Below are 72,089 nucleotides of genomic sequence, written 5' to 3'. Positions count from 1 at the left end.
AAGATATTCAAGTTCACACCAGGTGAGGGTACCTATGACAGTACATCACTAGGTTAGTATTCCCATGATGGGAAAAGGCAGGGTAAAAATGTTCAAGTTCTCACCAGGTAAGAGCACTTATGACAGTACATCTTCTAGGTTAGTATTCCCATGCTATGATGGGGAAAAGGCACAGTAAGGTTATTCAAGTACACACAAGGTGAGGGTACCTACGACAGTACATCACTAGGTTAGTATTTTCATGATGGGGAAAAGGCACAGTAAATATATTAAAGTACTCACAAGGTGGGAGTACCTATGACAATACATCACTACGTTAGTATTCCCATGCTATGATGGGGAAAAGGCACAGTAAAGATGATCTAGTACACACCAGGTGAAAGTATCTATGACAGTACATCATCTAGGCTAGTATTCCCATGCTATGATGGGGAAAAGGCACAGTAAAGATATTCAAGTACATACAAGGTGAGGGTACCTATGACAGTACATCACTAGGTTAGTATTTTCATGATGGGGAAAAGGCACAGTAAAGATATTAAAGTACTCACAAGGTGGGAGTACCTATGACAGTACATCACTAGGTTAGTATTCCCATGCTATGATGGGGAAAAGGCACAGTAAAGATGATCTAGTACACACCAGGTGAAAGTACCTATGACAGTACATCATCTAGGTTAGTATTCCCATGATGGCGAAAAGGCACAGTAAAGATGTTAAAGTACACACCAGGTAGGGGTACCTATGACAGTATATCACTAGGTTAGTATTTTCATGATGGGGAAAGGCACAGTAAAGATGTTCAAGTCCTCACCAGGTTAGAGCACTTATTACAGTACATCATCTAGGTTAGTATTCCCATGCTATTATGAAAAAAAGGCACAGTAAAGATGTTCAAGTACACACCAGGTGAGAGTACCTATGACAGTACATCACAGGGTTTGTATTCCCATGATGGGGAAAAGGCATGGTAAAGATCATAAAGTACACAACAGGTGAGAGTACCTATGACAGTAAATCACTATGTTAGTACTCCCATGATGGGGAAAAGGCACAGTAAAGATGTTCAAGTCCTCACCAGGTGAGAGCACTTATGACAGTACATCACTAGGTTAGTATTCCCATGCTATGATGAAGAAAAGGCAGAGTAAAGATGTTCATGTAAACACCAGGTGAGGGTACCTATGACAGTACATCATTAGGTTAGTATTCCCATGCTATGATGGGGAAAAGGCACAGTAAAGTTGTTCAAGTGCACACCAGGTGAGGGTACCTATGACAGTACATCATCTAGGTTAGTCTTCCCATGATGGGGAAAAGGCACAGTAAAGTTGTTCAAGTACACACCAGGTGAGGGTACCTATGACAGTACATCACGAGGTTAGTATTACCATGATGGGGAAAAGGCACAGTAAAGTTGTTCAAGTAAACACCAGGTGAGGGTACCTATGACAGTACATCATCTAGGTTAGTCTTCCCATGATGGGGAAAAGGCACAGTAAAGATGTTCAAGTACACACCAGGTGAGGGTACCTATGACAGTACATCAGTAGGTTAGTATTCCCATGATGGGGAAAAGGCACAGTAAAGATGTTCAAGTACACACCAGGTGAGAGTACCTATGACAGTACATCACTAGGTTAGTATTACAATGATGAAGAAAAGGCACAGTAAAGATGCTCAAGTACACACCAGGTGAGAGTACCTATAATAGTATATCTTCTAGGTTAGTATTCCCATGATTAGAAAAAGCACAGTAAAGATGCTCAAGTACACACCAGGTGAGAGTACCTATGACAGTACATTACTAGGTTAGTATTCCCATAATGGGGAAAAGGAACAGTAAAGATATTTCAAGTACTCACTAGGTGAAGGTACCTATGACAATACATAACTAGGTTAGTATACCCATGCTATGATGGGAAAAAGGCACAGTAATGATATTCAAGTACGCACCAGATGAGAGTACCTATGACAGTACATCTCTATGGTAGTATTCCCATGATGGGGAAAACGCACAGTAGACATATTCAAGTACACACCAGGTGAGAGTACCTATGATAGTACATCATCTAGATTAGTATTCCCTGATATGATGGGGAAAAGGCACAGTAAAGATGTTTAAGTACACACCAGGTGAGAATACCTATGACAGTACATCACTAGGTTAGTATTTCCATCCTATGATAAGGAAAAGGCACAGTAAAGATGTTCAAGTACACACCGGGTGAGGGTACCTATGAGAGTACATCATCTAGGTTAGTATTCCCATGATGGAGAAAAGGCACAGTAAAGATGTTCAAGTACACACCAGGTGAGAGTACCTATGACAGTACATCACTAGGTTAGTATTGCCAAGCTATGATGGGAAAAAGGCACAGTAAAGATGTTCAAGTACACACCAGGTGAGAGTACCTATGACAGTACATCACTAGGTTAGTATTCCCATGATGAAGAAAAGGCACAGTAAAGATATTCAAGTACACACCAGATGAGGGTACCTATGAAAGTACATCACTAGGTGAGTACTCCCATGATGGGGAAAAGGCACAGTAAAGATGTTCAAGTCCTCACCAGGTGAGAGCACTTATGACAGTACATCATCTAGGTTAGTATTCCCATGCTATGATGAAGAAAAGGCAGAGTAAAGATGTTCAAGTAAACACCAGGTGAGGGTACCTATGACAGTACATCATTAGGTTAGTATTCCCATGCTATGATCTGGAAAAGGCACAGTAAAGATGTTCAAGTACACACCAGGTGAGGGTACCTATGACAGTACATCATCTAGGTTAGTCTTCCCATGATGAAGAAAAGGCACAGTAAAGATGTTCAAGTACACACCAGGTGAGAGTACCTATGAAGTACATCACTAGGGTAGTATTCCCATGAGGGGAGAAGGCACAGTAAAGAAATTCAAGTACACACCAGGTGAGAGTACCTATGATAGTATATCACTGGGTTAGTATTCCCATGCTATGATGGGTAAAAGGCACAGTAAAGATGTTCAAGTACAAACCAGGTGAGGGTACCTGTGACAGTACATCACTAGGTTAATATTCCCATGATGGAGAAAAGGCACAGTAAAGATGTTCAAGTCCTCACCAGGTGAGAGCACTTATGACAGTACATCATCTAGGTTAGTATTCCCATGAAGGGGAAAAGGCACAGTAAAGATGTTCAAGTACTCACTAGGTGAGGGTACCTATGACAATACATCACTAGGTTAGTATTCTTTTGCTATGATGGGGAAAAGGCACAGTAAAGATGTTCAAGTACACACCAGGTAAGAGTACCTATGACAGTAAATCACTAGGTTAGTATTCCCATGATGGGGAAAAGGCACAGTAAATATATTCAAGTACTCACTAGGTGAGGGTACCTATGACAATACATCACTAGGTTAGTATTCTTTTGCTATGATGGGGAAAAGGCACAGTAAAGATGTTCAAGTACACACCAGGTGAGAGTACCAATGACAGTATATCACTAGGTTAGTATTCCCATGATGGGGAAAAGGCACAGTAAAGATGTTCAAGTACACACCAGGTGAGAGTACCTATGACAGTACATTACTAGGTTAGTATTCCCATGCTATGATGGGAAAAAGGCACAGTAAAGATGTTCAAGTACACACCAGGTGAGAGTACTTATGAAGTACATCACTAGGTTAGTATTCTTATGCTATGATGGGGAAAAGGCACAGTAAAGATGTTCAAGTACACACCAGGTGAGGGTACCTATAACAATACATTACTAGGTATGTATTCCCATGATGGGAAAAAGGCACAGTAAAGATATTCAAGTACTCACTAAGTGAGGGTACCTATGACAATACATCACTAGGTTAGTATTCCCATGCTATGATGGGGAAAAGGCACAGTAAAGATGTTCAAGTACACACCAGGTGAGAGTACCTATGACAGTACATCTCTAGGTTAGTATTCCCATGATGGGGAAAAGGCACAGTAAAGATGTTCAAGTACACACCAGGTAAGAGTACCTATGACAGTACATCACTAGGTTAGTATTCCCATTCTATGATGGGGAAAAGGCACAGTAAAGATATTCAAGTACACACCTGGTGAGGGTACCTATGACAGTACATCACTAGGTTAGTATTCCCATGCTATGATGAGGAAAAGGCACAGTAATGATGTTTAAGTACACACCAGGTGAGGGTACCTATCAGAGTACATCATCTAGGTTAGTATTCCCATGATGGGGAAAAGGCACAGTAAAGATGTTCAAGTACACACCAGGTGAGAGTACCTATGAAGTACATCACTAGGTTCGTATTCCCATGCTATGATGGGGAAAAGGCACAGTAAAGATGTTCAAGTACACACCAGGTAAGAGTACCTATGACAGTACATCACTAGGTTAGTATTCCCATGCTATGATGGGGAAAAGGCACAGTAAAGATATTCACGTACTCACCAGGTGAGGGTACCTATGACAGTACATCACTAGGTTAGTATTCCCATGCTATAATAAGGAAAAGGCACAGTAAAGATATTCAAGTACTCACCAGGTGAGGGTACCTATGACAGTGCATCACTAGGTTAGTATTCCATGCTATGATGGGGAAAAGGCACAGTAATGATGTTCAAGTACACACCAGTTGAGGGTACCTATGACAGTATATCATCTAGGTTAGTATTCCCATGATGGGGAAAAGGCACAGTAAAGATGTTCAAGTACACACCCGGTGAGAGTACCTATGACAGTACATTACTAGGGTAGTATTCCCATGATGGGGAAAAGGCACAGTAAAGATATTCAAGTACTCACTAGGTGAGGGTACCTATGACAATTCATCAATAGCCCTAGCCCTAGCCCTAGCCCTAGCCCTAACCGTAACCCTAACCCTAACCCTAAATCCTAAACCCTAAACCTTAACCCTAAACCCTAAACCCTAAACCCTAACCCTAAACCTAACCCTAAACCTAACCCTAACCCTAACCCTAACTAACCCTAACCCTAACCCTAACTAACCTTAACCCTATCCCTAACCCTAATCCTAAACCCTAAACCCTAAACCCTAAACCCTGACCCTGCCACTAACCCCGACCCCGACCCTGACCCTAACCCCTGACCCTGACCCTGACCCTGACCCTGACCCTAACCCCAACCCTAAACCCTAAACCTAAACCCTAAACCTTAACCCTAAACTGTAAATTCTAACTTCTAACTCCTAACCTCTAACCCCTAACCTCTTACCCCTAAACTTTAACCCTAACCTTTACTCTTACCTTAACCCTATTTCCAACCCTTATTCCTGCCCTGCCTGCTCTTAGAGGACCCAGCAAGTTGGAAGCCTGCACTCACCTTGGCGGAGGTGCTCATGATGGACAGAAGGCAGATCTCGGCATCCTCTTGAGCTAATGTTGTGCACAGGAACAGCAGATGAAGAATAGCAAGAATACTGGTGTGGCAGAGGGTGGGAAGCGTCTACTATTGTGCATATGTGCCTGTCCTCTCACCCCCCTGAGCCTCAAGGGCAGGATGTCTTTCCTGGTGGCACTTTGGAGTCCCTCATTCCTAGCTGGGGTTCCCTGGAAAGCACCCCCCGGTCTCTGTTGCTGGCCCAAGTTGTATTAGATATCATACTAAAGATGTTACATGGGGCTGGGGAAGTGGCTTAAGAGGTAGTGTGCTCGCCTGGCATGCGTGCGGCCCGAGTTCGATCCTCAGCACCACATACCAACAAAGATGTTGTGTCCGCCGAGAACTAAAAAATAAATATTAAAATTCTCTCTCTCTCTCTCTCTCTCTCTCTCTCTCTCTCTCTCTCTCTCTCTCTAAAAAAATAAAATAAAAAATAAATAATAAAAAATTCTCTCTTTAAAAAAATAAAGGCATGTGTGTCCATCTACACCTAAAAAAATAAATATTTAAAAAATTAAAAAAAATAAAGATGTTACATTAGTATAAAAGTCACAAGGCATATATCAGTTTTGTATGCTACTATATGGTATCACATTATTATTAAATGTCACAAGCCACTTATTATATCCGGTTTAGAAACTATAATATGACTATTATATCAAAATGAAAGACCACAGAGCAGCTATTATATTATATTTCAGATGCTGGAATTAAAATCCAAGGATATTTTGTAATTTCCAATGTTAACATTAAAGACCACAGGATAGTTAATATATTAGTATCAGAAGCTACACTATCCTAAAGGCCAGAGTGCACCAATTATTATTTAGTTTTATATACTCTAGTAGGATGTCACAGTAATAGTAAAGAAAACACAGTAGCTATTAAATTAATTTTAGATAGCATACAATGAATATCATATTTATATTACTTTCCAGAGAGCAAGTAATATTGATTGTAGGGCAAATAGTTAAGTGATGATGCCACGGTACTCAAGGCCTCAGTGCAGCTATGCATTAATTTTAGATACTATATTGTGTGTATTATGCAAGCAAGAAATGAATTTATTACATTATTTCTAAAGGCAACACTATGGCTACTATATTAATGTTAAATGACATAGAATAGGAATTAAATTACTTTTTGAGGTCACAGTATAGGTACTATATTAATAAAAAAGGAGACAGGTCAGTTATTAAATTAATTAGTTCCTATAGTATCTATATCATATTAATATTAGAGGCCATGGGGCAACTATCATATGAGCATTAAATGCTATATTAAAGATGTTAGGTTAATATTAAAAGCTACAGAACATTAATATATCAGTTTCAATGCTGTTGTATTGATATCATGTTAGTACTAATGGTCACAGGTCAGTCATTATATTAATTTTAGATGCTACAGTATGGATATTAAAAGTAAAGTCAAAGAGCACCTGTTACATTAGTTTTAAAATGTATAATACCTATATTGTATAAATTATAATTGCCACCGGAAAGCTATATACTTTAGTATGGATATTATATTCATATAAAAAGCCACATTGTTGCAATTATATTAGTTTTAGATTGTACAGAATGGATATCATATTACTACAAAGTTCCAGAGGGCAGCAATTGTATTACTTTTGGAATCTATAATACATGTAATATATTTATTATAATCACTATGGGCCAGCTATTTTGTTAGTTTTGAATACTATGTTATAGATATCATATTTGTCCTAGAGGTCACAGGACAGCCATTATATTATAAAATAGGCCACACTATATGTATTATATTAATATTAGAGACCACAGGGCAGCTAATATCTTAGTTTTAGAGGCCAAATTATGCATATTATGTTAATATTAAAGACCACAGGGCAGTTATTATTTCAGTCTTGTGACCAAAGTATGGATATTATATTAATATTAAAAGCCAAAGGATGTTTATCACATTGGCTTTAGAGGCTGTAATATGTATATTATATAAGCATTAAGGGCCACAAGGAAGATAATATATTAGCTTTAGAAGCTATAGTGTGGATATCATAATAGTCTTTAAGGCTACAGGGAAGCTATTTTATTAGCTTTAGATGCCACATGTGGATAACATGCTACTAATAAGGACAAATGAACAGCTAGTATGCTAGTGTTATATGTTACACTATGGATATCATATTAGTATAAAAGACCACAGAACAGCTCTTACATCCATTTTTGATGCTACAATATGAATATGATGTTAGTATTAAATGCCACAGGGCAGCTACTATATTGATTTTAAATGATATATATCACATTAAATTAAAAGCTAGAGGATAGTTATGGTATCGGTTTTCAATGCAAGAGTATGATTATCACATTAATATGAAAGACCATAGAGCAACTATAATATCAGTTCTAATGCTATAGTATGAATAAAATATTATTAAAAGACAGGACAGCTCCTAAATTTGTTGCAGATGCACTAGTATGAATGTTATATTAATACCAAAGGCAACTGGACAACTGTTACATCAGTTTTAGATGCTACAGTACACAGTACACAGGACAGTTTTAGATGCAATAGTATGGATATTATAGTAATACTGAAGTTTCAGGGTAGCTATTTTTCAAGTTTTGATGTAGGAAATATGTTACATTAATACTAAAGGACATAGGGCTGCTATTACATCAGTTTTAGAAGCCAGATTATGGATATAGTAGTAAAGGCAACAGGATGGCTCTCATAGTAGTTTAAGATGCTATAGTATACATATTATGTTAGTATTGAAGGCCAAAAGTCAACTTTTTTTTTAAACTTTTGATGCTGTAGCATGGATATCATATTAATATTAATAGCCATAGTGCAACTAATATATCAGATGTCAGATGCTGCACTGTGGATATTAGTAATAAGGACTCAGAGAATATATTACATTTGTTTCAGAGACTGAAAAATATATGTGTGCATATATTTCACATTAAAAGGTTAATGTTATATTAACCTTTAATTAATATATAAAATATATTAATATATTAATAAATACATCAATGTATTACTATATTATTATATGTTAATATATAATATATACATATATATTTCACAAAAAGTTAAAGTTCATCTATCTTATTAGCCTTAGATTCTGTAATATGGATATTACATTAATATTAAAGGCCAGAGAGCAGCTATTTGAACACTTTGACATGCTAAAGTGTACATGTTTTTACAAGAATTAAAGGCCAGAGACTCACCATTATATTAGTTTAAGAGAATTTAGTATGGACAGCATGGCTATTGCATAATTATTCAACATCACAGGGCATATATTATATCAGCTTTAGTTGCTACAGTATGAATATATAACTATTAAAATCACAGTACACTTAATGTATAATATTTGATTCTATAATATGGGATACCATATTGGTGTTAAAGTACACAGGACAGCAAGTAGTTTTAGGTGCTACAGTTTGCACGTTGTTTTAATCTTAAATTCTTCAGAGCAGCAATTATATTAATTTTAGATACTATAGTATGGAGATCATGTTAGTTATAAAGGCCACAAAGCAGCTATTATTTCTTATATCAATTTTAGATACTACAGTATGGATTCTGTGTTTGTATTAAAAGAACAAAGGACAGCTATTATTTTAGTTTCATAAGCCAAGTATGGATGTTATATCAATATTAAAGGCCATGGTGCAGCTATTATCAATTTTAGATGCTAATATCCTCACATCATATTATTATGAAAGGTTGAAGGGTAGCCATTATTTTATTGGGTATAGCATGAATATTGTATTAGTATTCAAGGCACAAGGCAGTGGTTATGTCGGTTTTAGATGATATGATGTGAATATCATGTTAGTATTGGAAAACACTGAGCAGCTATTATATTACCTTTAAATGATATAGTGTGAATATCATATTAATACTAAAGGCACAGGGTAGACATTATATCAGTTTCAGATACTCTGATATGTACATTATATTAGTATTAAAGGCCATAGGGAAACTATTATGTCTGTTTCCAATCCTATATTTTGGATTTTATGTAAGTATTAGAGGTCATAAATATTAGTATATACACACCCACCCAGTCACATTTAATACCAATAGAATAGCTGAACTGTGGCCTTCAATATTAATATAACATACATAATGTGATCTTTAATACCAATGGAAATACAGTATTAGTATTAAAGGTATATTAGTTCTAGATGTTCTGTTATGGATATACTATTAATATTAAATGCCAAAGGGCAACAATTATGTAAGCTTCAAATGATATACTTTGGATATCATCTTAAAGACCACAAAGCAGCTATGATATTAGTTTTATATGCTATAGTACAGTTTATATATTAATATTGAAGATCACAGGGCAGCTAGTATATTTTTTTTAGTTCATAATATGGATATTATATTAATATTCAAGGCTACCTATCATATTAGTACTAGAAGCCACAGGATACTTCTTTTATAAATATTAATGGCCACAACAAGCTATTAGTTTAAGGAGTTATAGAATGGAGTTTGAGTTAATAATAAAAGCCACTCGAGTATTATATTAGTAATAAAGGAGGCAGTGCAGCTATTCATTTCACATACTATAATATGAATATCTTATTATTAAAAGCTTCATGGCATCCATTATCTTAGGTTTTGATCCAATAATATGCATATCATATTAGAATTGAAAAACACAGGCAGTTACTATATTCAATTTTGATGCTATAATATGAATATCATATCAGTATTTAAGGCCACAGGACACCTATAATGTTAATTTTAGGTTCTATTGTATAGATATCTTATTAGTATTAAAGATCACAAGGCAGATATTGCATTAGATTTAGATTCTATATAATTAATATTATATTAGTACTAAAATCCACAGGAAACCTATTAAATTAGTTTTAGATGCCATAGTAAGGATAAAATATTAACACTAAATCCACAGGCAGGTGATATATCAATTTTCAAAGCTATCATATGGATAAAGTTAGTAGTAAAGGTCACAGGACAGCTGTTGTATCAGTTTTACATGCCATTATGTGGCTAACATGTTTGTGTTAAAGATTCACAGTGCAGCTATTTTGTCAGTATTCTCTAATAATATAAATCAGATAGTATGTAAGGCCATAAGATATTAGCTATTCTATTTGTTGTAGATGTTGTAGTACTATATTACATTATTATTAAAGACTCCAGGGAAGCTATTTTGTTATATTTAGATGGTAGAGTATGGATATCATGTTGGTATACTATTAAAAGCTGCAAGAAAACTATTATGCCACTTTTAATAGCTATAGTATGGATGTTTTATTAGTATTAAAGGCCATAGAAGAACTATTCAGTTTTAGATACTATAGGAAGGATGTTATATTGATATAATAAATAATAATAATATAATGATAATATAATGATTATATTAATATAATACACAGGGAATTTACAATATTAGTTTTATGGGTTATATTATTATTAAAAGTTATGGATGTTATATTATTATTAAAAGTCACAGGGTAGTTGGTCTGGGGTTGTGGCTCATTTGTAGAGAGCCTGCCTAGCACATGTGAGGCACTGAGTTCAATCCTCAGCACCACATTAAAAAACATAAATAAAGTAAACGTATTGTGTCCATCAACAACTAAAACAATATTTTTAAAAATTCACAGGATAGCTATTATATTAGTTTTTGATGTCACAGTATGAATATTATATTAATATTTAAGGCCATAGGCAAGTTCATGTATTGCTTTTGATGGTATATGTGAATATCATATTAGTATTAAAGGTCACAGGCAAATATTTTATTAGTTTTAGATGCTAGTTTATCAATATCATATTAATATTAACGGTCCTTGGCAAATGTTATAATTTGGATATCATATTAGTTCTAAAAGCTACAGGGCAGCTACTATATTAGTTTTAGACGCTATAATATGGATATTGTATTAATATGAAAGACCACAGAAAAGGTATGTGATTAGTTTTAGGTCCACAGTATGGATATAATATTAACACTAAATTACACATTTCAGCTACTATGTCAATTTTTGATGCCTTAATATGGATACCATATTAGTTATAAAGTTCACAGGGGAGCTATTATATCCATTACAATTTCATAGTATGGATGACATGTTTGTATTAAAAGGTCACAGGCAGCTCTTCAGTTTTAAAACTAATATTATATCCACATTATAGCATGTAAAACTGATATAACAGCTTTCCTTTGGCCTTAAAGCTTCCCTTTGGCCCACAAGGGTTCTGTGTTTGGGACTGGGGTCTCTGATGGCTTCATAAATGTGGCATGCTTGGTGGCTAGGAAGTTTCTGTGCCAAGTCGAGAAATGCCTGGATGCTAGGAAAACTTCTGTGCAAAGACACGGGATGCCTACCTGCTATAGCAATGTCCTGCATTAGAAGGCTTTGTGCTGGAGTCTTATCAGCTTTGGCCTTGATCTCAGGCACACAGCTCCTGGGAATAAAGAAACACTCTTGTTATACAATAAAAATGTTTCACCAAGCTTCCATGCTCCTGGACCTGTCCACCTAACAGTAACTGTAAACAACAAACTTTATTGATAGCTACACAAAGCTTCTAACATTGCATATTGTAACTGTAGAATGTAACTGAGGAATAAGCTGCATAACGATGCTAACTCTATAACCTTCCAAATGACACAATAAACAATAGTATATTACTGATGCCAATGACCTAATGCAACCTATTGATATAAATAAAGCTGGCAGCTTGACCATTCTGCCATTCTGTCATTCTGACTCTACATCTTCTATGTCTCTTTTTTTTCCTTACATTTAATATTAATATCCATACAGTGATCTATAAAAGTAATATGACACCTACCCTGTGACCACATTATTGATATTACATTAATATCAGAGGACACAGAGAAGCTATAATATTAGTTTTACTTGCAATATTATGGATATCATAGTAATATTAAAGGCCATTGCAGGTATTATCTTAGTTTCGGATGCTATAGTATTTAGATCATAATGATTAAATGCCACAGGGTAACTATTAATTTTAGATGCTATATTACTGACATAAGAGGACAAAGGGCCACTATTATATTATTTATAGATAGTACAGTATTGTTTTAGTAAGCTTTTTGCCATTGTGTCTAAAATTCCTGACAAGAACAATTTTTAGAGAATTAAAATTTTATTTGACACTTATATTTTCCAGGTCTCAGTCCATAGAAGACCAACTCCACAGCTCTTGCCCAAATGGTATAGAGGTAGGAAGCAAATCAGAACATGGCAAAGAGGAAGCAGATAGAGAGTTCTGCTCACCAGAGACAAATATATACTCCAAAGAAATGCCCCCAGTGACCCACCTTCTCCAGCTACACACTACCTTCCTACAGTTAACATCCAGTTAAACACTATCAGTGGATTAATGCACTCACTAGGTTAAGTCTCTCATAACTAAATAATTTCACCCTTAAATCTTTCTTACCTTTTCTCACACATGAGTTTTAGAGTAATACTTCATATCTAAACCATAATATTCTGCCCTTGGCCCTCAAAAGTTCATGTCCATCTCAGGATGCAAAATACATTGAGTTCATATCCAGGAGTCCACATGTTCTTAACAGTTCCAGTATTCCCCAAAAGTCTAAGTCCAAAACCTCTTCTGAAACTTAAGGAAAAATCAGCATGAGACCCCATAACAATCAAAGCAAGCTATATAATCCAATATATAATGGCATGGATTAGACATTTCCATTCTACAAGTGATAAATAGGGGCATAGAAAGAAGAGATGGGACCAAAACAAGACCAAAATCCAACTGGGCAAACAAGATCTGTAGTTCCACATCAAGCATATTTTGGGCAAATAACATTGTGATGTTCTCTCCAAAGGACTTGTGCATCTCCATTCCTATGGCTTTGTTAATAGCGGTCCACATGGCCTAGCTTGACTTGTGTCTGTTCAATTCATATGGGTTTCCTTGGAAAATGATCCATATTAATAGCATCTCTTAATCTCAGGAGTACCCACTATAGTTTTCTTCATCCTCTCAGGAACTGCCTGCTGGTATTGCAACTCTAATACATTTTTCCTGACCTTCCAGGTTTTCCTTTGAAATCCCAGTGGGAGCCTCCATGAACCCCTAATGCCAATGTCTTGCAAACCTAAAAAAACAGCACCATGTAGTTGATACCAAGATCTGCCAACATCTCGAGCAGTAGACAAACCTCCTAAGACCATGGCTATAACAACTGCTGAGTGCCTGGTCAGCTAAGCATGGTGAAATAACCTCTTAGACCCCTCTCTTCATTCATGGTGCCTCACTGGTCTCTTCTCAAAGGAATTTTTATTTTTAAAACTTTGAGCAAGGCAAGATGGTGCCTGAATATAATCCCAGCAGCTTAGTAGGCTGAGGCAAGAGGATTGCAAGTTCAAAGTCAGCCTCAGCAATTTAGCAAGGCCCTGAGCAACTCAGTGAGATCCTGTATCTAAATAAAATATTTTAAAAGGCTGAGGATGTGACTCAGTGGTTAAGTACCTCTGTGTTCAATTCCTGGTACAAAAAAAGAAAGAAAAATTAAATCATTGAGCCTGAAACTGGGGTGGTTTTGCCAATTCCTGAGATGCACTCAAGTCTTCTTTCCTATTGTCTCTGGGCAAAGTATTTAGCAACTCTTTAGTGGTCATGATGTTTTAACAATCATACCTTCCTAAGCTCCAGTTTGACTCACACATTTGATTTGACTCTGAACAAATTAAAAGGTGTTCTTTTTTTAAGATGGACACAATATCTTTTTTTTTATTTTATTATCTTATGTGGTGCTGAAAATCAAACCCAGTGCCTCACATGTGCAAGGCAAATGCTCTACCACTGAGGTATAAATCCACTCCTACAGATATCATATTACTATCAAATGCCATGTGGCAGCTACTACATTTGTAATAGATGCAAAATATGGTTATCACATTAGTATTAAAGGCTATAGGACATATATTATATATATTAATATGATATAGTATGAGTACTTCATTTATATTAAAGACCACAGGGCATCTATCATATGAGTTTTAGAATCTATAATATCGACAGTATATTAAGGACAAAATAGCTATTAAATTTGTTTTACATGCTATAGTATGGATATCACATTATTATTAATTTTAATATTTTTAGGTTTTGATGCACAGTAATATTAAAGGCCATGGTATAGCTATTATATTAGCTGTAGATGCTATAGTATGGGTATTATAATAGTATTAAAGACCACAGGGATGCAATTGCTTTAGCTTTAGATTAAATAATGTGAATAATATATTAATTTTAATCAACAATGGACTGCCAATATATTAGTTTTGAATGCCATAGTATGATATCATATTAGCATCAAAGGCCACAGAATAGATATTACTTCCAGATCAATAGTATGAATATCATAGAAATATTAAAAGTGACAGTGCAGCTATTAAATCAATTTCAGAAGGCATACTATGAATATAATAAGTATTAGAGGCTATAAGGCACCTATTGTTTTAGTAAGGATTCTACACTAGGGATATCATATTAGCATAAAACACCACTGTGTAGTTTTTTTAATTATTTTCAGATGCTACAATACGGATATTATATTAGTATTAAAAGCAATAAGACAGCTCTTGTATCAGTTTTAGATGCCACATGTATATCACGATACAATTAAAAGACACAGGGCTGCTATTATATCAGTTTTCAATACAATGTTATGGTTACATTAATACAAAAGGCCACAGAGAAGCTATAATGTTAATTTTCAATACTATAGAATAGATATAATAATAGTATTAAATACCATTATGCAGCTATTTTATTTTATTTATTTATTTATTTATTTATTTATTTATTTATTTATTTATTTGTCAGGGATTGAACTCAGGGGCACTTGACCTCTAAGCAACATCATCAGCCCTATTTTGTAGTTTGTTTAGAAACAAGGTCTCACTGAGTTGCTTAAAGACTCACAGTGGCTGAGGCTGGCTTTGAACTCACAATTCTCCTGTCTCAGCCTCCCAAACCACTGGGATTACAGGCATGTGCCACTGCGGCTGGCTTATAATGTTTTTAAATGCTTTAGTAAGAATGTCATATTAGCTATGAAATGCACATTGCAGATATTATATCAGCTTTGGACACTATATTATGGATATCATATTAATATTAAAGGCAGCTATCAATTTTAGATGCTGTAATAAAAATGTCATATTACTAATAAAGCCACAGGGAAGCTACTCTATCAGTTTTTAATGATCTAACATGAATATAATATCAGTATTAAAGACCACATGATAGCTATTATATCAATTTTAGATGTAGTTGTAAGAATATTACATTAGTATTAAAAGCTACAGAGATGTTATACTACATTTAGATGCTATGGTAAAAATATAGGAATTAAAGGTCATAAGAGAACAATTGTATTAGTTTAGATGCTATAATATGAATATCATAACAGTACAAAGGTAATCTGTTAATGATCTTCTTTTTGATCATTAACAGATGCTATGATATGGATATCATATTAGTACTAAAGGCCATAGGGTAGGAATTATATTCATATAATTGCTATAACTGAATATTATGTAATATTAAAAGGCCACAGGAGAATTATTATTTTAGTATTAGGGGTCACAGTATTGATACTGAATTAGTATTAAAGGCCATAGGGCATCTCTTATATTAGCATTAGATGCTATTGAGTGGATATTAATATGAACAGCCACAAAGAGCTATAATATTCCATTAACAGGCCACAGTATGGATAAAATATAAATGGCAAATGCACAGGATGCACAGGGATGCTCTTTCAGTACTTTGACATGTTGTAGTATACATATTACATTAATATTAAAGCTCCAAAGTTCAGTTATTATATTAGTTTTATATGCTATGCAATGACTATCCTATTAGTAAAAGGAATTATATTAGTTTAGGTACTATACTTTGGATAACAGATTACTATTTTTTAAAGAGAGAGAGAGAGAGAGAGAGAGAGAGAGAGAGAGAGAGAGAGGAAGGAGAGAGAGGAGAGATAGAGAGAGAGAGGAGAGAATTTTTTAATATTTATTTTTCAGTTTTCAGTGCACACAACATCATTATTTTATTTTATGTGGTGCTGAGAATCAAGCCCAGCACCCTGTGCATGCCAGGTCAGCGCATTACTGCTTGAGCCACATGCCCAGCCCAACAGATTACTATTAAATGCCAGAGGTCAGCTATTATGTTAACTTTATATGCTATCATATGGATATGCTATATCATAATGTTTATTGCTATCATATAGATATTTTACTTAAAATGACAAGAGGGCTATTTATTACTTTTAGAGGGCATAATATGGGTACAATATTAATGTTAAATGCCACAATCTGGCTATTATATTGGTTTTAGGCGATATAGTTTGGGTATCATGTTACCTATAAGGGCCACAGGGCTAATATTTTAACAGTTTTGAATGCTATTATGGGTATCATATAAATATTAAGGCAAAAGAGCAAATATTATATCAAGTTAAGATGCTATAATAAGGATGTCTATTGATATTAAAGGATACAGAGCAGCTATTATATCAATTTTAGATGCAATGGTATGTATTACATTAGCTGTAAGGGCCACAGGGAAGATATTATATTAGCTTGAAATGCTCTAATATGGATATTACGTTAGTATAAAAGGCTATAGGGAGGCTCTAATGTTAGTTTTGTATGTTATGGAATGAATATTATATTAACATTAAATGTCACAGAGAAACTATTATATATCAGTTTTAGATGTTACACTCTTAATATCATATTAGTATTAAAGGCATCAAGGCAACTATTGTATTTATTTTAGATCTATGTCATGTATGTTATTATTTCAGTCATCTTTTTCACTGCTTTGACCAAAGGACCTGACAAGAACAATTTTAAAGGAGGAAAAGTTCATTTAGGGGCTCACAGTTTCAGAGACCTCAGCCAATAGATGGCCAACTCTATTCCTTGGGGCTTAAGGTGGGGCAGAAGAATGTGATGAAGGAAAGTGGTGATCAGGAAGCAGAGAACCTAAGCTCAGCTCACCAAATATGTACCCCAAAGGCACAGCCTCAATGACCCACCTCCTCCAGCTACACACTATCCATCTGCAGTTTCCACTCAGTTAATTCCTGTCAGAGGATTACTAATTTGGGTTAAGGCTCTCGTAACCCATCATTTCACCTTTAAACTTCCTTACATTGTCTCACACATGAGCATATCCAAACCGATTATTTGGTATTAAGGCCACAGTGTATCTATTATTTTAAATGCTGCAGTATGGGTATTATATTAATATTAAAGGCCACGGGGTAGCTAATATATTTCATTAGCTTTGGATACTATAGGATGGATATCATAGAAATATCAAAGGCCACAGGACAACTATTGCATCAGTTTCAGATGTTCCAATATGAATATCATATTAGAATTAAACACTCCAGATCAATAATTATGTACTATTAGATACTCAAGTATGGATATCATGTTAGCATTAAAGTCAACATGGCAGTATATTGATTTTAATACTATCCTGTACATATCATATTAGTTTAATGGCCACAAAGCTGATATTATATTAGTTTAAGGTGATACAATATCATATTAATACTATAGGACCTATTTACCAGTTTTATATGAAGCACATATTTATCACGTATTTATATTTATCAGTTTTAGATTTATAATATGGATATTAAATGAATATTAAATTTCATAAGAAACTTATTAAATTAGCTTCACAGGTTATAGGAATGATGTAACATTAATATTAAAGGCCACAGGACATCTATTACATCAGTTTTAGAGGTTATAATATTACTATGAAAAGCTACAGGGGAGCTATTAGTTTAACACACTTTAGCATGGATGTCACTTAGTATTAAATTCTATTGCACAGCTACTAACATGTTTTAGATATTATAGTTTGCATCTATTAGTAATAAAGACCTCCGATATCATTTTTTGCTATAATATGGAAATCATATTAATATTAAAGGTCACAGAACAGTTATTTAATCAGTTTTCCATGTTATACTAGGAATCACAAACCAGTAATGAGGCCACAAGACAGCTATTGTATTAAATTTATAGGTCACAGTATGAATATTATGATATTAAAGTCTAGAGGGCAGCTATCATATTAGTTTTGGATGTTATACTATCAATATTAAAGGACACAAGGAAGTTATTACATTAGTTTTTCATAGTATATTATATTATCACTAAAGGCCATAGAGCAGTTATTACTTTAGGTTCAAAGAGCAAAATATGTTTATCATATTACATATCATATTAAAGGGCCCTGGCAGCTACTATATTAAGTTTAGGAGCTAAAGTATGAATAGCATAGTATTAAAGTCCACAAGGTATCTATTATACTAGTTTGAAATCCAACAGTATGGATATAATATTTGTCATAAGGACACAGGACATATGTAAAATTAATTTAAGATGCTCTATTATAGATATAATATTAATATTTAAAGCCAGAAATCATGTATTATGTAATATATGCTATTATAGGGATATTATAGTAAGATTAGAAGACATAAATCATCTATTATGTTAGCTTGAGTTGCAGTAGCATGGATATCATATTGGTATTTAAAGCCACAGTGCCACTATTTTATTAGTGTTGGATATATTGTAGCACAGATATCATATTAATATAAAAGCCACTGGGAAGCTATTATATTAATTTTGATGCTATACTATAAAAATTGTAATAGTTTTAAAATTACAGGGCAGCTACTATATTACTTTTAGATGATAAATTAGCTATTATATCAGTTTCAGACGCTACAGTACAAATATCATGTTAGTATTAAAGTGAACAGGTTAGATATTCTATTGGCCTATAAATGTCATAGGGAAGCTACTAAATTAGTTCAATATGGTATAATATTGACATTGTATTGATATGGAAGACCACAATTCAGCTGTTGTATCAGCTTTAAATACTGTAGTATGAATACCTATTAGCATTAAAGGCCACAAGGCACTATTATTCTAGTTTTAGAAGCTTTGGTGTGGATATTATATGGCTATTATAGATTACAGGCAGCCATTTCATCAGATTTAGATCAACAGTATATTTTATTAATATTAAAGTTTTATATTCTGTTATAATTATTGTATTACTATGAAATTCTACAGGGCTGCCATATTATCAGTTTTGGTGCTATAGTATGTATGCACTCTCAGTATTAAAACATCACTTGACAGCTATTACATTAATTTCAGAGGCCACAGTTTTATCTCAATATTAAAGGCTACCAGGTAGCTATTATGTTAGTTTTAGATGCTACAGTATGGATATTATGTTTATATTACAGGTCACAGAGCAGCTATATTAGTTTTTGGAAGGTATAATATGGACATCATTAATATTAAACACAACAAGCACCTATTAGTCTTAGGTACTATAGCATGGATATCATTAGTATTAAAGACCACAGGGAAGGTATTATAATATTTTCTAGACACCATAGTGCATATCATATTACTCTTGAAGGCCAAAAGGAAGATATTTTATTCATTTTACAGTCTCACCTATGCCCACTGGGCCCAGCTGGCCCTTTGAGAAAGTGAGCATAGAACGAGCTTGGAGTAATCCAAGAGAAAGTCAGATAGGTGGAAGGGAAGGGGGGCTGGCGGTCAGTATACTGAGAGTAGACACCTTTCCCCATAGGGCTGAGCACAGAAAATAAGGAGGGGCTTCCTGCCTCCATGCAGATGACCTCTGGACACTGCGCAGGTACCCCTTCCCAGGAGGTCCTGTCCTAGTCAAGGGTCAGCTGCAGGGTGGTGCCTGATTCTAATCCCAGCAGTTTAGGAGGCTGAGATTGCAAGTTCAAAGTCAGCCTCAGCAATTTAGCAAGGCCCTGAGCAACTCAGTGAGATCCTGTCTCTAAATAAAATATTTTAAAAGGCTGAGGATATGACTCAGTGGTTAAGTACCTCTGGGTTCAATTTCTGGCACAAAAAAGAAAGAAAATTTAAATCTTTGAGCCTGAAACTGGGGTGGTTTTGCCAATTCCTGAGATGCACTCAAGTCTTCTTTCCTATTGTCTCTGGGCAAAGTATTTAGCAACTCTTTAGTGGTCATGATGTTTTAACAATCACACCTTCCTAAGCTCCAGTTTGACTCACACATTTAATTTGACTCTGAACAAATTAAAAGGTGTTCATTTTTTAAGATGGACACAATATCTTTATTTTATTTTATTATCTTATGTGGTGCTGAGAATCAAACCCAGTGCCTCACATGTGCAAGGCAAATGCTCTACCACTGAGGTATAAACCCAGCTCCTACAGATCATATTAGTATTAAAGGCCATGTGGCAGCTACTACATTTGTAATAGAGGCAAAATATGGTTATCACATTAGTATTAAAGGCCATAGGACATATATTATATATATATATATATATACACATATATTAATAAGGTATAGTATGAATAGTTCATTTATATTAATGACCACAGGGCATCCATCGTATTAGTTTTAGAATCTATAATACAGAGAGTATATTAAGGAAAAGACAGCTATTACATTTGTTTTACATGCTATAGTATGGATATCACATTATTTTTTTTTCGGTGGTGCTGGGGATCGATGGATATCACATTATTATTTTTTTAATATTTTTAGGTTTTAATGAACTTTATTTATTTATTTATTTATTTATTTATATGTGGTGTTGAGGAATGAATCCAGCACCTCACACATGCTAGGCAAACACTCTATTACTGAGCTACAACCCCAGCCCCTGAATATCACATTATTATTAAAGACCACAGGGAAGCTATTATGTCATTCTTACATGGTATAATATCAACATCATATTAATATAAAGGGCACTAGGACATGTATTTGATTAATTTTATTATTTTTAGATGCAATAGTACATATATTAGCATTAAAGGCCTCGGGGAAGCTATTAATTTTTTATGTTCAATATGAATATTACATTAATATATAAAACATGATGCTACAATATTAATGTTAAAACAATTAAAGGCAAAAAGGTAGTTGTATTTAGTTTTAGATGCTATACTAGGATATCACAGTAATATTAAAGGCCACAGTACAGCTATTATATTAGCTTTAGATGCTATAGTATGGGTATTATAATAGTATTAAAGACCACAGAGCAGCAATATGATATGAATATCATAACAGTACAAAGGTAAGTACAATTGCTTTAGCTTCAGATTATATAATGTGAATAATATATTAATTTTAATCAACAATGGACTGCCAGTATATTAGTTTTGAATGCCATAGTATGATATCATATTAGCATCAAAGGCCACAGAATAGATATTACTTTCAGATCAATAGTATGAATATCATAGAAATATTAAAAGTGACAGTGCAGCTATTAAATCAATTTCAGAAGGCATACTATGAATATAATAATAGTATTAGAGGCTATAAGGCACCTGTTGTTTTAGTAAGGATTCTACACTAGGGATATATATTAGCATAAAACACCACTGTGTAGTTTTTTAAATTATTTTTAGATGCTACAATATGGATATTATATTACTATTAAAGGCAATAAGACAGCTCTTATATGAGTTTTAGATGCCACATGTATATCACGATAGAATTAAAAGCCATAGGCTGCTATTATATCAGTTTTCAATGCAATGCTATGGTTACATTAATACAAAAGGCCACAGAGAAGCTATAATATTCATTTTCAATACTAACGTATAGATATAATAATAGTATTAAATACCATTATGCAGCTATTATATTTTATTTATTTATTTATCTATCTATCTATCTATCAATCAATCAGGTTTGTACTCAGGGGCACTTGACTACTGAGCAACATCATCAGCCCTATTTTGTAGTTTGTTTAGAGACAGGGTCTCACTGAGTTGCTTAAAGACTCACAGTTACTGAGGCTGGCTTTGAACTCACAATTCTCCTGTCTCAGCCTCCCAAACCACTGGGATTACAGGCATGTGCCACTGCGCCTGGCTTATAATGTTTTTAAATGCTTTAGTAAGGATGTCATATGTTTTTAAATGCTTTAATAAAGATATCATATTAGCTATGAAATGCACATTGCAGATATTATATCAGCTTTGGACACTATATTATGGATATCATATTAATATTAAAGGTAGCTATCATATCAATTTTAGATGCTGTAATAAGAATGTCATATTACTAATAAAGCCACAGGGAAGCTACTCTATCAGTTTTTAATGATCTAACATGAATATAATATCAGTATTAAAGACCACATGGTAGCTATTATATCACTTTTAGATGTAATTGTAAGAATATTACATTAGCATGAAAAGCTATAGAGATGTTATACTAGATTGAGATGCTATGGTAAAAATATAGGAATTAAAGGTCATAAGAGAACAATTGTATTAGTTTAGATGCTATAATATGAATATCATAACAGTACAAAGGTAAGAGGACTTCTTTTTGATCATTAACAGATGCTATAATATGGATATCATATTAGTACTAAAGGCCATAGGGTAGGAATTATATTCATATAATTGCTATAACTGAATATTATGTAATATTAAAAGGCCACAGGAGAATTATTATTTTAGTATTAGGGGTCACAGTATTGATACTGAATTAGTATTAAAGGCCATAGGGCATCTCTTATATTAGCATTAGATGCTATTGAGTGGATATTAATATGAACAGCCACAAAGAGCTATAATATTCCATTAGCAGGCCACAGTATGGATAAAATATAAATGGCAAATGCACAGGGATGCTCTTTCAGTACTTTGAGATGTTGTAGTATACATATTACATTAATATTAAAGCTCCAAAGTTCAGTTATTATATTAGTTTTATATGCTATGCAATGACTAGTCTATTAGCATAAGGAATTATATTAGTTTAGGTACTATACTTTGGATAAGAAATTACTATTTTTTCTTAGAGAGAAAGAGAGAAGAGAGAAGAGAGAGAGAGAGAGAATTTTTTAATATTTCTTTTTCACTTTTCACTGGACACAACATCTTTATTTTATTTTATGTGGTGCTGAGGATCGAACCCAGTGCATACCAGGTCAGCACATTACCGTTTGAGCCACATCCCCAGCCCAACAGATTACTATTAAATGCCAGAGGTCAGCTATTATGTTAACTTTATATGCTATCATATGGATATGCTATATTATAGGGTTTATTGCTATCATATGGATATTTTACTTAAAATGACAAGAGGGCTATTTCCTTAGTTTTAGAGGGCATAATATGGATAAAATATTAATGTTAAATGCCACAGTCTAGCAATTATATTAGTTTTAGGAGATATAGTTTGGGTATATTACCTATAAGGGCCACAGGGCTAATATTTTATCAGTTTTAGATTCTATAATGGGTATCATATAAATATTAAGGCCAAAGAGCAAGTATTATATCAAGTTAAGATGCTATAATAAGGATGTCTATTGATATTAAAGGATACAGAGCAGCTATTATATCAATTTTAGATGCAATGGTATGTATTACATTAGCTTTAAGGGCAACAGGGAATATATTATATTAGCTTGAAATGCTATAATATGGATGTTGCTTTAGTATAAAGGGCTATAAGGAGGCTATAATGTTACTTTTGGATATTATGGCATGAATATTATATTAACATTAAATGTCACAGGGAAACTATTATATATCAGTTTTAGATGTTACACTCTTAATATCATATTAGCATTGAAGGCATCAGGGCAACTATTGTATTTATTTTAGATCTATGACATGTATATTATTATTTCTGTCATCTTTTTTGCTGCTTTGACCAAAGGACCTGACAAGAACAATTTTAAAGGAGGAAAAGTTCATTTAGGGGCTCACAGTTTCAGAGATCTCAGCCAATAGATGGCCAACTCTATTCCTTGGGGCTTAAGGTGGGGCAGAAGAATGTGGTGAAAGAAAGTTGTGATCAGGAAGCAGAGAACCTAAGCTCAGCTCACCAAATATGTACCCCAAAGGCACAGCCTCAATGACCCACCTCCTCCAGCTACACACTATCAGCCTGCAGTTACCACTCAGTTAATTCCTGTCAGAGGATTACTAATTTGGGTTAAAGCTCTCATAACCCATCATTTCACCTTTAAACTTCCTTACATTGTCTCACACGTGAGCATATTCAAACAAATTATTTTTTATTAAGGCTACAGTGCATCTATTATTTTAAATGCTGCAGTATGGATATTATATTAATATTAAAAGCCACAGGTATCTAATATATTTTATTAGCTTTGGATACTATAGGATGGATATCATAGAAATATCAAAGGCCACAGGACAACTATTGCATCAGTTTCAGATGTTCCAATATGAATATCATATTAGAATTAAACACTCCAGGTCAATACTTATGTACTATTAGATACTCAAGTATGAATATCATGTTAGCATTAAAGTCAACATGGCAGTATATTGATTTTAATACTATCCTATAAGTATCATATTAGTTTTATGGCCACAAAGCTGATATTATATTAGTTTAAGGTGATACAATATCATATTAATACTATAGGGCCTATTTACCATTTTTATATGAAGCACACATTTATCAGTTTTAGATTTATAATATGGATATTAAATGAATATTAAATTTCATAAGAAACTTATTAAATTAGCTTCACAGGTTATAGGAATGATATAACATTATTATTAAAGGCCACAGGACATGTATTACATCAGTTTTGGAGGCTATTATATTAGTATCAAAAGCTACAGGGGAGCTATTAGTTTAACATGCTTTAGCATGGATGTCACTTAGTATTAAATTCTATTGCACAGCTACTTACTTGTTTTATATATTATAGTTTGCATCTATTAGTAATAAAGACCTCTTATATCATTTTTTCTATGATATGAAATCCTATTAATATTAAAGGCCACAGAACAGTTATTTAATCAGGTTTCCATGGTATAGTATGAATAACAAACCAGTAATAAAGGCCACAAGACAGCTATTATATTAAATTTAGAGGTCACAGTATGAATATTATGATATTAAAGTCTAGAGGACAGCTATCATATTAGTTTTGGATGCTATACTATCAGTATTAAAGGACACAAGGAAGTTATTACATTAGTTTTTCATGATATATTATATCAGCACTAAAGGACACAGAACAGTTATTACTTTAGTTTTAAAGAGCACAATATGTTTATCATATTACATATCATATTAAAGGGCCCAGGCAGCTACTATATTAAGTTAAGGAGCTACAGTATGGATATCATATTAGTATTAATGTCCACAAGGTATCTATTATACTAGTTTTAAATCCAACACTATGGATATAATATGTGTACTAAGGACACAGGACATATGTAATATTAATTTAAGATGCTATATTATGGATATAATATTAATATTTAAAGCCAGAAATCATCTATTATGTAATATATGCTATTATAGGGATATTATAGTAAGATTAAAAGACATAAATCATCTATTATGTTAGCTTGAGTTGCAGTACCATGGATGTCATATTGGTATTTAAAGCCACAGTGCCACTATTTTATTAGTATTGGATATACTGTAGCACAGATATCATATTAATATAAAAGCCACTGGGAAGCTATTATATTAATTTTGATGTTATACTATAAAAACTGTAATAGTTTTAAAGTTACAGGGCAGCTACTATATTACTTTTAGATGATAAATTAGCTATTATATCAGTTTCAGAGGCTACAATACAAATATGTTAGTATTAAAGTGAACAAGTTAGATATTATATTGGCTTATAAATGTCATAGGAAAGCTACTAAATTAGTTCAATATGCTATAATATTGACATTGCATTGATATGGAAGACCACAATTCAGCTATTGTATCAGCTTTAAATACTGTAGTATGAATACCTATTAGCATTAAAGGCAACAGGGCACTATTATTCTAGTTTTAGAAGCTTTGGTATGGATATTGTATGGCTATTGTAGATTACAGGCAGCCATTTCATCAGAATTAGATCAACAGTATAGATATTTTATTAATATTAAAGTTTTATATTCTGTTACAATTATTATATTACTATGAAATTCTACAGGGCTGCTATATTATCAGTTTTTGGTGCTATAGTATGTATGCACTATCAGTATTAAAACATCACTTGAAGCTATTACTTTAATTTCAGAGGGCACAGATTTTATCTCAATATTAAAGGCTACCAGGCAGCTATTATGTCAGTTTTAGATGCTACAGTATGGATATTATGTTAATATTACAGGTCACACTGCAGCTATTATATTAGTTTTTGGAAGGTATAATATGGACATCTTTAATATTAAACACAACAGGCACCTATTAGTCTTAGGTACTATAGCATGGATATTATTAGTATTCAAGACCACAGGAAAGCTGTTATAATATTTTCTATATACCATAGTCCATATCATATTACTCTTGAAGGCAAAAAGGAAGCTATTTTATTCATTTTACAGTCTACAGTATGAATATAATATTAGAATAAAAGGCTACATGGAGATTATAATGATGCTACATATGGATAAAATTAGTATTAAAAGGCTACAGGATAGCTATTTTGTTAGTTTCAGAGGACAAAGTTTTGATATTATACTAAAATCAAAGGCTACAGGGCAGCCATTATATTAGTATTAGATGCTTTGGTATGGCTGTCATATGACATTTATAGCCCATAGGGCACATATTTTATTACTTTTAGATGCTATAATATGGATATTAGTAGTAAGGACCAAAATTCAGATATTATATTGTATTTATGTGCTATAATATGGACATTATAAAAGTATTAAAGACAACAGGGCAGCTGCTATAGTACTTTAGAATACTATACTATGCATATTACATTAATATTAAAAACCAAAGTCAGATACTGTTACTTTTAGATTGCATATTATAGATATCATATGATCATGAAAAGATACAAAACAGCTCTTATATTAAGTTTATGTGCTTCTCTGTGGAGATTTTACTATTACTGGAATTCACTGGGCTGATAGTATATTAGTCTTAGATGCTATAATCTGGATATTACATTATAATATCAATAGTATGAGTAAATATTAAAGGTCACAGGGAAGATATTATTATATTAGCATTAGATGCTACAATATGGATATCATGTTGGCATGAAGTTCACGGGACAGCTAATATATTAGTATAAAATACTATAGAATGGATATAAGATCAGTATTAAAAGCTGCAGTAGAGCTATCATATTTATTTTACATAGTGTATTAGGATATTATATTAGTATTAAATTCCACAGGGAATCTATTACACTAGTTTGTCATGTTATAGTACTGATGTTAAATGTCACTTTCCTGCTTTTTTTTAGCTTTAGATTCTAGAATAAGGATATTACATTAGTATGAATTGCCACAGGGAAGCTATTTTATCAATTTTATAATAGTTGGATATCATGTAAGTATTTAAAGTCACAAGGTAGCATTTATATCACTTAAATTTTATAATATTGATTTTATACTAGTATTAAAGTCCACAGGGCAGTTATTATATCACCTTTTGATGCAATAGTATGGATAAATATTAATATTAAAGGCCAAAGGATTAGGGTTAGCACCCATGGATTCAATACTCAGTACCCTCCCCCCAAAAAGATTAAACTACTCTAAAGTAAAACCTTAGGACATGGTTATATTTTCTCAAACACCTACTTGTTTAATTATTCATACAATTATTACTAGTAACTGACACTCTTAGCTAGTTCTGTATTTTATTATGAACATTTATAACACAAAAATCTAATAGTTCAAAGTAATATAAAATTTAAAGTATGTGGGCTGGGGTTGTAGCTCAGTGATAGAGAACTCACCTAGCATGTGTGAGGTGTTAGGTTTGAGCCTCAGCACCACATAAAAATAAATAAATGAAAATGAAGGCATTTTGTCCAACTACACCTAAAAAATTTTTTTAATTCAAAGTATATGCCTCTTTTACATATTTCATGTTGAAGTAATAACATATGTTAACTTATTATATTTATATGCTATCACTAGGTTCTAGGTTTTCCTTCTTAAAATGTGATCACTACAGAGGAAAAAAAATGACATTTTGGAGATTTTATTTCAACTCATGGTTTAACTGTCCTGAAACAGTGACTTTATAAAAAAAAATGTTCTAATTGCAAACTGACTCACTGTGACTGAATCACTTATCCCAAAGAATCCTTGTCTCTATTTTATTTCTATGCATACCTTTTAGCAGCAATATAATCAAATATTTGTCAGTGGGACAAATAGTCAAAGAACATCCATTTCCTCCAAGACCTCTACAGGAAGTGGTGAGCCAAGAGAAGCAGAGGTGTCAGATCAGTCCAGGAGTGATATTAGATGCTGCTGTGTTGTGGGAAACTCTACCTTTTAGAAATCACAAGGAACTATGGATGCCCAAACTCTTGCATGAGTCTAAATCTAGTTGAAATTCTAAGTAATTTTATTGTAACTAGCTCATCATGAAGCTAATGACAACTAAAGGATCTATGGGGCTGGGGATGTAGCTCAGTGGTAGAAAGATTTCCTAGCATGCAGGAGTCCCTAGGACCAACCCCCAGAACCACAAAAGGAAAAAAAAAAGAATTTGTATCTTATTTGTGTAATCAAATAGAAAATAAATAATCATTCCTCTTAAGGAAACATGTTGGACACTTGAGACTCTCAGAATCAAAATACTATCCTTGTGATGTATTGCATACCTAGACCATCAAGAACAGTGGTGTCACATCATAAAGCATGTTCACATTAAGCATACCATCAAAACAACAAAAAAGGCTTTATTGACTGTTGATAAGAAAAATGAACATAACCTAGCTTAGGAAATTATTAACACAACATTAGGATAACATTAGGATAAAAGGTAATCATGGCATTTCCCACATGTAATAACTCTAAATACTAATAAATACATAATTTCAAAAGAAAGTCAAATTTCTGAAATCAAAAGCAAACTGATACATTTTTAAATAAGATTTTGAACAGAGGCAAAACAAAGAGTTCTCTCACAAGAATTCCTGACAACATAAAGTATCATGCTCATTAGAAGGCCCATCCCTTTGTATGCAAGGAATAAGAGAACTTTCTGATGAATGTAGAACTTTAATAGGACATATGGAAATGCTTTCTGAATTTTAAAGAAGAAAAAATATCTTTTTTTAAAAAAAGCTATTTTTAGTAAATGTATCTGAATTGCAAAAAAAAAAGTAGCTACTGACTTGTCTCTTACATTTTGTAATGATTTGTATCTCAGGAAATTTCATTTATAGTGATTTTAAATATCATGAAATATCAATAGTTGACATTAAAAATATCATCCCTCTTCTCTTTTAAAACTGATTTGAAATTTTCTTAGAATAATTTCATATGAATTTGGAAGAGGCACTGTGGCATATGTATGTATGTGGAAATACATGACCTTTTTTAAAAATCTTTATTTTTAGTTGTAGTTGGACACAATACCTTTGTTTTATTTACTTATTTTTATGTGGTACCCAGGATCAAACCCAGGGCCTCACACATGCTAGTCGAGTACTCTACTGCTAAGCCACAACCCCAGCCCCAATACATGATCTTTTTAAACCATACCTCTCATACTTGAGTCCTGTCAAAGACATCTGTGTGTGTGGTGCTGGGATGGACTCTATGGCCTCTCACATGCCAGGCAAGTGCTCTGCTACTGAGCTACACATCCTGTCTCCAAAGACAACTTAATAAGTGAAAAATAATTAAAATCATTTGATTATGAGCATTTTCAAACAATAAAATTCTCTCAAAAAAGCCAATTCTCTCGATCAAAAACAAAGTAAGCTAAAAGTAATTTTTAAAATATTCCTTATAAAAGAAATAGAAGTCCACAGAATTAAAAATTCTATAAAGGTCTACAATGTGGCACAAAGGCAGAGCATTTGCCTGGCATGTGTCAGGCCCTGGGTTCAATCCTCAGTACCACATATAAATAAACAAAATAAGTAAATAAAATTAAAAGATCCACTGACAACTAAAAAAAAAATATTTTAAAAATTCTGAAGAAAACTGAAAGAATATTAATCAAAAATTGAATTGGAAAAACCTACTGCACAGAACTGGAGACCTGGAGGCCATGGGGAATTATATTACAAAATAACTCTAAAATAAGAAAATGAATCAATTAGCATACAAAACCTTGGACTGGTACTTAGAGTTCCTCCACTGGATGGGATCCTGGGATCATCAGGGCTCAAGGCTGACTGTCATCTGCCCTTTAACAAATTCTGATTTTATTTCATGATCTATAGAGAAAATAAAATGAGAGAATGTGACTTTTCTAAAGTTATTTTATGGTATATCGAATTCTGATACAGTCAAGATAATTCATCCAATGCAGGATGACAGTGTTTACACAACAGACATTATTTGTGCACCATGACAAATACACTGCCAATTAGCACAGCAGCCAGGGAGCTGCTAATCCTAGACTAGCAGAGAAGAGTCTGGAGGAGGTGGAGGGAATATCAGGAGGAGGAGGGAGCCTGGAAGATGGGTGGGGTCTGGAGAAGAGGCAGGGTCTTAAAGAAGAGGATTGTGCTGGATTTATAGCTCCATGGTAGAGGGCTTGCCTAGAATGTGTGGGGCAATAGGTTTAAACCTTAGCACCACATAAAAATACATAAACAAAATAAAGGCATTGTGTCCACGAGCAATAAAAAAAAAATTAAAAAGAGGAGGGTGAGGTCTGGAGGAGGAGCAGGACAGGAAGAAGGGAAAGATCTGGAGGAGAAACAGGGTCTGAAGGAGAGGTATAATGAGCCACAAGGGTGCCTGGCCTGGCAGATGGGTGAGACCTGAGGGAGGGACAGGCCCTAGAACATGAGTAGGATGTAGAGAGACAGGGTAGGAAGGAGGGGGAAGGTGGTTGAGGAGGACAGACAGGGCCAAAGAATATGGGTGGGGTCTGGAGAAGAGGTGGGGTCTGGAGGGGGAGGCCTTAGCAAGAGGGTCCTGGAGGGATGGTTTCTTACTAATTAAACTCTCCACCAAAACAAAAATGTGTGGCAGTGGTAGCTCAGTGGTAGGGTGCTTGCCTAGCATGTGTGAGGCACTGGGTTTGATCCTCAGCAACACATAAAAATAAATAAAATAAATGCATTGTGCCCTTCTACAATTAAAAAAAATTGAACAAAACTAAGCAAAGATTAAAGGAAAAATGTGGTTCATTATTAAAAATACAAGGGATGTATTTTTAATAAATTCTGGCTTTGTTAGAAGTAATATATTTAAACATAAGCGGCTCAGAAGGCTGAGGCAGAGGGATCTTGAGTTCAAAACCAGTCTCAACAAAAGCAAGGCAGGAAGCAACTCAGTGAAACCCTATCTATAATACAAAATAGGGTTGCCCCACACAAGGCATATCCCTCAGGCTGCTCTGAGGAGAATGGAACCCCGGGTGTCCCTAGAGACACAACCCAAAAGGCTCCCCACACCAGGAGTCTTCCTCAGACAACTCTGAAGAGAGGGGAACCCCGGGTGTCACTAGAGAAGTGACCAAAGAAAGTCCCCACACTGGCGTCTCCTCAAGACTGCTCTGAGAAGGGGCTCTGAGGAGAAGGAAACCCCAGGCCTACTTAGAGACATGACCTGTGAGGGTCCCCAACCCTGGCAGGATTGGGGAAATCCTGGAAACCCTAGAAACATGCCACACGAGGGTCTCCAAGACGGGCGTCCCCCTCAGGCTGCGCTGAGGACAAAGAAACCCTAGGCATTCCTAGAACCATGACTCACGAAGCCTCTAAGCCAAGAGTCCACTGAGGCTGCTCTGAGGAGAAGATAGCTCCGGGAGTCCCTGGAGGCATGACACACGAGGGTCCCCAACCTGGGTGTCTCTCTCAATCTGTTCTGAGAAGGGAGCTCTGCCCCTCTCTGTGGAGTGACCCAACACTCCAGTGAACTGGGGCTATCCCTGGTTGGTCCTGAGTGGGAAGCCAGCTCTCCTCACTCTCAGGGAGGAAGCATTAAAGATGGCGGCGAGGCCCTGCCCCTTCTTGACCACGCCCCTTTGGCCATGTGCACATGCTCCAAAAGGGAGCTGCTCAGGGCTCAGAGGCGGGGCCTCTAACAACTCCCTGGTGAATGTCAGTGCCTTCTTCCACTGAATAAAATCTATTCCCCCTGCTGTAACTATGTCTGGCTGTGGCACCATGAGTAGCGGAATCTCAGGAGAGGAGAAATGGAGTCCAGGAGACCCCCTCCCTGCACTCCACCTGGCCAAGGGCTGCAGCAGCCTGAGACAAGTGGGCAGAGGTACAGAGGGAGGCTTCCACAGGGAGTCTAGACCCTCACTCAGGCGCCCAAAGGCAGAGACCACCTCAAAAGCTTCTGGGACATGAGGATGATGAGCAGCCACAGGAACTCTTATGCATTGCTGGTACAGCACACAACAGCTCACCACTATCAAAAAAAATGGCCATTTTCCCCAAAGTTAGACATGGTGTCACCACATGGTCCAAAAAAGATAGACAACTGCCTCAAAAATATATATCTAGATAACAGCAGACAATTACATATAGTAGTTCTATTCACAATGTCCCAATACCTTAAGCAATCAGGATATGCTTCAATGGGTGAACAAATAGCATAAGTGCTATGAATTCACACCATGGAGGCCCTGGTGTCTCTGAGCTCCCCAAGGTCTCTACTCTGGTCTGGAACCTGGACTACCCTTACCTTTGCATACCTCACAGAGGGAAAAGTGAATTCTGAATAGAAACACCTGTATATGCAACTGATAAACTCAGGCTCAGTATGCAGTTGCTGCCTATGGAAAGAGATTTCAAAGTTATGGATGTGGGTGGTAAATTCAGAAAAATGCAAGCACAACAACCCAGGCCTGCATCTTTGTCCATCCATAGGAGCTACCAGGGATACAACAGACAAACATGGAGGCAACTCCAGGATCCCCAAAGAACCACATCTAGGGGAGAACCTGGAGGTGGCTGCCATTAGGGTCCCTATGACCCACCTCTGATTAGCTTAGAGGACATTATGCTATAGCTTCATACCCCCATCCCAATTTTTAATTTTATCTCTTTTCCACTGGTAGCAAATGCATCCTGAGCTTGGATTCTGTTGATTGATTAGCTTGTTTATTATTGTAGAGAGAGCTGTGCCACTACCTAGTCCTGATACACAACCTCTGAAATTCACTGTTATGGTTATTCAACATATGTTTGCATATTTTAGCTAAAATAGAGCCCATCATCCCATGTTTTGATCTAAAAGGATGGTGCTATGGTTTGAATATTTTCCACCCATATTTTATGTCCCCAAAGCCCTGGACCCCAGAAAGTCCAGGGCTGAACAAACCACCCCTCATATTCTCTTTCAGCTCCCCTCTTGCCATCTACACCTTGGAACAGCCAAAATATCTCTTTTAATCTCAGCAGGGAGAGTCCCTCAGGAATGTACACAAGATGATACTCCACTTGGTCATGGTGTCTCACCTATGCCCACTGGGCCTGGCTAGCCCTTTGAGAGAGTGAGCATAGAACAAGCTTGGGGTAATCCAAGACAAAGTCAGATAGGTGGAAAGGAAGGGGGCTGGTGGTCAGTATACTGAGAGTAGACACCTTTCCCCATAGGGGCTGAGCACAGAAAATAAGGAGGGGCTTCTTGCCTCCATCCAGATGACCTCTGGACACTGTGCAGGTACCCCTTCCCAGGAGGTCCTGTCCTAGTCAAGGGTCAGCTGCAGGGTGGTGCCTGATTCTAATCCCAGCAGTTTAGGAGGCTGAGGCAAGAAGATTGCAAGTTCAAAGTCAGCCTCAGCAATTTAGCAAGGCCCTAAACAACTCTGTGACATCATGTCTCTAAATAAAATATTTTAAAAGGCTGAGGATGTGACTCAGTGGTTAAGTACCTCTGGGTTCAATTCCTGGTCCAAAAAAAAGATAGCCTGAAACTGGGGTGGTTTTGCCAATTCCTGAGATGCAGTCAAGTCTTCTTTCCTATTGTCTCTGGGCAAAGTATTTAGCATCTCTTTAGTGGTCAGAATGTTTTAACAATTACAACTTCCTAAGCTCCAGTTTGACTCACACATTTAGTTTAACTCTGACCAAATTAAAAGGTTTCTTTCTTTCTGCTCTGCTTTATGACCTTTGATTATTACACCAAATTTGGCTAAAAGCTGCCAGCAATATTCATGTCACTGCCTGGATTCTGTGTTGCCTTGAAATTTCTTCTGCCAGATTAATTACTCCATCACCTTTAAATCTAGCCTCACAGAACATCTCAGAACATAGGCAAACTGTAGACAACTTTAGAATATAACAAGAATGGCCTCTCATCCAATTTCCAACAGAGGCCTTTTCCTCTGAAACCTCATGGGCTCAGTCTTTACTATCTACAGCTATTTTATTAGTTTAATGTGTTATAGTAAGAATAAAACATTAAGAGCCAGGTGGCAGCTATTTTATTAATTTTTTTGTTTTTTGGAGAGGGTGTAAGAAAGTCCATCATACAGCTATTAGTGTTGGATGCTATACTACAGAAATGATTTTAATGTTAGAAGCCACAGTGCAGCTAATATATCTGTTGTAGATGCTACAGTGTGTATATTGATTTTAGATGCTATAGTATAATATAGAATATTATATTATTATTATAATATATAGTATAATATAGAATATTATATTATTATTATTGATATAATATTAATATTAAACCCTACAGGGAAGCTATCATAATAGTTTTAGATGCTACTTTATAGGTATCATATTAATATTAAAGGCCACAGAGGAACCACCTTGTCAGTTTTAGAAGCTATAGTTTGTGTGTGTGTGTGTGTGTGTGTGTGTATAGTATTCATTTTAGATGCTGTAAAATAGACAGCATTTTAATATTAAAAGCCACATGGTACCTATATATTAATTTTTAATGCCATAGTATGCATATCATATTAATATTAAGGCTGCAAGGTAAGATATTATTTTAGTTTTTAATGCTATTGTATGAATATCTTATTAACAATAAAGCCACAGGGAAGCTATTATGTCACTTTTGGATGCTACAAATAGATGTCATATTGGTGTTTAAGGCCACAGAGCAGCTACTCTATTAATTTTAGATTCTATACTATGGATCTCTTATAAGTATTAGGGACAAAAAATGCAGCTATTTTATTAGTTTTAGATGCTATATGTGGATATCATATTAATACCTTAGGCACATTGCCAGCTATTATATTAGTATTAGATGCTATAATATGAATATTGTATTAATATTAAAAGCCACAGGAGAATGATTATATAAGGCCATAGGGAAGCTATTACATTAATTAGAGATGCTACATTGAGGCTATAATATTAAATCCCAGGGCAACTAATATCAATTTTTGACGCTATTATATGGATAATATGTAAGTATTAAAGGTCATGGGAAACTATTAGTTTTATACACATTGTATACCTATTCTATCAGTTTTACATGCTATAATATGGACATTATATTTGTATTAAAGGCCACAGTATGGGCTGGGGTTGTAGCTTCGTGGTAGAGCACTTGGCTAGCATGTGAGAGGCACTAGGTTCAAATCTCAGCATTGTATATAAATAAATAAAATTTTAAAAGGTCCATCAAAACTAAAAAAAAAAAGATGTAAAAAATGCCATAGTACAGTCATTTTGTCAGTGTTAAATATATTAATATGGATAAGTTATCAAGATTAAAGGGAATAGGAAAGATATGATATCAGCTTTAAAATACTATCATCATTAAACACCACATAGGACAGCTCTTATATCAGTTTTAAAAGCTCTTATAGATATCATATTAATATTATAGGCCACAAAGCAAATATTATGTCACTTTTAAGTGTTATAGAATGTATATTAGTATTAAAGGACACAGGGCAGCTGTGCTATCAGTTTCAGTTGCTATGGTAAGGAGATTATATTAATATTAAAAGTCACAGGGAGGTAATTTATCAATTTTTGATGCTACATTAAAAGTATTAAAGCCACAGGACAGGGCTGCGGTTGTAGCTCAGTAGTACAGTGCTTGCCTAGCACATGTGAGGCACTGGGTTCGATCCTCAACACCACATAAAAATAAACAGATAAAATAAAGGTATTGTGTCCATCTACAAAAGTAAATAAAAACAACTAACACAAAATTTTTTTTAAAGTCACAGGGCAGCTATTATATTGGGTTTATAGGTCACTATATGAATATTATACTAATATTAAAGACCAAGGGCAGCTACTATATTAGTTATAAATATCATAGCATGAATAGTATATTAATATTTAAGGCCACATGAAAGATAGTATATTGCTTTTAGATGCTATATATGGATATCATATTATTATTAAAAGCCGCAAGAGGGGCTGTTGTTGTGACTCGGTAGTAGAACACTTGCCTATGTGAGGCACTGGGTTTGAACCTCAGCATCACATAAAAAAACAAACAAATAAAATGAAGGCATTGGGTCCATCTATAACTAAAAAAAAATTTTTAAAGCCACAAGATATATTATATCAGTTTTTTAGATGTTATTTAATGGATATCATATTAGTACTAAGAGCACTGGGCACATATATTAGTTTTAGATGTTATAATATAGATATACTATTAATACTAAGAGCCACAGGGTAGCTATTATATTAGTTTTAGATGCTATAATATGAATACTGTATTAATATTAAAGGCTACAGGGCTGTTATTATATTACTTTTAGGTTTACAGGATGGATATAATATTAACATTAAATTCCACATTTCAGCTAATATATCAGTTTTAGATGCCATAATATGGATATCATATTAGTTATAAAGTTCACAGAGGAGCTATTATATCAGTTACAATTCCATAGTATAGATGACATATTAGTATTAAAAGGGCACAAGGCAGCTCTTATTTCAGTTTTAACACTAATATTACATGCACACTATGGCATACCAAACTGATATGATCACTGCCTTTTGGCCTTTAATATTAATATCCATTCAGTGGCCTATAAAACTAATATAAAAGCTGCCCTGTGACCACATTATGATATTATATTAATATTAAAGGCAACATGACAGCTACTATATTAGTTTTAGTTGCTGTACTATGGATATTATAGTAGTATTATTACAGTGGTCCACTTTATACTTTGAATATAGCCCTTTATGCTCTGCCACTGTAAGGTCCTTGCTTAGCATCTGGATGGATATCTTAAATGACAGCTGCCATTTTAAGGAAAAAGTTTCACTTTCCCACACAAGGCCCTTTCTGAGAAAGGCTCATCACTCCCCCATACCAACCCAAACTTTAACCTTTAGTATTAGAATTCTCTGGGCTCTGAATCCTGTACCTGCCCTATAAAAATCCCAGAATTCAAGCCTGTTTTGCCTCTCTTTCCTACAGACATATGGCCATTATTTGTCAGCTCTGACAAACTCTGGGGTGTATCTCTGCCTGGTCTCCATCTTTCATTTCTCGATTACCCATCTCTTGTTCCTTGCTTTCCCTTCATCCACTGTAACTATCTTTTAATATAGTAGAATATTTTTATTGATTTTTTTAAATAAATGACTAATATAATAGAATATTGTAATTGAAAGCAGTTGTCTTTTTTTTAAATTCTTTTGGTTTGGGTTGTAGATGGATACAATACCTATTATCTTATTTATTTTATGTGTTAGGAAAGTATTCTACCACTGAGCCAAAACTACCACCTCCCCTACCAACTTATTTTTTAAAAGGACATATTTCTTGGGGCTGAGGTTGTGGCTCAATGGTAGAGCACTTGATATATATATATTTCTTTATTTCTCTCTCTGCTCCTCCCTAATCTCTCCCCTCCCTAATCTCAGGGGAAACAGGATTACCTTTCCCATTTAGGAAGATTTCTCTGTCCTTAAGTACACACACATCCACCTCAGGAATTAAGTCATACAGAATTTGGGGATGGTACCAGAAGATCTCAGAAATTACTATCTCTGAAATTAACAAGTAAATTACAATTCCAGACAGAGAACACATGCAATGTAGCTTTTGAATAATCTCTCTAAAAGGCCTCTGTTCCTGATGGGCAGAATCATAGACTTTGGGACAGGAGTCCCCTGTGTTTCTCCTTTGCTATCAAAGCAATAAATCTTCTTTTCCTTTTTCTCAAAACTGTGCACTCATTATAGGATTGACATTGAGGATAAGAACTGAGTTGTGGAAACAGTATTAAAGACCAGAGTGCAGGCTTATGTTAGTTTTGGATACTATAGTATTGATATAATAATACCATTAAAGGTTATATGGTAGCTATTAAATTAATTCTAGATGCTATTTATGAATATTACATTAGCATAAAAAGTCAAAGGGCCACTATTATATTATTTCTAGGCAGTATTGTTTTAGTAAGCTTTTTTTTGTCACTGTGTCTAAAATTTGTGACAAGAACAATTTTAGAGAATAAAAATTTTGATTTGGCACTCACAGTTTCCAAAGTCTCCATTCACAGAAAGTGGATTCATGTCTCTGGGCCTGAAGTGAGACAGAACACCATCACCTCACCCAAGGGTATGGAGGAGGAGAGCGGGTCAGGACTTGCCAAACAGGAAACAGGAAAGAGAGACCAGGGAAAAAATATATTCCCAAAGGAATGCCTCCAGTGCTCCTCCAACCACACTTTACCTACCTATAATTATTAAGTTTTCCTTATGGGTGAATTAACATGTTGATCAGTTTAAGGCTGTCACTATCCAATCATTTCACCTGAAAACTTTTTTGCATATTCTCCCACATGAGTTTTCATATCTAAACCATAGTATTCTGACCCTGGCCCAGAAAAGCTCAGGTCCACTCACAATGCAAAATATTTGAGTTCATTTCCAAGAAACAATATTTTCTCATATTCTCATTCTCTCCCTCCCCTCCCCTCCCCTCCCCTCCCCTCCCCTCCTCTTCTTCTCTCTCTCTCTCTCTCTCTCTCTCTCTCTCTCTCTCTCTCTCTCTCTCCCCCTCCTTTTATTACCAGGGGTCAAACCCAGGGTTTTGTGGATGCAAGGCAGATGCTTCGCCACTGAGCTACATCCCAGCCCAAGAGTCCAGCATACTCAAAAGGCCAAGTCCAAAGTCTCTTCTGAGATTCAAGGCAAATTCTCTGCAATGAGCTCCCATAAAAAGCAAAAGCAAGTTACATAAAAATCAACAAATAACAGCACAGGGTCTTTTAAAGAAGGGGTGATGTCAAGGAGAGATAGATGAGGATGGTGGAAACATAAGGTTAAGAGAATAATTATATAAAATAAGCCCACTGTACTGACTCCCCACATGCTTTCTTTGCCAAAAAAGCAATCTGCGTGCAACCCTGCCTAGCCTAGGGGGACCAGATAGGTCACATTCCTGCTTCTTCCTGCCCTTAGGCACATATGTAGGGGATCTGGGGTATATAAAAGAGCAAGACACACCCATCCCCACAGACATTCAATTCTGAGCTCCCTTCTCTTTGGAGAAGTCTATCTTCATTTCTTTCTTAAATAAAACTTGGTTTCTATGCTTACCTAAGCATTTCATGGGTGTTTAATCTTCAACATCAGGGAAACAAGGACCTGTTCTTGATATCCAAGACTGGTACCAGTGGGACCAAACAAACACTAACACTCAGTTGGGCACACAAAACCTATAGTTCCACAACCAGCATCTGAGGCACATGGCATGGTGATGTTCTCTCCAGAAGGGCTTGTGCAGCTCTGCCCTATGGCTTTGCTGGTTGCAACCCACAAGACTCTCTCAGCTTATACATCTGTTTGATTCCCACAGCTTTCCTTGGCAGACTCTCCATGGTACTGGAATCTCTTAATCTTGGGGGTCTCCACTACTGTTCCAGCTGCCTTCTCACTTCATATCACACTCTCAGAGGCTACCCACAGCAACTAACCATTTTTCTGGCCTCCCAGGTTTTCCTTTGAAATCTCAGTGAAAGCCTCCATAACTCCCTAACTCCAATGTCCCCCAATCAAAAAAAAAAAAAAAAAGATAATAGAAAAAGCAACTTGGTTGATGCCAAGTTCTTTTACCATCTCAACCAGTAGGCAAGATTTCTATGACTATGGCTGTAGTATCCTCTGAGTGCTTGGCATGGTGAAACAACTTCCCAACCCCCTTATTCAAGCAGGTGCACAAATGGTCTCAAAGAATTGTTACTTTTATAACCTTGAGCCAGAGATAGGTGAGATCTTTTCAATTCCTAAGATGCCCACAAGCCATCTTTTATATTGTCTCTGGGTAAAGTAATTTAGCATATCTGCAGTGGTAATGTCCTGAACAATAACAACTTCCTTCATCCCAGTTTTACATTTTTCTGGGCAAAGTGGAAATTGTTAAAATCTTTCTGCTCTGCTTCCTGATCTGATCCATAGTAAATTTGACTAAAGGTCACCAGCAATATCTATCTCACTACCTGAATGCTGTGTTGCCTTGAAATTTCCTTTGCCAGATTAATTAGCTCATCACCTCATAGAATGTCTCAGGACACGGGCAAAATGTAGACAACTTCCTAGCAAGAGTGTAATATGAATGCCCTCTAGTCGTATTTCAATAGAGTCCTCTTCCTCTGAAACCTTACAACTCCATTCTTTGTTTTTTACAATCCTAATGGCATTTTAGACTTCTGAGAACCCACCAGAATCCCTCATTAAGCTCCACCTGCAACTTACTAAACCTTTTCCAGCTTTATCTCTAAATATTTCAAACTTCCTCTCCCAACAAACCATCTCCAAAGACTACTGAATCGTATAGATTATTCACAGCAAAAACCCATTCACTGATTTAGTCAGCTTTTTCATCACTGTGACCAAAAGATCTGACAGGAAAAATTTTAAAAAGGAAAAGCTTATTTGCTGCTCATGGTTTCAGAGGTCTCACTCCAAAGACACACAACTCAAATGCTCATTTAAAAAAATTTTAGTAATCAATGGACTTTTATTTATTTATATGCAGTGCTGAGAACTGAGGAAACAGCAGTGCACCAACAGCTGCAGGATGTGAGATACCAGCAGTCTCAGGCATTACTAGGAGAACATGTGGCATGGCCATTTTGGAAGATGATGTGTCAGTTCTTCCCAAAGCAAAAAGTCCAATCTATAACCCAACAGTGTCCCTATAAGTCATCTTCTTTTAGAGAAATTCTTTGAAAAAGTATGTCAAAACAAAACTAGTATGTAATTATGAATAGCAGCTCTATGATGCTGATCAAATCATAAATAAGAATGTCCTCTCAGGGCTGGGGATGTGGCTCAAGCGGTAGCATTCGATCCTCAGCACCACATACAAATGGCCCGGGTTCGATCCTCAGCACCACATACAAACAAAGATATTGTGTCTGCCGAAAACTAAAAAATAAATATTAAAATTAAAAAAAAATGTCCTCCCATACCTACATGCATAACCAACACAGAATATAAAGGAATGAACCTACAGAGAAATAGATAAATTCTACCTGGTACACTAAGTGAAATAAGCCAGGCTGAAGAGGCTACATACTGTATGGTTTACCTTTCATGACATTCTAGAAAAGACAAAATTACAAAGGAAGAGTTGTGCAGGATTAGGCCCAGGTGCCTAATAATTCCAATGCAACCATTTAAATATGATCAAAAGTGCATGTACTTTTCTAATGAATCCAACAAATATGAGAGAGATACTCAACTGCATTCTGAAAGCCACTTTATAAGCACATAGGGGCACCAACATTAGGATAAAATGTAATCATGGCATTTACTACATGAAATAACCCTAAATACTAATAAATACATAATTTCAAAAGAAAGACAAATTTCTGAAATCAAAAGCAAATTGATACATTTTTAAATCATATTTTGAACAGAGGCAAACACTTAAAAGAGGTCTCCCACAAGAATTTTTGACAACATAAAGTATCGTGCTTATTAGAAGGCCCATCCCTTTGTATGCAAGGAATAAGATAACTTTCTAATGAATATAGAACTTTAATAGGACATATGGAAATGCTTTCTAAATTTGAAATGTCATCATCCCTCTTCTCTTTTAAAACTGATTTGAAATTTTCTTAGAATAATTTCATATAAATTTGGAAGAGGCACATTGGTATATGTGTATATGTGTAAATACATGATCTTTTTAAAAAAATTTTTCTTTATTTTTAGTTGTAGTTCAACACAATACCTTTATTTTATTTACTTATTTTTATGTGGAACCGAGGATCAAACCCACGGCCTCACACGTGCCAGTCGAGTGCTCTACTGCTGAATCACAACCCCAGCCCCAATACATGATCTTTTGAAACTATATCTCTCATGCTTGAGTCCTGTCAAAGACATCTTCTGTGTGTGTAGTGCTGGGATGGACTCCATGGCCTCTCACATGCCAGGCAAGTGCTCTGCCACTGAGCTGCACACCCAGTCTCAAACATGTCTTAATAAATGGAAATTAATTAAAATCATTTGATTGTGAACCTTTCCAAACAAGACAATTCTCTCAAACAAAACAATTCTCTCAATCAAAAACAAAGTAAGCTAAAAGAAATTTTTAAAATATTCCTTATTGGTGTAATTAAATAGAAAATGAATAAAAAATAGAAGTTCACAGAATTAAAAATCCTATACAGGGCTAGAGTTGTGGCACAAAGGCAGAACATTTGCCTGGCAAGTGTTAGGCCCTGGATTCAATCCTCAGCACCACATATAAATAATCAAAATAAATAAATACAATAAAAAGATCCACTGACAACTAAAAAAATATTTTAAAAATTCTGTAGAAAACTGAAAGAATATTAATTAAAAATTGAACAGCAAAAACCTATTACACGGAACCAAAGGCCATGGGGAATTACATAGCAAAATAACTCTAAAATAAGAAAAATAAATGAATCAATCAATTAGCATAGAAAACCTTGGACTGATACTTAGAGTTCTCCCACTGGATGGGATCCTGGGATCATCAGGGCTCAAGGCTGGCTGTCATCTGCCCTTTAACAAATTCTGATTTTATTTCAAATGTTCATGATCTATAGAGAATAAAAGAGAGAGAAAGGTGACTTCTAAATTTTTTTATGGTATGTCAAATTTTGATACTAGTCAAGATAATTCATCCAATGCAGGATGTCAGTGTTTATACAAAAGATGTTATTTGTGCACCATTACAAATATACTGCCAATTAGCACATCAGCCAGGGAGCTGCTCATCCTAGACTAGCAGGGGCAGAGTCTGGAGGAGGGGGATGGAAGGTCAGAGGAGGGGGGGCCTGGAAGATAAGTGGGGTCTGGAGAAGAGTAAAGGTCTTAAAGAGGAGGAGGGTTGGGCTGGAGTTATGGCTCAGTGGTAGAGCACTTGCCTAGCATGTGTGAGGCACTGGGTTCAAACCTAAGCACCACATAAAAATAAACAAACATAATAAAGGCAATGTATCCATGTGCAACAAAAAAAAATTTAAAGAGGAGGGGTGAGGTCTGCAGGAGGGGCAGGACAAGGGAAAGATCTGGAGGAGAGACAGGGTCTGAAGGAGGGGGAGAATGAGTCACAAGGGGGCAGGGCTTCACAGAAGTGTGGGACCTGAGGAAGGGACAGGCCCTGGAACAGGAGTAGGACCTAGAGGATAGGCAGGGTAGAAAGGAGGGGAAAGGGTGGTTCAGGAGGACAAGCAGGGCCATAGAATATAGGTGGGGCCTAGAGGAGAGGCAGGGTCTGGAAGGGAAGGCCTTAGCAAGAGGGTCCTGGAGGGGTGGCTTCTAGCTAATTAAACTCTCCACCAAAAGAAAAACGTGTGCTTGTGGTAGCTCAATGGTAGAGCACTTGCCTAGCATGTGTGAGGCACTGTTTTTGATCCTCACCACTACATAAAAATAAATAAATAAAATAAATATATTGTGCCCTTCTACAACTAAAAAAATTTTAAAAAAAACTAAGCAGAGATTAAAGAAAAAGAAAAATGTGGTTCATGAATTCGGTTCCACAAAAAAAAAAAAGATATATTTTTAATAAATTCTAGCTTTGTTAGAAGTAATATATTTAAACTAAAGCGGCTCAAAAGGCTGAGGCGGAAGGATCTCAACTTCAAAACCAGCCTCAGCAAAAGCAAGGCATGATGCACCTCAGTAAAACCCTGTCTCTATAATACAAAATAGGGCTGGAGATATGGCTCAGCAACAACAACAACAAAAACAACAACAAAAAGATAAGTATTGAGCTCAATCCCCAGTACACAAAAATAAAAATTAAATTTTTTTTGAGAGAGATGAGATGAGAGAGAGAGAGAGAGAGAGAGAGAGAGAGAGAGAGAGAGAGAGAGAATTTTTTAATATTTATTTTGTAGTTTTCAGCGGACACAACATCTTTGTTTGTATGTGGTGCTGAGGATCGAACCCGGGCCGCACGCATGACAGGCCAGCGCGCTACCGCTTAAGCTACATCACCAGCCCCTAAAAAATTTTTTAAAAATAACATAGTGGGCTATTAAGATATGTACTTTTCAATTTTTTTCTACTATTTTAACACTGCAAGAAAAAGCAAACCATTTAAACACTAAGGAAAACAAGGAAGTGGACTGGGGTCCCCTTCTCTTAGGCTGTACATTCCTCCCTCCCTACACATTCCCCCTTCCTCCCTGCTAGGTTCCCTAGAAACCACCCTGGGTCACTATATTAAGATGATGAGGGTCATAGCCTAAGGAAGGGTCACTGCTGCACAGGGAGCCAGGATGAAATTGTGAAGGACAGAGTGGGGCTGACAGCCAAGGCTGCCCTCAGCTCTCAGGCCCAGGACAGGGTTTGTTCCTCATGCTTCCCACCATCCCCTCACCGGCTGCCAGAGCTGCCAGAAGCTTCTGAGCCATCTCTTTGAGGCTGTTCTGAAGAAAAGGGAATCACACGTGTCCCTAGAGACATGACCCATGAGGGTCCCCATGCTACGCATCTCCTCAAGCTGCTCTGAGCAAAAAACCCCAGGCTTCCCTAAACATATAACCCATGAGGGTCCCCAAGCCAGGCATCTCCCCAAGGCTACTCAGAGGAGAAGGGAACCTCAGGCATGCAAAGAGACATAAACCACAACCATGAGGGTCCACACACCAGGCATCTCCCTCAGGCCACTCTGAGAAGAAAACCCAGGGCCTACATAGAGTTGCAACCCCCAAGGCTCCCCACATCTGGCGTCTCCCTCAGGCCAATGTGAAGAGAAGGGAGCCCCAGGCAACCCTAAGACATGACTCACAATAGTCCCTAAGCCAAGAGTCCCCACTAAGGCTGCTCTGAGGAGAAGGGAGCTCCCTGAGCCCCGGGAGGCATGACCCAGGAGAGTCCCCAACCTGGGTCTCTCTCAATCTGCTCTGAGAAGGAAGCTCTGCCCTTCCATGTGGAGTGACCCAACACTCCCAGGAATGGGGCTCTCCCAGGTTGGTCCTGAGGGGGAAGCAGGCTTCTCACTTTCAAAAAGGCGGCATTAAAGATGGCAGTGAGGCCCCACCCCTGATTGACCACGCCCCCTTAGGCCAAGCACAGCAACCCTGGCAACCACACTAGGCAGCTCTGAGGAGAAGGGAACCCAGGGCTACTTAGAGATGTTACCCACAAGGCTCCCCAGGCCTGGCATATCCCTCAGGCTACAGTAAGAATGAGGCTGCCCCACAGTGTCCCTAGAATGTGACCCACGAGGGTCCCCAAACCAGGCAACTCCCTCAGGCTGCTCTGAGGAGAATAGAACCCCAGGCATCCCTAGAGACATGACTCACAAAAGTCCCTAAGCCAAGAGTCCACTGAGACTGCTCTGAGGAGAAGGGAGCTCCATGAGTCCCTGGATGCATGACCCATGAGAGTTCCCAACTTGGGTGTCTCTCTCAATCTGCTCTGAGAAGGGAGCTCTGCCCCTCCCTGTGAAGTGAACCAACACTCCTAGGACTGGGGCTCTCCTGGATTGGTCCTGAGGGGAAAGCCAGCTCCTCACTCTCAAGTAGGCAGCCTTAAAGATGGCGGTGAGGCCCCGCCCCTGGTTGGCCACACCCCCTTCGGCCACACACAGCAACCCTGGCAAGGCCCCAGGCAGCTCTGAGGAAAAGGGAACCCAGGGCTACTTAGAGACCTGACTCACAAGGCTCCCCAGGCCTGGCATCTCCCTCAGGCTGCTGTAAGGATGAGGGAGCCCCCCAGTGTCCCTAGAATGTGACCCAAAATGGTCCCCACACCAGGCATCTACCTCAGGCTGCTCTGAGGAGAACAGAACCCTGGGCGTCCCTAGAGACATGACCCAAGAGGGTGCCAGCACCAGGAGTCTCCCTCAGGCCACTCTGAGTTGAAGGGAGCCTCAGGCACCCCTAGAGATGTGGCCCACAAAGGTCCCAACACCCAGTGTCTCTCTCAGGCTACTGAGGAGAAGGAAACCCCAGGCATCCCTAGAGACACAACTCACGAAAGTCCCTAAGCCAAGAATCAATGCTGAGGCTGCTCTGAGGAGAAGGGAGCTCCATGAGTCCCTGGAGGAATGACCCATGAGAGTCCACAACCTGGGTGTCTCTCTCAATCTGCTCTGAGAAGGAAGCTCTGCCACTCCCTGTGGAGTGACCCAACACTCCAAGGACTGGGGCTCACCTGGGTTGGTCCTGAGGGGGGAAGTCAGCTCCTCACTCTCAAGGAGGCAGCATTAAAGATGGCGGCAAGGCCCTGCCCCCTATTGACCACGCCCCTTAGGCCATGCACTATGCAGGAGCTCCTCCCAGCTCAGAGGCGGGGCCTTTCCTGGCTCCCTGGTGAATGTCAGCACCTCCTTCCACCCTCAGCAGTTACTGAATAAAATATGTTCCCACTGCTCTAACTAGGTCTGGCTGTGGCACCTGAGGAGTGGAATCTCAGAAAAGGAGAAATGGAGTCCAGGAGACACCCTCACTGCACTCCACCAGGCAAAGTATTGCAGCAGCCTGAGACAGGCAGGCAGAGGCACACAGGGAGGTAGCTACAGGGAGTTTAGACCCTCAGCCCAAGGACTGAGGCCAGAAACAGACCACCTCAGAGTCTTCTGGGACATGTAGTCCTTGAGACAGAGTGACTTAGCCAGGGACTGCTCCAATTCAGAATCAGGGGTTTTAAGAAAATCTGTTAATTCCCAGCCCAGGGTGATCACTGTAAGAGGGTAGAAGAATCTGAGCTAAGACCAAATTCCCAGTAGCCTATGAGAGAATTCTAGATCATTCAGTCTGTCCTGCCTGTCCACCTCTCACCATGGATGCCTCTGGAGCTGCAGGCTACACAGATTCAGGGTTCTCGGGGTAGTAGTCTGGTGCTCTGCTCACACAGTCTTTGCCCTTCAGGACCATGGAAGCTGTGTGCCATGTGCTAGCCCAGACTCTCTGGAGAACCCTGGCAGTGGACTCTGGTGTTCTACGCATGCATTCCTCACCCCAGAAGCCTAGGGATTGCAAGTAGCACATTCACCCTCATACCACCAGGATTCTGGGTACTGCAGTCTTGTATTCCACATTGCAGCCCAGCTGCAGAGGTCTCTGTGAGCTGCAGGCTACTCAGGCACCCCTAGTGATTCTGAACAGTGTAGCCTGGCATTCTGCCCACTCAGCCCTCACTCCAGAAGTCTATGGGGGCTTCAAGTAGCACATTCAACCTCATACCCCCACCCAGGATTCTGGGTAGTGTAATCCGGTATTCTACAATGCAGCCCCCACTGCAGAGGTCTCTAGAAATTGCAGGCTACACAGTCACCCAGGCATCCCTAGGGATTCTAGACAGTGTATTCTGGTGTTCTGCTCATGCAGCATCACTACAGTGGATTCTGGAAGCTGCAAGCCCCCAAGGATCATGGATATTATAGCCTGGTGCTATGTTCAACTCTACAGTGAATACTTAGAGCTCAGAGCCTCAGGGAATTCTGAGTATTAAACTCAGTTCTACTCAGTCAGCTCTGACTGCAGAGGTCACTGAGAGCTGTGGGCCATTGATTATTCTGGGTGGTGCAATCCATCCCACCTAAGGGGACTTCGCCCCCATCATGGCTCTGGGATCTGTGTAGCATAAGCCTACCTAGACACCCCTGAGGAGTCTGTGTAGTACAATACAAAGTTTGCCCCAGCGGTATTCTAAAGGAAGGTGTCTGGGAGTTGCAGGCCCCCAGGGATTCTGGGTAGTATAGTCTTGCCCTCTACCTCCATAGCCCTCACTATGGAAGCCTCTGAGAGTTCTAGGCCACATGGACACAGGGCACCTCCAAGAAATCTACGTATTATACTTCAGCTCCCTACCCTGAAGCCCTCATTATTGCAGATCCTGGGAACTGCAATTCCCCCTGAGGATTCTGGATAAGGTAGTCCACTGTTTTGCCTACATGCCCCTACTGCAAGGGCCATGAGAACTGAAGGCCACATGCTTACCGTGGTACTGAAGACCTCACTGTGGAAGCCTCCTGGAATTGCAGGCAGCACACTCACCAGTGTGTCCCCAGGAATTGTAAGTAGTGTAGTCTGACCTGCATAATGCAGAACTCTAACTTGGGAGGTCTCTGGAAGTTGCAGGCTGCATACTCACCTGGGCAACACACCCCACCAAGGATTCTGGATACTGTAGTTAAGTTCTCAGTCCAACAGTCCTCACAACAGAGGATCCTGAGAGCTGCTGGCACCGAGATTTGTGTGTAATTTAGTCCTGTGTTTTTCCTATTCACTGCAGAAAATTCTGAAACTAAAGTTCCCTCTTAGGATTGTGGGTAATGCAGTTCAGTGGTTTGCCCACTCACCACAGAGGATTCTTCTAGAAGCTAAAGTCTCTAATCCCTGCACATTCCTGCTAAGGATCACAGGAGCTGAAGACCCCATGCTTTCCCTGGGACCCTGGAGATTCTAGGAAGTGGGCACTACCAACAAAACCATCATCACCAAATCATCTGGGACTTACAGGGTTACAGGGTATGTAGGCATCCCCAGAGATTCTGAGCATTGAAGTCTGGTATTCTGCCCTAACAATTCTCACCCTCAGAGGCACCTGGGCAGAGCAGGCACCAAAAAGTAATTGGCAGCATAGTTTGATTTTTTGTCAGTACAGCCCTCACTGCAGAGGTCTCAGCAAGCTGCAAGTCCCCAAGAATTATGGGTACTACAGTTTGTCATTTGACCCATGCTGCCCTCACTTCAGAAGGCTCTGGTAACTGCAACAAGGATTCTGTAGTTACCCAGGATTCAGGGTACTGAAATCCATCATAATCTTTACATCTCTCAACCTAGAGGCTCCTGAGAGCTACTTACTGCATTTTCATGAGCTCTTATTCTCAGGCCTCAGTGAGACTCCAGGCACTGGTCCTTCCCTGCACCACCTTGAGGGGGCATTTGTGTCCTTAGACACTCAAACCACACAAAATGCATTGACATACCATGATAATGAGCAGCCAAAGCCTCAGTAAGAAATACTGTTGTTGTTGTGGGGCTGAGGATGTGGCTCAAGCCTTAGCACACTCGCCTGGCATGCGCTGGGGTGCTGGGTTTGATCCTCAGCACCACATAAAAATAAATAAAGATGTTGTGCCCACCGAAAACTAAAAAAGAAATATTAAAAAAAAGAGATACTGTTGTAAAATAAGTTCTGCTAAAATATCACCTGAGAAAGTTAAGAACATGGCAGAATTTACTTCTCAGCACACCAGGCAGTGCACAGGAAGCTTCTTCCTCATGTTTTCCTCACATGGACCTCAGTCATCCTGAATCCACACTGGAACCTATCAAAATACTCTCTAGACTTGCATTTAAAATGGGAAACTGTAAAACTATAGAAGATGTGCATGACCACATGTTTCATGATGAGGTTCTAAATACAGCTCCCCCCCAAAAAAAAATCCATGAAAGCTGGGGATGTGGCTCAGTGGTTAAGCACCCCTGGTTTCAATCCCTGCTACCAAACAAACAATAACAACAACAAAACCTTGAAAGAAAAACCTGATAATGTGGACTGTATTAAACTGTTCTGTTAAAAAAAATCATATTAAGGAAATAAAAAGACAAGTCAAAGACTGGGGGAAATGTTGGAAAGTATATGTCTAAAACAAACTTGTGTACAAAATCTAGTAAGACACTCAACAATAACACAACATAATGGGTAAAGATCTAAACAGACAATGCACAAGAAAGATACAAGATGGCAAAGAAGCATAGAAATGACTCTTAATATCACCTGTCATGAGGAAAGCACAAACTAAGACCCCAAGGTGCACTGCACAACTACTAAGCTGCTAAGGTCTTTACTAAGTGCAGTATCAACCATGAGGATGATGAGCAGCCACAGGAACTCTTATGCATTGCTGGTACAGCACACAACAGCTAACCACTATAAAAAAAATGGCCATTTTCCCCAAAGTTAGACATGGTGTCACCATATCGTCCTAAAAATATAGAAAACTGCCTCAAAAATGTATATCTAGATAACAGCAGGCAATTACATATAGCAGTTCTATTCACAATGCCCCAAATACCTTAAGCAATCAGGATGTGCTTCAATGGGTGAACAAATAGCATAACTGCTATGAATCCATTCCATGGAGGCCCTGGTGTCTCTGAGCTCCCCCAGGTCTCTACTCTGGTCTGGAACCTGGACTGCCTTTAACTTTGCACACCTCAAAGGGGGAAAAGTGAATTCTGAATAGAAACACCTGTAAATGCAGCTGATAAACTCAGGCTCAGAATGCAATTGCTGCCTATGGAAAGAGATTAAAAAGTTCTGGATGTGGGTGGTAAACTCAGAAAAATGCAAGCACAACAACCCAGGCCTGCATCTTTGTTCATAGGAGCTTCCTGGAGAACAACAGACAAACATGGAGGAAACTCCAGGATCCCCACAGAACCACATCTAGGGGAGAACCTGGAGGTGGCTCCCATTAGGGCCCCTGTGACCCACCTCTGATTAGCTTAGAGGACATTATGCTACAGCTTCATACCCCCGTCCCAATTTTAATTTCCTCCCTTTCCTCAGGTTGCATCCTGAGCTTGGATTCTATTGATTAATTAGCTTGTTTAGTGTTGCAGAGAGCTGTGTCACTAACTAGTCCTGATGCACAACCTCAGAAATTCACTGTTCTGGTTATTCAACATATGTTTGCATATTTTAGCTAAAATAGAGCCCATCATCCCATGTTTTGATCCATCAGAATCTTATCTTTATACCCTAATCTTTATCTTTATATCCTATAGTTACCACCCAGTTAATCTTTATCAGTGGATAATTAAGTTAATACTTTCATTAGGTTGGTGCACTGATGCAGGTTAATGCTCTCAGGATCCAGTCATTACACATCTAAATTTTCTCTCATTGACTCACATGAGATTTTTAAAGGACAACTCATATCTAAACCACAATAGCTATGAATACCATAAGAACATGAAAGGACACAGGGCAGCTATTATATTAGCCTTAGATGCTACACTATGGATATCATATTAGTATTAAAGATCATAGGGAGATACTATTTTGTTTTAGATGTTATAATATATATTATATTTGGATTACAGACCATAGGGCAGCTATTATATTAGTTTTTGAAGCCATGTTGTGAATATTATTTTAGTATTAGAGGCCATAATGTGGACATTATATTAACATGGAAGCTGTTGTATTAGTGTTCAAGACCACTCTACAAATACTATATTTGTATCAGAGGCCACATGTGGACACAATAGCATCAAAAGCTACTATGGATAATACATTACATTAGAGGCTGCACATGAACAACATGTTAGTATTATCACTCCACCATAACAGTATTATGACACTGCCATATCCAGGAAGGTGGCACATACCCTCTGGTGGTCATTAGGACCCAGCACAGAATGCTTCAATTCAGTGGTGTATGGGCACCCCCTGACATTCCTGAGAAATGGATGAAATTCAGTACTGTATCTACATTACTCAAAGCCATGATTTTGGAAATTCAAACTAAAATGAAACCCAGTATCCTTGTTTTTTTAAGAAATGGTGATTGAACAAGTTATTCAAACCATATTGAGTGAAATGAATGTAGACAAAAACAGAAACTCCTACAAAAATTAATTCATAACAGTCCATAACTAAAATGTGGTAAAACTAAAAGAAATCTGAAAAAAAAATAAGAAAATCTATGTGATCTTAGATTTAGTGATGGTATATTTGTTTCTGGTATGAGGGGTTGAATGCAGGGCCTCACACATGCTATACAAACTTTCTAATGCTGAGCTACTTCCCCAGTCCTTGATGATGAGTTTTAACTCACAATACCAAATACCAACTGACTGAAAAAAAAATACCAATAACATGGACTTTATAAAGTTCAATTTTTACGAAGTGGATTGTTGCAGGCCAACAATCCCAATTACTCAAAAGGCTGGGGCAGGAAGATTGCAAACTTGAGCCCAGCCTAGGAAATTTTTTAAAGGATGGGCTATAGCTCAGTGGTAGAGCACTTGCCTAGTATATGTGAGGCCTGAGGTTCAATCCCCAGCACTACACACACACACACACACACACACACACACACACACACACACACACAATTTTTTCCTACTCTGTAAAACATGGCAAATAGTTATACAAAATTATGTTCAGCATCCCATATCATCAGGGAATCATAAATTAAAACGATAGTGAGGCAGTATGACACAGCTATTAGAACTGCTGAACTCTAAGAAACAGCAGTGCACCAACAGCTGCAGGATGTGAGATACCAGCAGTCTCAGGCATTACTAGGAGAACATGTGGCATGACCACTTTGGAAGATGATGTGCCAGTTCTTCCCAAAGCAAAAAAGTCCAATCTATGACCCAACAGTGTCCCTATAAATTATCCTCATTTAGAGAAATTCTTTGAAAAGGTATTTCAAAACCAAACTAGCATGTAATTATGCATGGCAGCTCTATGAGGCTGATCAGATCATAAATAAGAACATCCTCCCATAGCTGAATGCATAACCAACACAGAATATAAAGGAATGAACTGTCAGCCTACACAGGACATAGATAAATCCTACCTGGTACACTACTAAGTAAAATAAGCCAGGCTGAAGCGGCTACATGCTGTATGGTTTACCTTTTATGACATTCTAGAAAAGATCAAATTACAGAGGAAAAGTTGTGCAGGATGAGGCCCAGGAGCCTCCCAGCACAGGAGTCTCCATGTACATGGAGTTGGGGTGCACCACCCTTCCTGTGGCTTTTCTCATGACCATTCTCCATCCTGAAGCTGCCCCAGAGTTCACCAAAAGTCCTTATTAAAGCACAAGCCCCTCCTAGGCCCTCAGAAGATTCTACAGGATTTAGGAGCTCTGTGCAAATAACCAAGGTAAAAGAATCAATATTAGAACAAAAACTGCTCCTAATACCTCTGTCACTCAGAAAATATGAAGATTTTAGGAGTGCTGTACCAGGAACTGGGTGCAGAGGCTGAATGTGTATATCTTTTTTTTTTTTTTTTTTTTTTTTAGTTTTTGGCGGACACAATACCTTTGTTGGAATGTGGTGGTGAGGATCGAACCCGGGCCGCACGCATGCCAGGAGAGCGCGCTACCGCTTCAGCCACATCCTCAGCCCTGAATGTGTATTTCTTATTACGTCAAAGCCCATAATCTGGAGCAATAATAAATTCATTGCTCATAATGAAACAATGAATTATTTATATGGCAGAAACTGGGAGCTAGATGGGGTGTTATGATAAACAAGGGGTGAAGGCAGAAGGATATATGTCATAAGGGGTCAGAATCCACAGACTGCAGATTAGTATAAACTCACATTTTGCTTAAAACATTCACAGATAGTTCCACATAAACATAGTTATAACTAGGGGATATGAAAAGATTAGAATACATATACACTTCTTTGCATTGTCAGTTGTGTGGATCAAGATGCAAGATGAAATATGTTTTATAGACTTTTTTAAAGACCTTTATTTTATTTGTTATTTTTATGTGGTGCTGAGGATCAAACCCAGTGCCTCACACATGCCAGATGAGTGCACTACCACTGAGCCACAGCCCCTGCCAGATGAAAGATTTTATTATCACTCTCTAATCAAAGGAGCCAGGACTCTTTGAAGAAATGGCTGATACTAAGAGTAAGACAGTAAATATATAAGACAGGGTAATTTAAATATCAGAAAGAAAAAACTTTGATACAAAACCAGAAAATATGTTAAAGGACAACAGGAGATAATGGAAAGATCTCCAATGGAAAGAATTCCCAATGGTTAAAGTAGGGATGAATTGAGCAGCAAAGTAGTATTTAAAAAGGGTTAGGGAGAACAAAAAATAGCTTAAGAAAACTATCCAGATGACTGATAAATATAAATGACTGAATATACAAACAAATGAGGTTGAATAGAAACCTCTTGTACAGAAGAATTCCATATAATTGAGAGAGACACAGTCATCAGGAAAGTAGAGCTAACTCTCTGATCCCTAAGCATGGGCTCTGCATTATGACTTCCTCCAGAAGAACAGACAATGTGGACATGCAAAAAAAAGAGTAACATCACAGTAAGAAACCTGAAAGGCCCTTCCTCAAGCAGGTGAGCACAATCAATACCACCATTTTACCTTGATGGCATCAGATGATAGAGCTGCTTTTCATCTCAGTGACCAGCTTCCCCCCCCACACACCCGTCCAATAGCCCCAGGCTAAATATGAGAAACACAAGGAAACCTGAAAGGCACTGTCTCAGCCAGATGAGCACAGTCAATACTAATATGACAATAAGGACAAGAGATGACAGAGCAGCTCTTCACCTCTGTGACCTGCCTCCCCCAAACCCACAGCCCCAGTTTAAATATGAAAAAAGGAAAATTCAAAAAAAATTATAAAAATACCTGACAAGTCGTCCTCAATGCTCTCAAGGTCATCAGAACAAGGAAGTTCATAGAAACTGTCACCCCAAGAGAAGTCTATGGAGACATGTTGGCTCCTAGATGGGATCCTAGAACAGGAAGACACAGAACTGAGAATCCAAAGGATATGTGACTTCAGTTAATGTTAACATACCATTATTTTTTCTTCATGACAAATGGTCTAAGATGTTAACACTTTAGAGTCAGCTCACCTAAGTCATAACAAGGGAAGAAACCAGATTGAGGCTACCTGGGAAATATCTCCACTTTCTTTTCAATTTCTGTATAAAGATAAAACTAAGCCTGGCATGGTGGCACATGCCTGTAATCTCAGCATCTTGGGAGGCTGAGGAAGGAGGATTTTGAGTTCAAAGCCAGCCTCAGCAACTCAGTGAGGCCTTAAGTAACTCTGTGAGAACCTGCCTCTAAATAAAATATTAAAAAGGGCTGGGGATGTGGCTCAATGATTTAGTGCCCCTAGATTCAATCCCCAGTACCTCCACACCAAAAAAAAATAAAATAAAATAAATAAAAAAAAAAAAACATTAAACTACTCTAAAGTAAAACCTTAGAACATGGTTATATTTTTTCAAACACTTGTTTAATTATTCATACAGTTAATTACTGGTAACTGATACTCTTAGCTACTTCTGTATTTTATTATGAACATTCATAACACAAAAATCAAATAGTTCAAACTAACATAAAATTCAAAGTATGTGCTTCTTTTACATATTTCATGTTGAAGTAATAACATAAGTAAACTCCTTATATTTTTATGCTGTCACTAGGTTCTAGGTTTGCCTTCTTAAAACTTGATCAATAGAGGAGAAAAAAAATGACATTTCACTAGGTTCTAGGTTTGCCTTCTTAAAACTTGATCAATAGAGGAGAAAAAAAATGACATTTTAGAGATTCTATTCCAACTCCTGGTTTAACTTTCCTGAAAGAGTGACTTTATATTTAAAAAGTCCTAATGCAAATTGACTCACTGTGTCTGAATCATTTATCCCAAAAAATCCTTGTCTCTATTTTATTTCTATGCATAACTTTTTAGCAGCAATATAATCAAATATTTGTGACTGGGACAAATAGTCAAAGAAATAGTCATCTCCTCCAAGAACTCTGCAGGAAGTGGTGAGCCAAGAGAAGCAGAGGTGTCAGCTTGGTCCAGAAATTATGTTAGATGATGCTGTGATGTGATAAAACACTTTACCTTTTAGAAATCACAAGGAGCTAGGGATGCCCACACTCTTGTATGAGTCTAACTCTAGTTGAACTTCTAAGTAATTTTATTGTCACTAGCTCATCATGAAGTTAATGACAACTAAATGATCTATGGAGCTGGGGATGTAGAAAGATTTCCTAGCATGCAGGAGTCCCTAGGACCAAACCCCAGAACCACAAAAAAAAAAAATGAATTTGTCTTATTTTTGTAATCAAATAGAAAATGAATAATCACTCCTCTTAAGGAAACATATTGGACCTAAAACACTTGAGACTCTCAGAATCAAAATACTCTCCTTACAGTGTATTGCATAGCTATATCATCATAAACAGTGGTGTCACATCATAAACCATGTTCACATTAAGCATACCATCAATAAATAACAAAAAGGCTTTATTGAATGTTGATAAGAAAAATGAACATAATCTAGCTTAGGAAATTATTAACACATTGAAACATATGATACTGACATCAAAATCCTCCAGGACAAGCCAGGCACTTTGACTCATGCCTGTCATCTAAGCTATTTGGGAGGATAAAGCAGAAGGATGACAAATTTGAAGCTAACATTAGCAATTCAGCTAGACCCTGCCTCAAAATGAAATTGTAACAAAGACTGGGGACATATGTAGTTCAAGGCTTGCATAGCACAAGCAAGGCCCTGGGTATAATCCCAAGTGCCAAAAAAAAAAAAAAAAATTCTCCAGGTGAGACATCTGACAACTATGGCAGGTATAGAAGAAGGCAGAAGCCATTATGTCAACCTCCTCAAAATGATTAAAGTAAACCTGCACTTTGTTCAGCTCACAATACTAACATGTCTGATTTATGCTTCTAATAATTCAAATGCAACCATTTAAATATGATCAAAAGTGCACGTACTTTTCTAATGAATCCAACAAATATGAGCAAGATACTCAACTGCATTCTGAAAGCCACCTTATAAGCACATAGGGGCACCAACATTAGGATAAAATGTAATCATCGCATTTCCTACATGAAATAACCCTAAATACTAATAAATACATAATTTCAAAAGAGAGACAAATTTCTGAAATCAAAAGCAAATTGATAAATTTTTAAATGATATTTTGAACAGAGGCAAAACACTTAAAACAGTTCTCCCACAAGAATTCCTGACAACATAAAGTATCATGCTCATTAGAAGGCCCATCCCTTTGTATGCAAGGAATAAGAGAACTTTCTGATGAATATACAACTTTAATAGGGCATATGAAAATTTTTCTAAATTTGAAAAGAATATACTTTTTAAAAAAAGCTTATTTTTAGTAAATGTATCTGAATTACAAAAAAAGCAGCTACTGACTTGTCTCTTACATTTTGTAATGATTTGCATCTCAGGAGATTTCATCTATAGTGGTTTTGAATATCAATAGTTAACATTAAAAATATCATCATCCCTCTTCTCTTTTAAAACTGATTTGAGATTTTCTTAGAATAATTTCATATGAATTTGGAAGAGGCACTTTGGTATATGTGTATATGTGTAAATACATGATCTTTTTTTAAAATTTTTTCTTTAGTATTAGTTGTAGTTCAACACAATACCTTTGTTTTATTTACTTATTTTCATGTGGTGCCGAGGATCAAACCCATGGCCTCAAACGTGCTAGTCAAGTGCTCTACTGCTGAGTCACAACCCCAGCCCCAATACATGATCTTTTGAAACTATACCCCTCATGCTTGAGTCCTGTCAAAGACATATTCTGTATGTGTGGTGCTGGGATGGACTCCATGGCTTCTCACATGCCAGGCAAGTGCTCTGCCACTGAGCTGCACACCCAGTCTCAAACATGTCTTAATAAATGGAAATTAATTAAAATCAGTTGATTATGAGCCTTTCCAAACAAGACAATTCTCTCAAACAAAACAATTCTCTCAATCAAAAACAAAGTAAGCTAAAATAAATTTTTAAAATATCCCTTATTGGTGTAATCAAATAGAAAATAAATAAAAAATAGAAGTTCACAGAATTAAAAATCCTATAAAGGGCTAGAGTTGTGGCGTAAAGGCAGAGCATTTGCCTGGCATGTGTTAGGCCCTGGGTTCAATCCTCAGCACCACATATAAATAAACAAAATAAATAAATAAAATAAAAATATCCACTGACAACTAAAAAAATATTTTAAAAATTCTGTAGAAAATTCAAAGAATATTAATCAAAAATTGAATAGGAAAAACCTATTACACAGAACTGAAGGCCATGGGGAATTACATAGCAAAATAACTCTAAAATAAGAAAAATAAATGAATCAATTAGCATAGAAAAGCTTGGACTGATACTTAGAGTTCTCCCACTGGATGGGATCCTGGGATCATCAGGGCTCAAGGCTGGCTGTCATCTGCCCTTTAACAAATTCTGATTTTATTTCAAATATTCATGATCTATAGAGAATAAAAGAGAGAGAAAGGTGACTTTTCTAAATTTTTTTTTATGGTATGTCAAATTTTGATACTAGTCAAGATAATTCATCCAATGCAGAACGTCAGTGTTTATACAATAGATGTTATTTGTGCACCATTACAAATATACTGCCAATTAGCACAGCAGCCAGGAAGCTGCTCATCCTAGACTAGCAGGGGCAGAGTCTGGAGGAGGGGGACGGAAAGTCAGGAGGGGGGCCTGGAAGATAAGTGGGGTCTGGAGAAGAGGCAGGATCTTAAAGAGGAGGAGGGTTGGGCTGGGGTTATGGCTCAGTGATAGAGCACTTGCCTAGCATGTGTGAGGCACTGGGTTCAAACCTAAGCGCCACATAAAAATAAATAAACAAAATAAATTCATTGTGTCCATATACAACAACAACAACAAATTTAAAAAGAGGAGGGGTGAGGTCTGCAGAATGGGCAGGACAGGAAGAAGGGAAAGATCTGGAGGAGAGACAGGGTATGAAGGAGGGGAGGAATGAGTCACAAGGCAGCAGGGTCTGGCAGATGGATGGGACATGAGGGAGGGACAGGCCCTGGAACATGAGTAGGATGTAGAGGAGAGGCAGGGTAGGAAGGAGGGGGAAGGGTGGTTCAGGAGGACAAGCAGGGCCATAGAATATAGGTGGGGTCTAGAGGAGAGGCAGGGTCTGGAGGGTCCTAGAGGGGGCTAGGGATGTGGCTCAAGTGGTAGTGCACTCACCTGGCATGCATGCGGCCCAGGTTCGATCCTCAGCACCACATACAAACAAAGATGTTGTGTCCACCGAAAACTGAAAAATAAATATTGAAATTCTCTCTCTCTTTTTTTTTTTTTTTAAAGAGGGTCCTGGAGGGGTGGCTTCTTGCTAATTAAACTCTCCACCAAAAGAAAAACGTATGGCTGTGGTAGCTCAGTGGTAGAGCGCTTGCCTAGCATGTGTGAGGCACTGGTTTTGATCCTCACAACCACATAAAAATAAATAAATAAAATAAATATATTGTGCCCTTCTACAACTAAAAAAAAAATGAAAAAAAAAACTAAGCAGAGATTAAAGAAAAAGAAAAATGTGGTTCATGAGTTCGGTTCCCCAAAAAACATGAGATGTATTTTTTAATAAATTCTGGCTTTGTTAGAAGTAATATATTTAAACTTAAGCAGTTCAAAAGCTTGAAGCAGAAGGATCTCAACTTCAAAACCAGCCTCAGCAAAAGCAAGGCATGAAGCACCTCAGTAAAATCCTGTCTCTATAATACAAAATAGGGTTGGAGATATGGCTCAGTGGTCACATGCAACAACAACAACAAAAAATAAGTACTGAGTTCAATCCCCAGTACCCAAAAATTAAAATTAAAAAAGTTTTTTAAAATAACATAGTGAGCTGTTAACATATGTACTTTTCAATTTTTTTCTACTATTTTAACACTGCAAGAAAAAGCAAACCATTTAAACACTAAGGAAAACAAGGAAGTGGACTGGGGTCCCCTTCCCTTAGGCTGTACATTCCTCCCTCCCTACACATTCCTCCCTCCTCCCTGCCAGGTTCCCTAAAAACCACCCAGGGTCACTATATTAAGATGATGAGGGTCATAGCCTAAGGAAGGGTCACTGCTGCAAAGGGAGCCAGGATGAAATTGTGAAGGACAGAGTGGGGCTGACAGCCAAGGCTGCCCTCAGCTCTCAGGTCCAGGACAGGGTTTGCTCCTCATGCTTCCCACCATCCCCTCACCAGCTTCCAGAGCTACTGGAAGCTTCTGAGCCATCTCTCTGAGGCTGCTCTGATGAAAAGGGAATCACAGGTGTCCCTAGAGACATGACCATTAGGGTCCCCATGTTACACATCTCCTCAGGCTGCTCTGAGCAGAAAACTGCAGGCTTCTCTAGAAATATGACCCATGAGGGTCCCCAAGCCAGGCATCTCCCCAAGGCTACACTGAAGAGAAGGGAACCCCAGGCATCCAAAGAGACATAAACCACAAGGGTCCACACACCAGGCATCTCCCTCAGGCCACTCTGAGGAGAAGAAAACCCAGGACCTACATAGAGTTGTTACCCACAAGGCTCCCCACATCTGGCGTCTCCCTCAGGCCAATGTGAGGAGAAGGGAGCGCTGGGCATCCCTAAGACATGACTCACAAAAGTCCCTAAGCCAAGAGTCCACCCTGAGGTTGCTCTGAGGAGAAGAGAGCTCCGTGAGCCCCTGGAGGCATGACCCACAAGAGTCCCCAACCTGGGTGTCTCTCTCAATCTGCTCTGAGAAGGGAGCTCTGCCCCTCCCTGTGGAGTGACCAAACACTCCTATGACTGAAGCTCTCCTGGGTTGGTCCTGAGGGGGAAGCCAGCTCCTCACTCTCAAGGAGGCAGCCTTAAAGATGGCGGTGAGGCCCCGCCCCTGGTTGGCCACACCCCCTTCGGCCACACACACAGCAACCCTGGCAAGGCCCCAGGCAGCTCTGAGGAAAAGGGAACCCAGGGCTACTTAGAGACCTGACTCACAAGGCTCCCCAGGCCTGGCATCTCCCTCAGGCTGCTGTAAGGATGAGGGAGCCCCCCAGTGTCCCTAGAATGTGACCCAAAGTGGTCCCCACACCAGGCATCTACCTCAGGCTGCTCTGAGGAGAACAGAACCCTGGGCGTCCCTAAAGACATGACCCAAGAGGGTGCCCTCACCAGGCGTCTCCCTCAGGCTACTCTGAGTTGAAGGGAGCCCCAGGCACCCTAGAGATGTGGTCCATGAGGGTTCCCACACCAAGTGTCTCTCTCAGGCTGCTAAGGAGAAGGGAACTCCAGGCATCCCTAGAGACAGGACTCACAAAAGTCCCTAAGCCCCTAAGCCAAGAATCCACACGCTGAGGCTGCTCTGAGAAGGGAGCTCCGTGAGCGCCTGGAGGAATGACCCACGAGAGTCCACAACCTGGGTGTCTCTCTCAATTTGCTCTGAGAAGGCAGCTCTGCCACTCCCTGTAGAGTGACCCAACACTGCAAGGACTGGGGCTCTCCCAGGTTGGTCCTTAGAGGGAAGTTAGCTCCTCATTCTCAAGGAGGTGGCATTAAAGATGGCGGCAAGGCCCTGCCCCTTATTGACCACGCCCCTTTGGCCATGTGCTGTGCAGGAGCTCCTCCCAGCTCAGAGGTGGGGCCTCTCCTGGCTCCCTGGTGAATGTCAGCACTTTCTTCCACCCTCAGCAGTTAATGAATAAAATATGTTCCCACTGCTCTAACTAGGTCTGGCTGTGGCACCTGAGAAGTGGAATCTCAGAAGAGGAGAAATGGAGTCCAGGAGACACCCGCCCTGCACTCCACCAGGCCAAGTGCTGCAGCAGCCTTAGACAGGCAGGCAGAGCAGAGAGGGAGGCAGCTACAGGGAGTCTAGACCCTCAGCCCAAGGGCAGAGGCCAGAAACAGACCACTCAGAGGCTTCTGGAACATGGTCTTTGAGACAGAGTGACTTAGCCAGGGACTGCTCCAATTCAGAATCAGGGGTTTTAAGGAAATCTGTTAATTCCCAGCGCAGGGTGACCCTGTAGGAGGGTAGAAGAACCTGGCTCAGACCAAATTCTCAGTAGCCTATGAGAGCATTCTAGATCATTCAGTCTGTCTTGCCTCTCCAGCTCTCACATGGATGCCTCTGGGAGCTGCAGGCTACACAGATTCAGGGTTCTCGGGGTTTCTGGACAGTGTAGTCTGGTGCTCTACTCACACAGTCTTTGCCCTTCAGGACTATGGAAGCTATGTTCCATGTGCTGGCCCAGGCACCCTGGAGGACCCTGGCAGTGGACTCTGGTGTTCTACCCATGCAGCCCTCACCACAGAAGCCTACGGGTTTCAAGTAACACATTCACCCTCATACCATCAGGATTCTGGGTAGTGCAGTCTTGTACTCCACATTGCAGCCCAGCTGCAGAGGTCTCTGTGAGCTGCAGGCTACTCAGGCACCCCTAGTGATTCTGAACAGTGTAGCCTGGAATTCTGCCCACTCAGCCATCACTTCAGAGGTCTATGGGGGCTTCAAGTAGCACATTCAACCTCAAACCCCCACCCAGGATTCTAGGTAGTATAATCCAGTCTTCTACAATGCAGCCCCCATCGCAGAGGTCTCTAGAAATTGCAGGCTAAACAGTCACTCAGGCATCCCTATGGATTCTAGACAGTGTATTCTGGTGTTCTGCCCATGCAGCATCACTACAGTGGATTCTGGGAGCTGCAAGCCCCCAAGAATCATGGATATTATACCCTGGTGCTATGTTCAACTGTACAGTGACTACTTAGAGCTCGGTGCATCCAGGAATTCTGAGTATTGTAATTGGTTCTACTCAGCTCTGACCACAGAGGTCACTGAGAGCTGTGGGACATGATTATTCTGGGTGGTGCAATCCATCCTACCTAAGTGGACTTCACCCCCATCATGGCTCTGGGATCTGTGTAGCACAAGCCTACCTAAACAACCCTGAGGAGTCTATGTAGTGCAATACAAAGTTTGCCCCGAAGGTACTCAAAAGGGAGATGTCTGGTAGCTGCAGGCCCCCAGTGATTCTGGGTAGCATAGTCTTGCCCTCTACCTCCATAGCCCTCACTGTGGAAGCCTCTGAGAGTTCCAGGCCACATGGACACTGGGCACCTCCAAGAATTCTAGGTAGTATAGTTCAGCTCTCTACCCTGAAGCCCTCACTATTGCAGATCCTGGGAACTGCAATTCCCCCTGAGGACTCTGGATAAGGTAGTCCAGTGTTTTGCCTACATGCCCCTACTGCAAGGGCCATGAGAACTGAAGGCCACATGCTTATCTTGGTACTTAAGACCTCACTGTGGAAGCCTCCTGGGATTGCAGGCAGCACACTCACCACTATATCCCCAGGAATTGTAGGTAGTGTAGTCTGACCTGCATAATGCACAGCTCTCACTTGGGAGGCCTCTGGGAGTTGCAGGCTGCATACTCACCTGGGCAACACACCCCACCAAGGATTCTGGATACTATAGTTAAGCTCTCAGTCCAACAGTCCTCACATCAGAGGATCCTGTGAGCTACTGGCACTGAGATTTGTGGGTAATTTAGTCCTGTGTTTTTCCTACTCACCTCAGAAAATCCTGAAACTAAAGTTCCCCCTTAGGATTGTGGGTAATGCAGTTCAGTGGTTTGACCCTCACCACAGAGGATTCTGGACACTGCAATCCCTGAGGGTTCTAATAATGCAGTCTAGTGTTTGGCCCGCACAGTCCTGCTGAGGATCACAGGGGCTGAAGGCCCCATGCTTTCCCTGGGACCCTGGAGATTCTAGGAAGTGAGTTCTACCAACAAAACTATCACCACCAAATCCTCTGGGACTTACAGGGTTACAGGGTATGTAGGCATCCCCAGAGATTCTGAGCATTGAAGTCTGGTATTCTGCCCTTACAATTCTCACCCCCACAGGCTCCTGGGTAGAGCAGGCACCCAAAAGTAATTGGCAGCATAGTTTGATTTTTTTGTCAGTACAGCCCTCTCTGCAGAGGTCTCTGAAAGCTGCAGGTCCCCAAGAATTATGGGTAGCACACTCTGTCATTTGACCCATGCTGCCCTCACTTCAGAAGGCTCTGGTATCTGCAATGAGGATTCTACAGTTACCCAGGATTCTGGGGAGTGCAATCCATCATAATCTTTGCATCTCTCACCCTAGAGGCTCCTGAGAGCTTCTTGCTCCATTTTCATGAGCCCTTACCCTCAGGCCCCAGTGAGATTCCAGGCACTGGGCCCTACCTGCACCATCTTGAGGGGGCATTTGTGTCCTCAGACACTCAAGCCATACAAAATACATTGACATACCATGATAAGAGCAGCCAAAGCCTCAGTAAGAAATACTGTTGTAAAATAAGTTCTGCAAAAATATTACCTGAGAAAGTAAAGAACATGGCAGAACTTACTTCTCAGCCCATCAGGCAGTGCACAGGAAGCTTCTTCCTCATGTTTTCCTCAATCCACAGTGGAATCTCCATGGGTAGGTGCCAAGGAGAAGGAAGCTCTGGTCCTCACCACAGACATATCCACCAGGCATCCCTAGTCCATGGTATCTTTCCAGTGTCTCCCCAGGATTAAAAAAAAAGAAAAGGAAAAAAACCTCTGGTATACACCTTAGATAGAGCCTCTAGGAGTCCCTAGATGTGGCATCTCTCAGGTGGGTCCCCAGGTGAAGGAAGTTGGATTAGGGCACAGAACACAGCCCCCAAAAGCAGTTGATCAGAGAAAGTTGTTCTGAGTGCCCCCTGCTGGCTACTGTGGGCACTGCAGGATGCTGGGTGTTCACTGTTCAAAGATGCACCCCCTTGTGCTAGGCACAATGAAGCTCTTAAATTCATAGTTCTGACTATTCCAGGTCATGATTTTGGAAATTGAAGAGAAATAGAGCCTACCTCCTATTCATACCTTGATCAGAATGGATGGAGATAGCAAGCAGCAAAGTACATGGCCCATAGACAAAATTTCATTGATTTCCTATATTTCAGCCATCATGTAGGGGAAACAGTGAAATATATAAACTGGAATAAGAAAAATTTTAAAGCATTAATATTTAAAATAGAGACCCCAAATTTGAAGTACTTACGTGTAAGTATTAAAGTACTATCATACTTCAGAAAATCTTGAAATGTTTATAAAGAAATCAAATGAAATATAAATAAATACAGAGATAGTCTTTGTTCAGGTCTCAATATAATTAAGATGAAACTACCTCAAACCTGATCTGAAAATTCAGTGCATTCCAGAAATTCCCAACACACTCTTTTTAAACCTAGACTAGACATCACTGACTTCAAAAGGACACACACTTTAAGAAGCCACACATATGGATGCCAGAACCTATCAAACTACTCTCTAGATTTTCATTTAAAATCTGAAACTATAAAACTCTAGAAGATGTGCATGACCACATGTTTCATGATGAGGTTCTAAATACAACCCACCCCCAAAATCCATGAAAGCTATTGATATGGCTCAGTGGTTAAGCACCCTGGGTTCAATCCCTGCTATCAAACAAACAAACAATAACAGCAATAAATCCAAGAAAGAAAAACCTGATAATGTGGACTGTATTAAATTCCTCTGTAAAAAAAATCATATTAAGGAAATGAAAAGACAAGTCAAACACTGGGGGAATCTTTGGAAAGTATATGTCTAAAACAAACGTGTAAAAAATATAGTAAGACACTCAACAATAAGACAAGATAATGGGTAAAGGTGTGAACAGACAACTCACAAGAAAGATACGAGATGGTAAAGAAGCATAGAAATGATTCTTAGTATCACCTGTCATAAGGAAAGCACAAACTAAGACCCCAAGTGCACTGCACACCTACCGAGCTGCTAAGGTCTTTAGTAAGTGTAGTATCAACGATGAGGATGATAAACAGCCACAGGCACTCTTGTGCATTGCTGGAAGAGCACACAACAGTTCAACACTATCAGAAAACTGGGCATTTTCCCCAAAGTTAGACATGGTTTCACCACATGGTCCTAAAAATATAGACAACTGCCTCAAAAATGTATATCGAGATAACAGCACACCATTATATATAGTAGTTCTATTCACAATGCCCCAATACCTTAAGCAATCAGGATGTGCTTCAATGGGTAATAAAATAGCATAACTGCTATGAATGCATGCCATGGAGGCCCTGGTGTCTCTGAGCTCCCCTAGATCTCTACTCTGAACTGCCTTTATCTTTGCACACCTCACAGAGGGAAAAGTGAATTCTGAATAGAAACACCTGTATATGCAGCTGATAAACTCAGGCTCATTATGCAGTTGCCGCCTATGGAAAGAGATTAAAAAGTTCTGGATGTGGGTGGTAAACTCAGAAAAAATGCAAGCACAACAACCCAGGCCTACATCTTTGTTCATAGGAGCTTCCTGGGGAACAATAGACAAACATGGAAGCAACTCCAGGATCTCCACAGAACCACATCTAGGGGAGAACCTGGAGGTGGCTCCCATTAGGGCCCCTATGTCTCACCTCTGATTAGCTTAGAGGACATTATGCTACAGCTTCATACCTCCATCCCAACTTTTAATTTCATCTCTTTCCCAGGTGCAAATGCATCCTGAGCTTGGATTCTGTTGATTGATTAGCTTGTTTAATGTTGCGAAGAGAGCTATTCCATTACCTAGTCCTGATGCACAACCTCTGAAATTCACTGTTCTGGTTATTCAACATACATATGCATATTTTACCTGAAATAGAGCCTATCATCCCATGTTTTGATCTAAAAGGATGGTTTAGCAGTTGTTGGGGTTTGCACACTCTGCCATCTGAGCAACTTTCTCTGTACCCAGAGGCTGCAGAGGTGTTACCTCTTGTTCCAATTAACTTTTCCTTTCATTTTCATTGAGCCATGGTGGCCCTGAGGTTAGCAACTGTAGCTCCAACCCACTGAAATCCTGAAGGTCTCCTCCGGGTGAGCAGAGTGTCCCTGCCTCCCGGGGACTGGTGGCAGCTCTGTGGGAGTGGAGCAGAACAGATGAGTGCCTCCTCAGGCTGGGGAGCCTGGAGGAGAAAGGGCAGAGCCATGGTGCGCGGATGCCAGGCCACAGTTTCCACTGCAGGATAAACCAAGCACCTCTCAGAAACCTACAACCTGGCTTCTGTCCACAGGTACCTCCTATGGCAGCAAAGTGTGGAGACCCGGAACCCCTGAAGCCACACCTGGGAAGGGCTAGTGCCCTCAAGGCTCCATAAAGTCAATCCAGGGCGCTGGAGTGGGAGAAAGGGCTGCGTTCCTGGTCGTGATTTCTGAGTTCTAATTCGGATACACCCCGGCCCAAGCCTGCATGGTTTGGCTATGTGATTTAACAACTCTGAGCTGTAGTTTCCCACCTGCGCCAGGCGGTGGCAGTGCTGTCCTGGTTCCCACCAGATGGGCAGCGAGGAGCTGGTGCTTTCAGGGTTGGAAAGCACTCTGGGGCTCTAGCACTGCCACCCTCTGTGCATTGATCCTGCTCCCTTCTCCATAGCTCTGTATTCAGCTTGTACTCACGCTTCAAGTCACTGCAGCCATAACGTAATTCCACATAGGTTCTTGCCCATACTTCAATGTAACCCACATTGTTTGGAGAACCATGCAGTAAATGCCCTCATTTGTGGGGCTGGGGTGTGGCTCAGTGACTGAACGCTTGCCTCATACATGTGAGGCCCTGGGTTCGATCCTCAGCACATAAAAAGAAAATAAAAATAAAAAATAAAAAATAATGGGCTGGGGATATGGCTCAAGCGGTAGTGCGCTCGCCTGGCATGCGTGCGGCCCGGGTTCCATCCTCAGTACCACGTACAAACAGAGATGTTGTGTCCGCCGAAAAAAACTAAAATAAATAAATAAATTCTCTCTCTCTCTCTCTCTCTCTCTCTCTCTCTCTCTCTCTCTCTCTCCCTCTCTCTCTCCCCCCCCTCCTCTCTCTTAAAAAAAAAAAAACTGTAAACAGTTAAAATAAATAAATAAATAAATAAAATAAATGCCCTCATTTGCTATTCCCCCTTTCAAGACTTAAACCTTTCTTTCAAGCTTTGGATCTGAGATTTCTCAGTGTCTGATGCAAGTGGGTTTGGTTTTTCCTTCATCTAAGACTGGGCCCTGCAATGTGGTGGGGCCAGAAGCTGATAGGCATGATGTGGTGTTTACACATGATATTGAGGCTGGGACAAAGTTATGTCTAGGAATAGTGACTGAGCCTATGTAAGGAGTTTTGAGAACTGTTGAGTAAACACCCAGGCCCTGCCTCTCTGATCTTGAGTCTGAATTATCCAATTAACAGGTGGAATGGGAGCTACTTCTACATAGCATACATGAAAGCAATTCACAGGAGAAAGGCAGAAAGGAAGACTGCAGAAGGGATCTTACACTTGGCTGGGCTCTGGGCACTGCTCTGACCTGTGGCACTTCCACATGGGGCAATAAGCCCTGCCTCCTTACTGCCAGGAGGTTCCCTGTCCTACAGACACCAGGTTGTCCTCATCTTGGACACAAGAGTTTTCCACCAAAGCCTTCTGGATTTCAGCAGAAGTTCAGTGTCTAAGCCCAATGGATGCTACTGCAAAGAGCAGGCAGCTGCAAAAGGGGGATGTGAAAGGCTGGCCAAGGGGAAGTAAATGCAGGTTTGCCCTTGCACAGAAATGGGCTTTCAGTGAAATGGGCTTTCAGTGGACACACTTTGTGCAATAAAGTGGCTAACTCTGAGATAAACAAGATTGATAAGCACTTAGCCAAACTAACCAAAATGAAAAGAGAGAAGACTTACATAAATAAAATTAGAGATGATAAAGGGGAAATCACAGACATTACAGAAATTCAGCAGAACATTAGGGACTATATTGAAAACTTATATTGCAATAAATTGGAAAACCTAGAAGAAATAGACACATACAACCTGCTAAAACTGAATCAAGAGGACATAGAAAACCTAAACAGACCAATAACTAGGAATGATATATAAAAATCATAAAAAATGCCTTCCAAAAAACAAAACCCTGGGACCAGATGGATTCTCAGCTGAATTCTACCAAACCTTTAAAGAAGAACTAAAGCCAATACTCCTCAAATTAATTCATGAAATAGAAAGGAATGGAGCACTTCAAAATTCATTCCATGAAGCTAGTATCACTCTCATATCAAAACCAGATAAGGACACATCAAGTAAAGAACACTGCAGACCACTATCATTGATGAACTTAGACTTTTAAAACAATATACCTAATAAAATATTATCAAATCATGTTCAACAACATACTAAGAGGATTGTACCTCATGATCAACTTGGTTTTATACCAGAGATTCAAAGATGGTTTAATATACACAGATCAATAAATGTAATTCATCACATAAGTAGAATTAAGGGCAAAAATCATTTAGTCATCTTGATAGGTACAGAGAGAGCCTTTGATAAAATTCAGCACAAAATTTGAGAAAATAAAAGCAATGAAAAAAATAGGGATAGAAGGAACCTACCTCAATACCTTAAAGGGTATATATGAAAAAAACCTAAAGCCAACCCCACAGTAAACAGGAGAAAACTGAAAGCATTTCCTTTAAAATCAATAACAAGACAAAGATGTCCACTCTCACCACTCCTGTTTAATATAATTCTAGGCAGAACAATTAGGCAAGAGAAGGAAATAAAGGGATTAAAAGTAGGAAAGAAAGGAGTCAAATTATCACTGTTGGCAGATGATTTGGTCCTATAATTAGAATATCAAAAAAACACCACCAAAAGACTATCAGGGCTAATAAGCAAGTTTGTCAAAGTAGCAAGTTACAGAATCAACATAAAAATCAGTAGCTTTCCTATACATCAATAATTAATCTGCAGAGAAAGTAATCAAGAAAACTATTCCATTCTCAGTAGCCTCAAAGAAAAGAAAATGCCTGGGAATAAATCTAACCAAGGAGGTGAAAGATCTCTACAATGAAATCTATAGAAGATAGAATAAAGAAATTGAAGATGACTCAAGAAGATGTAAATACCTCCCATGGTATTTCATGGACACAAATGTGAGCTTTCAGGGCTGGGGATGTGGCTCAAGCGGTAGCGCACTCGCCTGGCATGCGTGCGGCCCGGGTTCGATCCTCAGCACCACATACCAACAAAGATGTTGTGTCCACCGATACCTAAAAAATAAATATTAAAAAAAATGTGAGCTTTCAAAGCCCCTTTTTTTCCCTAATGTGGCTCACAGGAATCAGAAAGGAGTGTACTTAATACTGCCAACTCACCACAAAGCCTATATTTCAAACATATCTTTTTTTTTTTAAAGAGAGAGTGAGAGAGGAGAGAGAGAGAGAGAGAGAGAGAGAGAGAGAGAGAGAGAGAGAGAGAGAATTTTTAATATTTATTTTTTAGTTCTCGGCGGACACAACATCTTTGTTGGTATGTGGTGCTGAGGATCGAACCCGGGCCACACGCATGCCAGGTGAGCATGCTACCAAGGAGCCACATCCCCAGCCCATCAAACATATCTTAAATAATAACTTAAGAGTTATTATTAACTCTTAAATTGACTAGAACAGGCAGGTGACAAAAATCAGGTAAAAGAAGTCATAAAGAGCATGTCCCTTCATGCCCTCTCCAGGTCCCACCTCCCAGCACCTTCAGCAACATGGAAGGTCCTTAACCCCTGTCCTTTTGCTTTTCATTTAATGATTTATTAAATAATTGCTCATGGTGATCACCTGAAACTTCTGTGATTAGCTCATTTTTTTTTGGAACTTGTACCCTCCCACAAGTCTAATCAACTTCTGTGATTAGCTCATTGGAACTAATCCTCCCAAATCCTCAATCCTCCCCAAACTTGTGGGAGGGCACAAATTCCAATGAGCTAATCACACAGTTGGTTCCACTGCACCCAGCCATCCAGGGCCACTCGGAAATCATAGATTATGGTTCTCCTCCCTGGCTGCAAATAGACACACTGCTTCATAAATTCAAGGATCAGGAGGTTAGTGCCAGGAAACTGGGTCAAAGACCTTTTTTTTTTTTTTTTTTGTACCAGAGATTGAACCCAGGGACACTTAACTACTGAGCTCCATCCCCGTACCTTTATTTATTTATTTATTCAACTATTTTATTTTTAGATAAGGTCTTCCTAAGTTGATTTAGGGTATCAATAAGTTGTTCAGGATGGCTTTGAATTTGTATTCCCCCTGTCTCACCCTCCCCAAGGCACTAGATTAACAGGCATCCAACACTGTGCCTTGTCGCCTTGTCCAGATTTCTTATTATGACTCACCAACACACATAAAGAAATAAAAGTCATATATATATATATACGCTTTTCAACTTGGAAAAGAACTTAAATACACACTGCACTAGCAAACATGAAAAGATGCTTAAGGTCTCATTAATTATGGTCATGTAAGTTAAAGTCACAGTGAAATTTTCTCACTCCTGTTAATATAACCATTTTCAAAATAATTTAAAATAGCAAGCATTGGTAAGAATAAAGATAAATGTGTAACCTGTGTGTGAAATAATTGCAGTTTCATCAAAAAGTTAAAATTAGAATTATTAGAATTATCATAATACTCAAGTCTGTTCCTAGGTTTTTACACCAAAGAATGGGAAGAAGATATTCAAAGCAAAATGTGTATGTGTTCTTTCCATCTGTTTAAGTCATGAAAATGAGGGACAGGCTCATAAAGAGTTCCAGGAAGAAAAATGTGGATCTGAGTAAAAAA

The 72,089-nt window shown here is 38.5% G+C and overlaps 1 long non-coding RNA gene across 2 annotated transcripts; it reads right to left on the bottom strand.

Annotated features, from left to right (window-relative positions):
- Positions 1 to 29,735: 29,735 nt before the first annotated feature.
- On the bottom strand, positions 29,736 to 55,399 carry LOC144369584 (uncharacterized). Of its 2 annotated transcripts, XR_013429369.1 has the most exons (4): positions 55,227 to 55,399; positions 43,317 to 43,431; positions 30,597 to 30,703; positions 29,736 to 30,125 (listed from the first exon to the last, which is right to left on the bottom strand). It is a non-coding gene; the product is annotated as an uncharacterized LOC144369584 (long non-coding RNA). The 2 variants fall into 2 exon arrangements; XR_013429368.1 differs by lacking the exon at positions 29,736 to 30,125 and having other exon boundaries at positions 30,188 to 30,703; positions 55,227 to 55,397.
- Positions 55,400 to 72,089: the final 16,690 nt, after the last annotated feature.

Source organism: Ictidomys tridecemlineatus, chromosome 12 (genome assembly GCF_052094955.1).
Source record: "Ictidomys tridecemlineatus isolate mIctTri1 chromosome 12, mIctTri1.hap1, whole genome shotgun sequence".
NCBI lineage: Eukaryota > Metazoa > Chordata > Mammalia > Rodentia > Sciuridae > Ictidomys > Ictidomys tridecemlineatus.
Note: the sequence above shows the minus strand (reverse complement) of the source record. Positions and strands in the feature narration are given on the sequence as shown.